The sequence below is a fragment of the Equus asinus genome, chromosome 11 (assembly GCF_041296235.1).
Source record: "Equus asinus isolate D_3611 breed Donkey chromosome 11, EquAss-T2T_v2, whole genome shotgun sequence".
Classification (NCBI taxonomy): Eukaryota; Metazoa; Chordata; class Mammalia; order Perissodactyla; family Equidae; genus Equus; species Equus asinus.
This window is the reverse complement of record NC_091800.1, coordinates 62,384,767-62,456,855: the sequence shown is the minus strand read 5'-3', so window position 1 is coordinate 62,456,855 and position 72,089 is coordinate 62,384,767. Positions and strand designations below refer to the sequence as shown.

General features: G+C 34.7%; 1 long non-coding RNA gene across 1 annotated transcript; it reads left to right on the top strand.

The window, feature by feature from the left end:
• Nucleotides 1-33,389: 33,389 nt before the first annotated feature.
• On the top strand, nt 33,390-68,697 carry LOC139046574 (uncharacterized). The gene is made up of 4 exons (XR_011506725.1): nt 33,390-33,659; nt 35,683-35,802; nt 65,352-65,389; nt 68,195-68,697. It is a non-coding gene; the product is annotated as an uncharacterized lncRNA (long non-coding RNA).
• The last annotated feature ends 3,392 nt before the right edge of the window (nt 68,698-72,089 follow it).

Below are 72,089 nucleotides of genomic sequence, written 5' to 3'. Positions count from 1 at the left end.
TGACAAAAGTGTTAAATTATTATACAAAAGCAATAGAGATATGAGTGTTAAATACAATATTCTTTGCAATTTATATATGCTCCTTTTAAAATAAAATTTTAAAAAAGAAAACACAATGAAAAAAAGTAAACATTATTTTCCTATAATTGGATCTTATAAAGCTTATTTTTCTCATACTTTAACCAGGTTTTTTTCTTCTGAATTTTACTCTGATGCTTGATTTAAAAAAAACAATAGCATATAAACATATAAACCTAATAGTCAAAGAAAAAGTTTATCTTTCTTCTAATTAGATGTATTCAGTGAAGTCAGACTTAGAAACAAAGAATTACAAGCCTGTCGTCTAAAGAAATTTGACACCCATTGGTAGAGAAGAGCCAAGTTTAAGCTGTTTAACTCGGTAATAGACACACTGAAAGCAAAATGAAATGAATCCATGATTCAATCTCCACATTTGGAAATTTGGAAAATCACTATATAAGCCTTATCTGTTAATTGTGAAGAGTAAATTAATTAATGCGTGTCCTTAAGACACTGTGCTTAAGTGCTTAAAACAACGGCTGGTACGGAATGAGCTATAAACAGAATATTAGTTAGTATTACTTTATTGTCATCCATAATATTACTCATTATCCATATGGACAGTATTCTATAGAAAGTGAAGTAAAGAAGCACAAATAGTTCATAGGTCCAGATATGAGGTTTTTTGGAAACTGGAAAAGAAGGAGACCATTAAGCAATGAAGCAGAAGTCTTCTTTGTCCAAGTGCCAGATAAAAATGAGCGTAGAATAGCTGGATATATTAGTCGCTTTGCTACTGGTCATTGATTACACATTTACATTGCCCAGAATTCTCTTGACTTTCTGGAAATCTTGTTTCATTGATAACACACTAGATGCGTACACACTTAATACTAAAATGTATTTTTCAACTGATCTTAAACTTTTCTTTATATTAAGGTAATTAATTGTAGTTTTAACCATTTGATGCGCTAAGAATTTTTTTTTTCAGTTTTCACTTTTAGATCTGTATTTTTATTATCAATTTTCTAAATAAAGGTGATCTGAAACCTATATTAAATCTTCTATTTATAAGTTCTGTATCTTGGCGCTTTTATTTTTCCAGTAGAAAGTTGTCTAAGTCAGCCTGCAGTCTCCAATTTCTGCTTCTAATATTTCCAATCTTGGCAGATTAACTTTATATAAATAAATATATATATATAAACATATGTATTTAAACATGTATGTATTTAAACATATATATAAACAATATATTTACATCTTAATTTCTGGCTCTGTCATGTTAGATGTAAATGTACTTTGTTTACTTACCTTGTCAATTTGCTATAGGAAGTAAACAAAATAATACACTTAAAGTTCCTAGTCTTATATCAGGTACAGAGTAATTGGTGTACGGTTTGAGGAATTTCTGTGTGCCAAACTCTCTGCTCAATAATTCACTTAGGTCATTTCTCTAAACTGTCTTTCAACTGTTTGATAAAGGTACTATTATTATTGTCATTTTACAGGTGATAAATTCGACACGAAGATAAAGCAACAGTCTCAAATCCCACATCTAGTAAGTCACTTCCAGAGCCCTCTAATCATTACCCTAGGCAATGCTTAATAAACATTCGCTCTTGTTCTTTTTGCTTAGGATCAGGTTCTGTGCTACACGCCAATGATACAAAGATAAGCAAGAAAAAATTGCTGATATTCTAGTAGAGAAAAGGAAGACACAGAAAACAGCCAAATTTTGCAACATTTTTGCATCCGTTCTTGATGCTTAAATTTGATATTGGCAGAAAACATACTATTCCCCAAAGGTACATCATATTCCAAATGTATTCACATGCAATTCTAAGTAATTGTATCATATTCTAATTTCCCGTTAAATTGCTAGCATGGAGTATTATGTTTATTTTGTCATCAAAAATAGAGGCATGTCTTTATCATGAGGAAGCAAGGTTTTTCTTAGTTTGAATTTTGTCCACATTGACAAAGTGAAATGGGTCACAACTTGAGAAGATGAGAAAAAGGAGTTGCTGCTGAGAAAATTTTTAAATGCATGCTCACACAGCTTCATAACACTATAAAACTGCCCAAACTCCTGAACTTGCGTGCTACTTCTTGTTCTAAGAAAACTTCTTAGAGAAGTATTAAAGTACAGAAGAATTAATCAGTTAGCAATTTATAATTCACCGAATTTACTTACTAATATTAGGTGTGAAGGTTGGTCCTAAATGGAAGGTAAAGGAAGTTCTGCTAAAGGATCAAATTTTATTGATTGGTATAAGCCCAGTTATGTTAATGAGGACACACATTGATTTTGTAAACCGAAGGACTAAGATAAAGGCTGCTATAATAATTATATTTTAAGAACAGGTCCAGAAGCTAATAAAGGTGAAACCATAGCGTTAATTTAATCCATATTCTGGTACACTGGTATGTAGAAATTCTGCAAATTTGTGTCATTGGCAATAAGGAAAAGAAGCCAAATATATTTAGCTGTAGACAAATCAAATGTTATGATGGGTTATACTCAAAATGGGGTAAATAAGTAAAAAATTTAATTCTAAATGCACAGTACCTTCAAAATGTTGAATGCAGTATGTTAAAGAATGCAAAATGACTATGTATGTTATAGGTTAAATAAAAGTTATCTATTCTACTGTTGAAAGAGAGATTTTTAAAAAATCTTAATTAAGTATATTTCTTTCTTAAAGATATGTTTCAAAGTAGAAGTAAACAACGTGAGCGTTAATTTTAAAGAAATGCTTATCTATGCAGTATGCCCCTTAAGATTTTCTCACAAAACAAAACACAGTAAACTATTGAACATACTTTATCTGTGATGAGACCACAAAAATCCCACAGCTAAATTTTTAAATGGAATAAGGAAGAAAATATTCTTCTCATTTTCAGTTTGGCTTTTTTGCGGGGGTGGTTAATGGGTTTAAAATGCAAAAAGCTAAGGCATAATAAAAATTGATAAGGGCCAGATTGAAGCACTAGATACTAAAATTTCACAATGATATTTCCCCAACAACATAGCTCACACCCTTCTTTCAGACTATACAGTGCCCTTTTTAATACTTTTATATAATCAATGCACTTGTATACTTTACTTAAGAAATATGTTACCTACATGTGGGCAGAGAAAAACACTTAAAACGTAAACTCAGTAACAGATTTCAACACTACTGAATTGGGTCCCCCCACTCAATGGAGGAACTAGATTTACCAAAGCTGTTTAGACATATACAGTGTCTCCTTATTTACAAACGTCTAAGCAGATGTGTGCTTCAACCATGAAAGAAGATAGGTTCAAAGGCCAAAACGTCAAGGGAAGGTAGCCATACAATTGACAATTCTGCAGTCCCCTTTGTGATTAATATTGATTGCTCTTTCCCAGACTAAAAGTACTTTGAGTGCCAATGAGGAAATAGCAATGAATAAAGCAGATAGGGTGCCTGTGCTCAAAGCTCATAGGGACCCTCCTTTAATAATGTCAATGTCACATTGACTGTGAAGTTATCTATAAAGTTCTGTATTCAGTAACCTCGTTAAGAAGATATTATCAGATGGGTGTAAGTTGAGAGAAAGAGGAAACCCTGAGCTAACTCCTGCCAAGCCTCATCTTTTTGCTGAGGAAGACTGGCCCTGAGCTAATATCCATGGCCATCTTCCTCTACTTTATACGTGGGATGCCTGCCACAGCCTGGTTTGCCAAGCAGTGCCATGTCCGCACTTGGGATCCAAACCAGTGAACCCTGGGCTGCCAAAGTGGAACGTGCGCACTCAACCTCTGTGCCACTGGGCCAGCCCCTGACAGGGAAAACTCTTGACAATAGTGTAGATTTCAGGGAAAAACTTAGGTAGCCTTGTAGGCTAACAAACTTGAAAATTCTAGACCCCCAGAAAATGATATTTCTTAATCAAGCAAAATAATTTGTATATAATGTAGGTATACACCATAGCAAAATGTAATAATGTATGTATACACCATAGCAAAAGTCAATCAGGAGTGTCAATAAATCACTAGTGTAGTATAAATAGAAATAAAAATAAAGTAACTTCTTGAGTACGATACTGTAAATTTCATAAAGCACATATGCAACAAAAGGTTTAAGGCAAAAGATAAAATGACTATTTTTTCTGAACAATGTTTCATCTTTGACTAAAGGTATCTGAATTTAAATCAAAGTAAGGATTTTCAAATGTTCATATATTATCCTCAAGCTATTTCAGAAGAGACGAAGATTAATCAACGTCTAAGTCATTGAAGAAGTTTGAAGGGATGACTTTTAATGTATTTTTTAAAAATCAGAATTTTGTTAAAATAATTTTGTCAGCAATGAAATAATAACATATATATGTAGTTCTTATTCTGGGGCCTGATTAGCTCACTTCAAAGGCATACTCTCTTTGTAGTCTCAAAAGTTTCACTGAGCTTTTAGGCGATCTCTAAACACTGTATGGTTGAAACTCCTTGTCTTCTAGAACAATGTGAACAATCTGCAGAATGTCCACTTGGTAGCTCTTTTCTTCGAGGCATCACAGAGTCTCCCTCTCTATACACAGCCATGCATTTGGCCAAACACTTAAGGAGACTTCTACGCAGATTTCTGGCACTCTTCTGTTTGCTCTCTTCTCTCCAGACCCCTGATTTGCAAATTTCCGCCGTCTCTAGACTCCCAAACTCTGATGTACGTTTCTTCTGCCAGTGAGGTGGCTGATCTCTGTTAGGATTCCACTTCCCTGTGCTGTTGTATAAAACAGGATCCAAGGCAGAAAGCCAGAGTGTATGTACCTCAGCTTATGTGTTTTCTTTATCAAATGGATCACAGACCTGAAATGCTCATTTTCCAAAGCTTGAAAACAGTTTTTTTTTATATAATGCTTTAAGTGTTTTCTTTGTTTATGATGGTAGGGTAAGTCCTAACATATTTTCCCATCAAGGCTGGAATCAGAACTGCCCGTTATTAAATTAAAAAAATATATATTCACTTCGCATATTTCTGACTTCCAGGCTTCACACTTTTGTTCTTTCAAAGCTTTATTTCACATATCTTTGTCTATACCAAATTATCAGCTATATTTAAGCAAAATCCTTACATCCTTTATCATCTTTGTTGCTTTCTATGATTACTTTATCTTATTTTGTATGTGAATTCTTATGTTTGTTTTTGCTATATGACCTAATTTAAAGTAATCTCATACTGCTATTGATAGAACTGATATCCTATCAATAATCAGTATAGGATTGATATACTATTTTACTGAACTAAAATAAATTCTTTCAGTTTCTCAATTATGCTTAGATGATTACAATATCTTCTTTTTATGGGAGAGAATTTTGCTTTATATTTATCTCTTTTCTTTCAATAACTACAGAGGCATTATTCACATATTAACAAACCAAAATATTTAGTGATTAACTGGAATTCCATAAATTCCTAGACAAATACATTTTCTTATCCATATTTATTAAAAAAATACTAAAACTGCATAAAGTCAATGACTACTAATTTTATAATTATCCAGTATTTTTATTTCTCTAAGATCATTAGATGTCTATTATATAAAAATTTATTTTGAATTATAAAATGTTAGTAATGAAAATTTTGACACTAAATATTCTTATTTTTTGAGATATTAAAACTGAGACTAAGAGAGGTTTAATCTTGTCAAAGACCACACAGCTTCTTATTGACAGAACTGCAGTCAGAGTGCCGGTTTTCCAGCTTCTAACTGAATGTTCTTTGTACTAAATAGTCTATGTGGGACTTTCATAAGTGATTTATGAAGAACAGAATATTTTTAAAAACTTGTTCAAAGAAAGTACATAAATCCCTTCAAATATTTGTAAATTTAGAACAGAAAATCATCCACTGAATTTTTTTTGTTATAATTTTATAACAATTTATTGAACAGTGTGAACTTTGGCTAGATACAGCAAAAAATAAAAATATTTTTATTTTTCTCGACTCATCACCACTCTCCTATGGTTACTTTTGCTCCTTATTGGGTAGAAGACCTTATCAATATTTCAGAAAAATACCATAATTTTTCAGGTGTTTTTGGTTAAGTACAAAATCCTCAGTTGACTCTAGTTGTAAAGTCTACACTCATGTGCAATTTAAATATGATCCGTTCTCCACAGCTCTGAGAACTGGTGTGAGGAGGGAGTGTGATCTGTTATTTTATTCTTTCTCTCCTTTCCTCAGCTTTGAGGGGAGGGTGGGTTTCTGCGTCTGGGACATACATATCTTCCTCCTTCACCTTCTAGGGTTTAGACAAGGGCGGGCAGAAAAAAGGGTGAGTGCCTCTCAGTGCCCTAAAACTTCTCCATTTCTCTGTTGATTGTGATACTGTCTCTGGCTCTCTTCCCTCTGTGCAGAAGACAAGAAATGTGAATTCTTTTGAAGGAGTATGGGGATGATTTTGGAGTCTCCTAGTAAAGACTTCAAAGTCGTGTTTCCTTGCTATGCAGATTCTGACTGTGCCATCTCTGCATCAACCTCAGCTTCCACCCTCACATCCCACCTAAGACTCTTACTATCCTCTTGGATCATTATCAACAAGACATAAAATGGGTACAGACTTAGGAAAATTCTGAGGACTCAATAATATAATTGAGCAAGAGTATCCAGCATTCAGAAGACTATCCCTATAAATTAATTTACTTTAGAAATTAAAAAATGGGATTTCCATAATAGTCAAAGCTAAACACAAAGTGTTGCAGTGGTCTAAAAACACAACTTCCTTGAATTTGAAAAAAAAACCACTCTCGACAAGAAGAGATCTGTACTCTTTTAGCCTTTTTAATTAACTTTTAATTTGAAATAAAATGCTCCTTTTATAATTTATGCACCTTCATTAAAAATTATCATAATCATGGGGCTGGCCCCGTGGCCGAGTGGTTAAGTTTGCGCACTCCTCTGCAGGCGGCCCAGTGTTTCGTTAGTTCGAATCCTGGGCGCGGACATGGCACTGCTCATCAGACCACGCTGAGGCAGCGTCCCACATGCCACAACTAGAAGAACCCACAATGAAGAACACACAACTGTGTACCGGGGGGCTTTGGGGAGAAAAAGGAAAAAATAAAATCTTTAAAAAAAAAAAAATTATCATAATCATCATAGCTTATTTGTCTTTAGTGACCAATTATCTCCTGCATTTATTGAAAGATTTCATGGAAAGACAATGATGCTGAACTTTTATGTAAATATTGTATCTGTATAGATCTTTATTCTTCGCTTATAATACAGGTGGGGAAAGAAAGAGATCTTCCTGACTACATGGAATGTATTTCTCTTTCTTTATATTTTGGAACTTACCTGCATTACTAGTGATCAATATTAGTGACTGAATCATATATTACTTTGCTTTCCACAGTGTCTGGCATGGTATATGGAGACCTTTGTGGGTCCCTATTGACTATTTGTTCACTTGAATGTAATAATCTGGCAATGAAGATACTCATGATTTTACACTATTTTGTGATCTTTGGCAAAAATTATGCCAAAAATCAATATTGGAGATAATGGAAATGAAGTAGTTTGGTTCTAAAGACCATCTTCATTTACCTCAGAAGATCTAGATAAAGCTCTCTTGAGTTGATCACAACATATTTATTTTCCAATTTGAATATCTTTTAGAAAACCTCCTGGCTTTAGCTATACCTATACTACATAAATCTATGTCTATCTCTCTATCAGTCAATCATCTATCCGTCTTTCATCCACATAGCCAAAGCAGATCTTCCCACTAAAAAATATAGTGGCACTATGTTTTTAATTCCAGGAAAAAAACCTTCCAGTACATCCTTTCCTATTTGCTGCAATCAGGATTCCCACTGGAGAGTGCCAAATTGTGAACTTTGCATTTAGCTAAGAAACTAAGCTGATATCTTGGGAATAAAGGAGACAATCTGAGCAACACTAAAGAGTGAAGTATCCCATGAATTACAATGATCAGAGAGCACCAAAAGTCTAGTCCTTGGCATTTTTTGCCAGACTCACAGTCTTTGGAAATTTACATAGCTTCTGTACTAAGTACAGAACTGTGCACATATGAAATAAGGAAATGATATGCTTCCTTTCACGTAAACCACGGACTATCTGAGTGATAAAACTTGGGGAGCTGCAATTTCACCACGCTTTTTTCATTTGAACGTTGAAGTTGTTTTCCCTCTTGAAGGATGATCTCTTAAGAAATATTTTAAAGTGTATTTATTAGAAAAAAAATCTTATTTTTGTTATTAAAGAAAAAAGAATGCCCTTACTTTAATGACAAAAAGACTTTGCTCTCGAATTATCCAAATACTTTTAATATGCAAAGATATTCAGAGAGCCTGCTAGCAGAACAGATTACCATAAATTAGTAGACTTGAAAAGAGAAACACATTGATTTGATGCTTGTGAAACTGCAGTAGATTTGTAGGAGCTGAGCAATTTGATACTTATGCTTGTATGTGCTCTGTGCCTTATAATTTGAAACAGATATTGTTTATATCATATAGCAAGAATACATAATTGTCTTCTCTATTGTGATGATTTTTGGCATTTCGATAGTGTTAAAATGCTGTAGATACACTTTTTCTGATATTATGGTAATAGCAAAATGACTACCAATACAAATATAATAGACTATTTTAATTTGCATGCACTGCATGATGAACCACAAGCCAACATTGTGGTGGTGTTTTTCTTCTTGCTGCATGAGAAATACAAGTCATGAGTGCCTAAAATCAGTGATGGATTGAAAGAGTATGAACAGGAAAATGTGGAAAGTAGAATTATGATTCTTTCTTTTTTTTTCTTGGTTACAATAGAATTACAAAGTAGAAAAACGGTGGAGAGAGGATAAGGAGACCATGTTCTGTTAATAACCAGTTCTGTGATCTTTATAAACTAAACCGTGTCTCCTAAAGCTCAGTCTATTCAACTGTGAAATGATAGCTTAAGCTTGAAAGAAATGAACATGCACGGTATTTTTAGAGATAAATTATAATGTATAATAATTTCATGAAGTATAGGCAATGCAGCCACAATCAACCCACAACCTTCATTCTCTCTCATTTTCCCACTCCTGCATCATATATGCCTGTGCTCTCTTCTCCCACTCTCACCTGGTACATATAAATGAAAACTTTTTCATAATCCCTAGATAGGAGCAATTTGATCTCATGTTTTCTCAGCTTAAAGATACTATTGAGCAGAATTTTGTTGATTGCTTCCCTATGATAATTTAAGTTGTAAAAATTCACTGCAAATTTTAATATAAGTCCAGATATTCAAGAAAAAAATATATTAAAACAAAAGGATTTCTATGTTTTTCATGAGTCAGATTATTTATCAAAGCCGAATTTATTCATTTCAGAAACTATTTTTTGGATATATTCCATATTTCTATTATTATTTAGAAAGTTAAACAGTGAATGTTTTATGGCAAAACCTTTGTAAAGGACAGAGCCATCTTTAAGTGTCCAAGGTTACATAACGGGAGTGCTAATTTGACAAACATGAAGGATTATGAGAAATGAGTGGGAACAAAAATCATTAGTCATTAAAACCAATGAGTAATACACAAGACTCAGAATAAATTTTTTTGTATAGAAATATATAATACTGATATAAAGGAAATATAAAGAAATAAGGTTGTTGCCTTTCTATGAGATTTTTTGTTTACTAGGAACCAAAACTCACTCAAATGACCTTAAGACAAATAGAAAATGTGTTGAATGGTTACAGAAGTGTCACAGAGAATCTGAGAGCAACAGTTCAGCCTGACTTTACGATGTAGTTGGTCAAGGAACTGGTACTACTTCAGGAACCAAAATTATTGTTCCCTCACTTCTGTTTCTCTTTCTCTCAGGCCACTTGACTTGTCATCATTGCTCCTCTTTCTTGACCTGTTTCTTTCCTAGCTCTATTGTTGTCACATCTCTGCATTGTCTCTTAAAGTGCGTATTGTTTAGGGTAGCATTTGAGTTCCCATTCCTAACTCCTCAGAGCAAGTGTCTCTCTTGTGTCTGTTTTGAGTTAAATGTCTATCCCTGGGTTAAACAGCTTTTGTTTGGCAATCGTGTCAAGATGCTCATGGCCTACTCAGCAAAACTGTGAGAAAAGAATCTTTGAGAAGCATTGTGGAGAGAAAAAATGATAATGTACTTGGCCAATAAAAAAAAAAAAAAATCCAGAAAGTAAGGTGGGAAAGTTAATAATGTGTGTATTTTGGTAGGATGTATGTGACATGCAAATTGGTATTAAATCACTATCTGAGTTCTGTTGGAGTTGGGAAAGAATAAATATTTACTGAATCTAATTTATGATAACCTGAATTGAATTGAACTGAATCACATTAAATTAGAAAGTTTTGTTTTGCTTGTTGGTTCTATTTTTTGTTATTGAAACAAAATCAGTGAGATTTCAGTTTGAAAAAGTCACCTGGCTTTTGGACCCTAATATAAGTCTCCCAGTGGTGACTAAAATACATATATACACAAAAACAGGTGAACTCACACAACAATATTAAAAATAAAGTCTGGTAATCGACTTATTGCCTAAGTAGAAGAAATTTTTATTACCTTCCAGAAGAAATCACCCAAATTGATATACACTGTGGGTTGTTCTGTCACAACATACAGCGTGGATAGGAAACACAAATTTTAATTATATCGACATTTATTGATTATGCTATATCATAACATTATATCAATAATTGAGACACGTAAAGACAATACTAAACTGAGAATAGTTAAACTATTCCTTCTCTGCTTCAACTTTCCATTTTGTCACATCCAGAATGTTTCCCAAATTACTCTGTTTATTTTCTACATATTCCATATTGCCATGCAGAATAAGCCCAGTTTTCTGTTTAAGATATATGGGTGCTACATAAAGCATTTATAGAGACAGAAAGAATCCCATTTCCAGGGCAGATTTTATGTTGTAGCTTTTCATTTACATGATACATTTGGAGTTTACACAGCTCAGAATGTACAAATCCCCTCTTGAGCCAACATATGATATTTTGTTAGACACTAGGAAATTATATAGGACCGAAATACACCAACCAACTTGACTTCCTTATTTCTTGTAAAAGAATGCATCCAGCAGCCAAGGGGACAAAGAACAGAGTAAAGGAGACAGTATTGTTACCAATTAACAAACAGATGCATAAAATCATGCTTGCAATTTTCTCATTTAACACAAATGCATAAATGTGATTTATTATCCTTGTGTTCTTCAAAGTAGAAGATAATAGAAAGCAGAAAATAATAATGAGGCAAAAGAAAAATATAAGAGAATAGAAAACGATAGAACATGGGCATAGAGTAGAAAATTTTTAAAAACTGTGAAACTCCTATAAATAGATTTATACTCCTATGATATAAGCAATAAATAAGAAAGAAGGGAGAAATACGTAATATAAGGATTGAGGATGAAAATAAAACTATAAATATAGAGAAAATAGAAAAACATGACAAAGCTATGAAAATGACCATGTTAATACTTTTGAAAATAAATAAATAAAATACTAGATTTCAACTAAACTGCAAAAGTGAAAAGATTTCATGAAGGTCTGGACAAATAAGTTTTGACTGATCCTTTTTCAGTTTTTCTGGAAATATTTCATGAAATGAGAAAAATTAAAAATAAAAACAACTCATGTGAACTTTGAAAATTAATATGCATAATTCATATACTAAGAGTCTGAGAAACATTTCCTTTGAAGAACTGAAGTGTCAGAATATTCATATCCAAGTTTGCAAAGGGTTTTATGTCCAGATCAGAGGTATTGCCTTAAGGTCTCAACTGAAAGAAAAAACATTCAATGCAACATGTAATTATGCCTTGAATGTGAGTAGAGAGTATCTATAGTACATTTCCCAAACGCCTCTAAAATTAGACTGGTTGTTTAAGGAAGAAAAGATGTCATAAGGCATAAAAGCGGCAGGTGCAAAGAGAGACAAATTTCAACTTTATGGTAAATTTCATGAAATTTACCACTATCAATAAATAGAATAGGTAGGTATATTGCTCTCTTTCCTGAACCAGTCAGTGTGGCCAAGAAATTACGAGGTGCTGTTTAGCCAGTCTTGATTCCAATGCTTACTACTAGTGTGGTAGATTCAGCTTGAAGCTTCACCAACAACAAAGACTGAGAGTAGGGGATGGGGTAGTTTCCCAGAGGAAACAGGTTTCTCTTACCGGAATAATGGGGAATGGAAAATGATTGACTCACAGTGACAAAGGTTCTTTGAGTCTAGACAAAATGCAAATATTAATTTCCCCTAAGATTGTTTATGCCTTCTTTTTTTCTTTTCCCTATTTAGAAGTTTAATTATCTGGTCTAAGTAGACTGCTGTACCTCTAAGTGGCCATGTAACAGGAAACTTCTTTGCTGAAGCGAAAGTTTTATTGTGAGTGTTTGTTGTAGTAGTTTGGGATTGCTTGAGGGCACTTTCATTCTTCTCCTACTTTCATATTGTCCTTATTAGGAACTCATCTCAGAAATAATCCTGATTTGCTTAGCATGAATTTCCCGCCATTTGTATTTGGGGTTGAACATACGGCCAACGCATTCATGAAATAGTGGCATACCTTGATCCTCCACTCAAAGGTTCACCCACTCACTTTTGAATATCTTCAATGAGCTTCCCCATATAACTGTTGATAACAAAATGTTAAAGATTAAAAGTAATATAATAATTTGAAAATGAAGGTATATAATGTAACTCAAATATATCTTAGCCCCAGTGCATCATATAACCCCTGAAAGTCTATCAACTACAGCCTGCATTGGTGTGCTTCTGGCTTGAAGACTCTAGCTCCTTCTTACGCATACTGCATACCCCTAAACATTTTAACAAAGACTCATCGTTACCACAGCCCGTTTGGAGAATCTCAGTGTTCATGCAAAAGATGGCATATACAGATGCTCCTAAATCTTCAAATCTATGCTACTATAACATGAAAAGGGGAAAAACTTCTCTCTAACTCTGTGGCAAAAGTTGTACTTTGTGCTCCAATTAAGTTATACTTCTTGCTAAAATTTTGCACTATCCTTCTTTAATACTAGTATTTATTTACCCTAAGATTGTTTATAACTTCTTTTTCTCTTTTTTTCAATTTAGAAGTTTAATATTCTGGTCTCAGTAAACTATCACATCCCTGAAGTGGCTACATTTTCTGTTTTCCACAAGCTAGACAATCTCAGACCATAAAGGCTCAAAGGTCAACCAGAAATATAGGATAAAAAGAAATGTCATACTGTATTTTTGCTCCATTTTCTTTAGGTTAGTGTTTGTGGATTTGTTTTGTGTGTTCAATTCTCAGTATCTTTTTAATTTTATGAAAATTCTATTGTTTTTAATTTTGTTGAAGTTATATCCCTAATACATTATCCCACACAACTTGACTTCTGAATAGGAAAATTTTATTCAAAAAAAGAATTGTGGTTGTGCGCTGACATTCACAGCATACGTTGTTCTCACCTATGTTCCACATTATACAATTGAGATTGGCTTTACAGAGCTATGGAATATCCCCTTGGAGCCTCAGTTATGATGCCAGCTAAAAACAAGATCTTGCAAATTTGGGGTGATGGTTTAAGGAATGAGGTATATGGTGATGTCTGTTGCCATTCATATCTCCTATTGCCTGAATATATGGATCTGAGAACAAGGATCAAAATAGAAATAGCACCTCTCGATATAAGTAAAATTACATATATCTTATTAAAATGGAAAAATTTGAGAGTGAAAAAGGGCAATAAAATAACTAAATTTATATCATATTTGAAATTTGCATCCATTGACTGAAAAATTAGTGTTGCTATACCTATTGTCTTTGAAAAGGAGGTGTTTATTACATTGTGTAGAGAAATGAGAGAGTAACCAACACAATGTTATTTTCAAATTAGCTATGATTTACAAATTAGATAAATTATTTTAAACCATAATGTTCAACACAAAGGATCTAAGCTCAAATTGTTTTAATACCAGTTTATTCAGACCTAAATGTGACAATATAAGATGAAGCAATAATAACTCCTCCTAGATTACTATATTCCAAAGATAAGACATCTGGAAATTCTAGTAAGCCTATAGTTTGTAAACTGTGGTAATGCCTGCCCAGATTTGGCTCACCAACTTCTGCCCTGAAATCTCTGTGACTAACCACAGCTCCGAATGTACTCTATGTACCCTTCCCTGACCTCTACCTTTTTCAGTTACTGCTGATATTCTGTCAAGGTGGTGCTTGTCTCTTTCTTAACAATTATAGTAAACCTAACTTTATATGACCAACAAGATTTCCTGTGTTCTCTGTGGGAATATCTAGAAGGGGTTAGAATAGGAAAAAGGTTCGTATAAGTTGCATGAGGTCATGATAGAAGTTTCATGTATGATGTGGAGGTCCACCAAGGTCATTTATAACTATTTAATGTTGGTATTAGTAATACTTTTTTAAAAAATGAAAAATGCAGACAAATGCTAAATTGGATAGATTACTGGGACAATGTACATAAAGAGGGTTAGATAGTCCCAGGCAAACTGGGATACGTGATCATCTTAAATATAATAGCTAATGTAGTATCTGTCATTTTTGTTCCTTCCCATGCTCAGAACACTGTGATATGCCCAAATAAAGAGATACTAAACTTTGAATTAGACACTGAGCCTGAAATAAAGACTTATGTCATGACATTTAAGGTTCCCCATAATGTCAAATTAGCAGAAAAATAAAGAGGTTATTATACTGGTAATTTATTTGAATGTCAAGGGGGAAATAGAGTTGCTCTACAATAGTGGAGATTGAGAGCGGTATGTCTGTAACCCAAGAAAACCAGAGTACTTTGTATTTTTTACAACTAAGTTCTAAGCATATATATTCAAACTACACATTTCCCATCCAAAGAAATAAATACTAAATGAAGTCACTGAGCCCATAGGGTTGGTCTTTCACTCAAACCCATTTATCACCTCCTTCCCATAAGTTCCCGTACTGAACATGGGACCACATTTGGACAGTAGTGACTAGAATTAACTGAGAGCCAATGTCCTCTTACATTCCAATATTATGGACAATTTTCTTTTCCTAGTGGCATAGTTAACAAACAAGTAGTATTGGGCCCCTTTAAAAATGATTATAAGAGTACTTAATGGGAGCTGGCCCCGTGGCTGAGTGGTTAAGTTCGCATGCTCTGCTGCAGATGACCCAGGGTTTCGTTGATTCGAATCCTGGGTGAGGACATGGCACTGCTCATCAAGCCGCGCTGAAGTGGCGTCCCACATACTATAACTAGAAGGACCCACAACTGAGAATACACAGCTGTGTACCTGGGGGCTTTGGGGAGAAAAAGGAAAAAAAATAAAATCTTTAAAAGAGAATACTTAATGAATGTTCTTTTGATGTTAACATTCCCTTCAAAGATTACCTTCTCCTTTAGATTAATTGACTTTAGATCTCTGTTTTAACTTAGGCATGGAACTTGATTGAGGAGACATCACTTGTTATCATGGTGACTCAATTCAGATCTCCCTGTAAATAGAATTTGGTTTTGTTTACAGCAAGAGCTAGTGCCTTAATATGCTGTCTAACTACCACAGACTGAAGTTTCCCATGATCATTTAGTCACTTTTAATGATTCCTCTGTGAAAATATTCTGACTATAGATTTATACCTACTATCTTTTACAATAACTACATTCATCTTCTGGTGGCTAAATGCAGCTCTTTGTCTTAAATTGCCTGGGGATTCCATATCCCACTGATCTCAGAAACCCCATTTAATCACAAAGCCATCCACATTCATCCTTGGACTATACAGAACATTCCATGTGGTACTTTTTAAAGATGTTGCTGCTCTTCTTATCAATGTATTTCTTTCCTTAATGAATTGTAATAATTGGTTCTTTAGTACTCTCATCATTGACCCATATAAATATTTTCTTTTATATACTTATTTATTAAATTATATTTAGTAAGAATACCAGCGAAACTACCACCCTATCAAAATAAAAATACAGCATTGACAAAAACTTGCATCTACTGTTTGGTCTTCCTCCTTCCCATAAGCCAAATAAGACAACCACTAGTGTGTGTCTCAGTGTTGCTGTTGAGGAAGTTTCCTACAGGCCCTATCAGAAGCTGTATTTGTGGGCCTTTGAGTGGATGGTAGCTTCACAGGTTTTTGGATTCTTTTTTCTTGACATTATATATCTTTGATAGTTCATCATTCAATATATGCATTCTTTGAGTACAGGTTTTATTGAACCAATAAATAAAAAAAGAAATAGAGCCAACCCACGCTGCTCAAGTTTGATTTGAATCTATAATTTCTGGTGAGTTTATCCACACTGATGAATTCAAACTGAAGTAAAATTATAATCTTCCCTTAGTGATTTTAATATCCTCAGAAAAATTCTCCTTAGATAATCTTAAAGGTTTAGCCAAAATATATTAGCATGTTTTCATAATTATTATTTATTGTTTATTATTATTATTTGTGGTGGTGTAGTAGTTAAGATTCAGTGCTGTCACTGCCTTTGCCATGACATGGGTCCATTTTTCATCAGGGAACTACACCATCCATCTGTCTGTTGTCATACTGTGGTGGCTGCACGATGCTGAAAGCTATGGAACTGGTATTTCAAATACCAGCAGGGTCACCCAGGGTGGACAGGGTTCAGCAGAGCTTCTAGACCAAGACAGACTAGGAAGAAGTAACTGGCCACCCACTTCTGAAAGAACTGGCCATGAAAACCCTATGAATAGCAGTGGAGCCTTGTCTGATACAGCTCCAGAATATGAGAGGATGGAGCAAAAAGCCCTGGCAGGGTTCCGCTCTGCCGTACACAGGGTCAATAGGAATCGGAATCGACTTGACAGCACTAATAACAGCAAATTATTATTTGTATACAAGCCTTCTGATTTGCAAATGGCTCATGAAACATATAAAGATCTGACTCTAATTACAGATCTGGAGGCAATGAAGGTGATGGGCATGGGATATAAAGAGAAGTTTTGTCTCTTTGCAGTGGAACTACTTGTGACAATATCATTATAGGTTCTTCAGGCAAGACAGGAAGAATTTCTCCATACAGGTGAAGATCAAACTAATCTAATGGCCTGGAAGCCTTAGTGAAGTTTTGGAGTTTAGATAGAGATAGAATCAACAGACTATTTTCAAATATTATAATTTTACTTTTCAGAATCCCACATTTTTCCAATCAAAGTCCTAAATTTCAATTAGTGGATTTTGAGGGCTGCAAATGCAATCTAAGCAATAACTCAGTAACTATAGAACAGACTCAATGTCTGAATTTTAGTAACTTATGAAGATGAGAGTTTTTTAAAGCCTTCGTAGAAATTCCTTGTTTTTCTGTCCATGCCTTTAGGCAAGAATTTAAAACTTCTTGCTTGTCATTTCTTTTTGAAATCTCTGTGGTGCAGTTTAAACATGCAAACCCATCTCACATATCCTTCTATCTCCCATGACCTCGATAAACATGTAACATAGTAGCTACTAGCTCTTCGAAAGGCATTTCAATGTGGGTGAACAAATATGATAATCTAAATTGCACTGGGTGCCAGACTCCCATTCTCCAATGATAGGAGAGCTTCTGCACAGCAAAGGAAACAATCAACAGAATGAAAAGGCAACCTACAGAATACAAGCAAGTATTTGCAAACCGCATGTCTGATAATGGGTTAATATTCAAAATATATAAGAAACTCATACAACTCAATAGCAAAAAAACAAATAACCCAATTATAAAATGGGGAATGGACTTGAATAATCCAAAAGAATTGACATCAGTATCTCAAAGACATATCTGCACTTCCAGGTTCATTGCAGCATTATTCACAGTAGCCAAGATAGGGAAACAACTGAAATATCCTTCAGTGAATGAATGGGTAAAGAAAATGTGGTATGCAATGGAATATTGTCCAGCCTTGAGAAAGAAGAAAATCCTGCCGTATGCAACAACTTGGAGGACATCATGCAAAGTGAAATAAGCCAGTAACAGAAGGACAAACACTGCATGATTCAGCTTATATGAAGTATCTAAAATAGTCAAATTCCTAGAAACAGAGTAGCATGGTGGTTGCCAGAGGCTGAGGGAAAGGAGAAATGTTCAAAGGGTATAAAGTTTCAGTTATACAAGACAAATATGTTCTACAGATCTGCTGTCCAATATAGTGCCTCTAGGTAACAATTCAGTATTGTGCACTTAAAAATTTAAGAGGGTACATCTCCCAGAATATGATGCAAATGTGTTGAAAGGTTAACATTTAGTGAATCTCTTTGAGGAGTATGTGGGAAATCTTTATCTTATACTTGCAATTTTTTATAAAGTATGAAATTATTCAAACAAAAACTTTAAAATTTACATTTACGTATTATTGTCTATCACTATTGTTTATGGAAACAATTTTCAAGGAAGGTTTCTATGCAGCAGGATAGTGGTCTGGGGGCCAAGATGCCTTGGAAGTCCTGTGAGCCCTAAGAGAGAGACCAAATGGCAAGACAGGATTCTTACCAACCAGGACTTGGGACACTGCCAATCTGTCAGCATTGTTTTGCTCAAGTACAGCTCTACAGGCCTGAGTATATGCAAAGGCTGGAAAACTGCATGACATGAGCTGCAGGAATGGCTGGCAGAAAGTGTAGTATACATACACCTCGGACTCTGTGATACAAATGGAAACCTCCACGAAACAGCATTAGCCAAGTGACCTGGCTGCTAAATGACAGTCAGAGAACAGGTGGCTGGGTTTGAGCAAGACAAAGACATCAGGAAATCTCAAGATGAAAAGACAACAACAGATATAATCATAATTTTTACACAGACCCAGGGATAAAAGAATGACAGAATTCAGATTAAAGAGTTTAGCTTACTTACTCCAATTCACTAAGTGCATCATCACCAGAATATTGATGAACCAGAGATAGAAAATATGAATTTATAAACATAAAAATAAAATTTATTTTAAAATAAATTTTAATGGATAGATCATAAATTTCATTGAAGCCAGACATTGACTAAACATAAATATAATGTATTGACCATCAAAATGCAAAACTGTGTGCAATTATCTTAAACAAAGCTAACATAAAACTATCCTCTCATATATAAGGTACACTTTTAAGGTTAATTTCCTCATGTAGTAGTAAAATGAACTGCATTATTTTTCACTTGTTTCTTTTTAAGAATTTAAAGAAAATTAGAAAATATCTTAAATTTATTTTTAGGTGTTTTGAACTAAATGGAGTATATGGCATGTCATGAAGAGGAAATGTTAAAAACCAATGTGGTAATGATTATCGTAAGTTATGTTCAATTCAGTTTGTGCACTTCATTGAATATGACACTCCAAAAGTGTTTTTAAGAGTACTCAATGGACCAGTTTTGAGAAAAAGCATATTATATATATGTTTTTGTGTAAAAAAGAACATGGCGGCTGAAGATGTGCCAAAGAAGGTCAGAGGCATATGGAGGGTAGTTATGAGGAAATATAGAAAAGATTTAGAAGCAATTACTACAAACTTAGGAACATGTTGCTTCCTAGATCAAATTTTTCGTTGTTTTGTTTTCTGATGAGTGAGAGAATTTCTCTCTCTTTTTACTATAGAACAGATTGGTGGGATTTGTGTGAAATCTATCATCAAACATGTGTCACTTATCTTAAGGAAAATGCCCAGGTTGCATACAACATCATTTAATTTTTCATTCTGAATATGAAGTAATAATGAGATTTCAGTTTGAAATGATTGTTTTCGGTTTACTCATGTTGCTTGTTTCCTAATACAGGGCCAAGGGAGTACATACACTTAAAAGATACAAATGTCCTGATTTTAAAGAGAGAGCAGTCAGCTTGGGAAGACAGACATGTAATAAAGAATTGCTAAGAGCACTTACTAATGCCATAGGATGAGGATTAGAAGAGAGGTGCCCATTGTGTAATAAGAACCTAGAGGGGCTGGCCTGGTGGCGCAGCTGTTAAGTTCGCACGTTCCACTTTGGCAGCCTGGGGTCTGCTGCTTTGGATCCTGGGTGCAGACATGGCACCATGCTGTGGGAGGCGTCCCACATATAAAGTAGAGGAAGATAGGCATGGATGTTAGTTCAGGGCTGGTCTTCCTCAGCAAAAAGAGGAGGATTGTCAGCAGTTAGCTCAGGGCTAATCTTCCACAAAAAAAAGAAAGAAAGAAAGAAAGAACTTAGAGAAATGTAGAGTTATTTCTGGCTGTGAGAGAAAGCAATGGAGACATCACAGAAAAGATGTTAGCAATTAAATTCTAAAAGATTGATGGGCAATCTTATTAGGGGCTAAAGTAAGAAAGTACATTCTAGGAAGAGACAAAGGTGTTTGTTATAGTCATAACAAATCAAGTTGCACCTAGAGAATCTCTTCTAGTTCAATGAACTTGCAGCAAAAAAAAAAAAAAAGACCAGGGGCCGGCCTGGTGGCACAGTGGTTAAATCCACACGTTCTGCTTCTCGGTGGCCCAGGGTTCACTGGTTGGGATACCGGGTGCAGACACGGCACCACTTGGCAAAAGCCATGCTGTCATAGGTGTCACACATATAAAGCAGAGGAAGATGGGCATGGATGTTAGCTCAGGGCCAGTCTTCCTCAGCAAAAAGAGGAGGATTGGCAGTAGTTAGCTCAGGGCTAATCTTCCTCCAAAAAATAAATAAATAAATAAAAGACCAAAAAGAGGAGTGGTAAAAATTGTTTCTGTGGGTTTATATATTACCAAATAGAATGTCAGCCTGTAGCAAATGGTATACTGTAGAAGAATATAAAGAATATAGAAAGGATATAAGGATAATTTGTAGCAATACAAAGACTATATCATAGAAGAATCTGTATCATAAGAAGATCTTTGACCAAGAAGAGTTCAGTTCCTGTTAATGGCTCACCTGATTGGAATAGGCTCACCCAAGGTAATACCCCTTCTTTAGATTCAACTGATTTAAGACCTTATTTGCATCTGCAAAATCCCTTCACAGCAGCACCTAAGATAGTGTTTCATTGAATAACTGGAAGAAGGTGTGTGTACATAAGGGGTGAGGATCTTGGGGTCAATTATGGATTGCATTGTGTCCCCTCCAAAATTTACATGTTGAAGTCCTAATCCTCAGTACTTCAGAATGTGATTTTATGTGGAAATAGGTCATTGTAAGTGAAATTAGTTAAGATGAGGTTATACTAAGTTAGGGTGGTTCCTAATCCAATAAGACTGGCGTCCTTATAAAAGGAGGAAATTTGGACACAGACATGCATACAAGGAGAACACCACATGACCATGAAGATGGCCCCCTATGGGTCAAGGAAAGAAGCCTGAAATGGATCCTCCCCCTACAGCCCTCAGAAGGAAGCAACACCTTGATTTCAGATTTCTAGTGTCTAGAAATGTGAGAAAATAATTTCTGCTGTTTAAGCTACACAGTCAGTGCAACTTTCTTATAGCAGTCTTAGCAAATTAATACAGAGGCCATATTTAAATTCTGCCTACCACTAAAGATTTTAAAATTATCATCTTTTTCCCACGACAGTATATTTGCAAGCTGTTTCCTTTGTCTGCACTCTTCTTCCCACCACGATACATTTTGCCTTGTGAAAATAATTTATCAGAGAAGTTTTTCCCTATCTCTTCCAGACAAGGTCAAGTCTCCTTATTACATATGAACATAAATTCAAGGACCTGTACTTCATGGCAGTAAACAGCATTGCAATTTTACATTTACTCGTGTGAATATTTTAATGTCTTTCTACTCAAGTACTATATATATTTCATAAAGGTAGAGAAAGTATCTGTTTTATTATGCTATACTTTTTGGATTCTAACAGCATCTGATACTCAGAAATGCTTAGTAAATATTTGATAAATCTTGAATTAATGATTGGCTAACTTAATAAATGAATAAAATCCAATTAATTAGCCAGGTAGGCAATTTATGAGGAGGAAAGGTTGGATTAATAAGATATGGCCTTCATTTTTGACACTCTGGGGGATAGGAATTGGCCACCTGAAGATATGTCTCTTTGGCATAAGGATTATTTTGGGCTGGTTACTTTTAAAAACTGCAGACATGAGAGAACCTCTGAAAAGTAGAAATTACCCTGTGTTGAGACTCTTACATTGTAAAGGAAATCTCTGTCTGTAAAGGTGTCTCCCTCTGTACCAGGAAGAAGGGGGGATAAACTTATCTCTAGAAATTCTTATCAATGCAGAAGACAAGGACTTAAATCTGCATAATAACCTTATTCTTGTTTACTGTACTTTTCTTATAATCTCCCATAAGTGACCCCACCCCACAACGTCCTCCTTTGTCTTTAGCTGAGGATGGTATTTAAGGCGGTGGCTTCAGCCATTTTGGTGAATTGCTCAGTTTGCCTCAGTCTCTCCCACGTATACATGTTCTAAAGCTTTGTTTAATTTTCTTCTGTTATTCTGTATCATGGGAATTTAATTCATAGTCCAGCCAGAGGGACCTAAAGTGGGTAGGGGAAATGTCTTCCTCCTCTACAACACCTTAAGTTGAAGTACTTGGTAGATATAACTATAGCTATAAATTAAAGAGTTGAGAAGACATGGCATGTCTGGATTTTAGGCTAGAATTCAGGTCAATATTTTGGAGATGTTAGTGTGTATTTCTTTCTTTCAAATACTAACAGTGAATAAGATTTTTCAGAAAGACACAAAATGTGTAAGTAGTATTAAAAATTGAAAAACCCATGCTGTATATTTCCTTTGTATTCAACAGTTAACATGTTATTGATGAGTTTAATAATAAAGAATTTACAAAAGTTGTAAGGACAAAAGAAAAAGTGAACCTAAAATGAGGAAATCCAACTCCAATTAGTTTATCAATGAGAAAACTGTGGCTTGGTGGTATACATGGATTTTTCATAAGCTTATTTTTTTATTGAGGTATAATAGACACATAACATTATATAAATTTCAGTTGTACAACATAATGATTTAATATTTGTTTATATGCTAAATCATCCCCACAATAAGTCTAGTTAATACCTGTCACCATTTATAGTTACAAAAAAATTTTTTTTCTTGTGATGAGGACTTTTAAGATCTACTCTCATGGCAACTTTCAAATATACAATATAGCATAGTTAACTACAGTCACCATGTTGTACATTAAATCTCCATAACTTATTTATTTTATAGCTAGAAGTTTGTACCTTTTGACCCCCTTAACTCACTTCACCTACCCTTCACCCTGTCTATGGCAACCACCAATGTCTTCTCTGTATCTACAAGCATGGGTTTTTTGTTATTTGTTAGTTTTTTGTTTTTTAAATTTCACAAATAAGTGAGATAATATGGTATTTGTCTTTCTGTGTCTGACTTATTTCACTTAGCATAATGCCCTCAAGGTCCATCCATGTTGTTGCAAATGGCAAGATTTCATTCTTTTTTTATGGCTGTATAGTATTCTATTGTGTATGTATACCACTTCTTTTTATCCAATCATCTATCAATGGACACTTAGGTTGTTTCCATATCTTTTTTTTTAATAGTAGCTTTTTTTAATAGTCACTTACTGCATCTATGAGAAAAATCCAGATCACTGAATGTCCTGTCCTTGAATAAATCAATTTAGCTGTTACTCAATTTGAGAACTAAGAAGGGCAAAGAAAGGCCTGGGGGCCCATTATCTCCATATGTTAAACAATCTACTTTCCCCGAAAAGGAAGCCACTGGTATTTTACAGTCATCTTCAAACTTGGGGAAACACAGCTTTGGGGATAAACATGAGTCTACATTAGGCTAACTCAGGCATAGAAAGTTTTAAAATAACTAATTTAGTTACTAAATTCTAGGTGTTCTCTTTTTTAATAATGATCTGTCTGAAATATTTCTGTAGTCTGCTTCTCCTTTTTCATCTCCTTTTTCAAAATCTTTTCTTACCATATAAAAGAGACGCATACAGATCTTCCTTGACTTATGATGGGGTTACACCCCAATAAACCCATTGCAAGTTGAAAATATAGTTAGTCAAAAAGGCATTTAACACACCCTAGCTACCGAACATCATAGCTTAGCTTAGCCTACCTTAAATGTGCACAGAACACTTACATTAGCTTACGGTTGGGTAAAATCATCTAACACACAGCCTATTTTATAGCAAAGTGTTGAATATCTCATGCAATTTATTGAATACTGTACGGAAAGCGAAAAACAGAATGGTTGTATAGGTACAGAATGGTTGTAAGTGCATCAGTTGATACCGTTGTGATGATGTGAGAGCTGTGGCTGGCTGTCACCGCCCAGCATCACAAGAGAGTAGGTACTGCATTTGGCTAGCCCAGGAAAAGCTCAAAATTCAAAATTAAAAGTATGGTTTCTACTGAATGCATATCAATTTTGCACCATTGCAAAGTGGAAAAATCGAAAGTCCAACCATGGAAGTTAGGGACTGTCTGTATTTCTCAACCTCCCCCCATCTCACTATGGTGCTATGTTTTAGTACTGGTGTTAAGAATGTGGTTGAATAAAAACTGGGGAATGTTTCCTTTTGGATGGCCATTGTTTTCTACTTATTTACTTTAATTAATTAATTAACAAAGACTAACCATCCTGTGATTCTGGCATATAATTTGAAAGTAATTAAAAAATCCAATGACATTGCTAAAATGATTCACATTTCTCTTTAAGTGAAAAAGTTTTCTAAGAGGCTACAACTATAAAATGAAAAATAGAAATAGAACAAATATTGAAAACTGTAGTGTTTATCTATGAAAATACCATCTAACTGAAAAAATACCAGCCCTATCCAACTCAATGAGATGCATTCCCAATAAATTTTTTTATGCTTTATTATAATTAATTAAAACATGTACCATATATTTTTGTCAACTGTACACTATTAATAATTGTAATGATAAGTAAAACAGGAGTGGGGCCCAAATGGGCACTTACAGACTGGTCACAAGCACTTTTCAAAGTTTCAACTTAAATTTACATGTACGTTTTCTTTGTGAGATAAGAGTAATAGAGTGTTTAATAAAGACTTTCAAGAATAACAGAGTATTATTTTACAATAAAGACTAAAGTTCTGTGAGGGAAGTGGAATAAATTAAATTCAAGGAACAAAAAGAAAAATGTGAATTTCTTTTGTTAAAAACAGCTCACTCGCCACAACTAGAAGGACCCACAACTAAGGATATACAACTATGTACCAGGGGGCTTTGGAGAGAAAAAGGAAAAAAAATAAAATCTTAAAAAAACCCAGCTCACTCATGAATTTTTTTTTTTTTATGGATGATAGTGTGCAGGCAAGAATTATAGTGTTTCGATTCCATTAATTTCATTTAAAAAATGAAGTGACAGTTTAAGATGTCAATATTTACATATATTTTCACAGAACACGCATTATTTGTAACCGTATATACTTAACCGTAATTATATATACTTACTATAAAATAGTTTTTGTATCAATTTTAAAATGCTTGAGGCACAACGGAATTTTTCTTTATTCTTTTTTTCCCCCAAATCTGTTTTAGCAGAGCAAAATATGATTGATCATTTAAAATACAGTCTCTGATTCTAGTATTTTGATCTCGGGAAATCAAGTCAAGCTTCTACTCTAGCCATCCCTTTCAACCTGCTTGCTCCGATTTGCCATCTCTGTTCACCCTCTTTCATTAGAACTCTAGAATAACTGATTTTACATCTATTACCCTCTATGCATACCAGTTTGCTCCCAGCCCCAGCTTTAACGGTCGATCTTCACTTTCCCAGTGACTGCTTGAGTCCTCAGAATCCTTCTCTCCATAGGATTTTAGATATTTCTTGCCTACTAAAATTGCTTCAGCATTTTCTAATACTTTCAGTTGTTTTTTAATGTTCATTATGAGTCTGAATATCCACTGTATCTTTTTACACGTTTTGCAATTATCTCAAGTGTTAAAGAAAAAAATGAAAATCTAATTTACTGGATAACTTTAAGATTAATTAACAGGACTATATTTCTATAGTTCTCAACTGATGATTTTTTTCAAAAAGTTGGAAATTTTCAGATGTGAATTTAGAATGTAAGGAAAACAAACAAAAAAAATGATAAAAGATGCATAATCTAGTATTTGTAAATGCTTCTGTTTATTTATCTGTTATTTATAAAAATTTGAGCAATACTGTATAAAATTTTTAAGAAATATACCTGAGATTTCATCATGAACATTTTCATACATTGCTTCTACATCTGAAAAATGAATTTATTCACATACAAAATTTTCCTTTTATAGGGACTCCAGTCATATTGGGTTACTTAGTATAACTAATTAGTTATATTAAATCTGCATATTTAAAGAGTCATGTTCTACCAGAATATGGATATAGAAACATTCTTTAGAGGTAACTTTTTATTCATATTATTATGGATATGTAATTTTTTTGTGTAGGGATGATGTAGTTACCTCTTAGAGGGAATATGTGTTAAAAGGGTAGGATCCTATCACCATTTCTATAGTATTTTTCTCCCCATAGGCTTTGATTATCATTTTGAATTTATTTTACTCATACTCAAGTGCAGAGAAACTGATGAAGCCCCACCCGGTGTTCATCAGTGTACAAAATGTGTCCATTACCTTTGTCCTCATTTATTCATTAATTTCCCTATTGTCATAGTCCTTAAGTGAGGACCAGGTTGATTTGAGTACAGTTGACCTTATTTCTCATGTCTTCTGAGGTTGGTGGCTCCAGAATGAAGTCAACTTCTTTTTGGATCCAATCAACCAACATTCGGAACTTCTAATCTAAGAGTACAAGAAAAATTATAATCTTCACAACGCGTTGTTATCACAGATGTTCCTGATTTGGGCATTTTTATATGAGGATTGGCATTCGATCATATCAGGAGCCTCAATCAGGCTGGCCTTCTAATTCATCATCCCCTATGGGTTTCTGGGAGTTCTAGAAGAGTATGTGTAAACAATATTTTGGTCAAATCAAAGTTTATAAAATCCCTTCAAGAGAGTTAGTCGTCAACATTTCTCCTCCTTGGTCTGTCTGTAGCTAAGTCAGGCAGCCCCCTACCAAACCTGTAGACATAGTGTTTTATTCATTTAATGTTCTTTCAATTTAATATCTCTAGGCTCTATATTCACTTTTAGTTTCCCACTGGTGGAACCACTGTCAATTTTCTTATACCTAGTTGGATTTACATACTCAAAGTTCTTGCTTGAACCTTCGTGAAACTTCATTTTGTTAAACTGGAACCAAAAAGAGAGGGACAAAATCTTATTCATTTTTTAATCAGAAGAAACATGTTGTTAGATCAAGCATAAACTTCTATTCCAGCTCCACTGACTTACAGTTAGTGAAAATTACTTCCAGACTCTGTGAATTACTCATTTTTATAGCTTTCTTAATTATTGCTGTTATTATAACGTTATACCTGTTTTTCATGGGTATTTTGAGGGAGATTAGAAGAGATAAGAGCTAGGGCTTTTGGGTATGTCCATTTTAATATAAATTTTGCATTTTATATTTTAACAGATTGGTTCATAACTCTGACTGCACGTTAGATTCTCATGTGGAGTGTTCACGTGACAGGAGTACACCAAAGCCAATTAACTTAGTCAGGGGAATGGGGCCCTGTGTTGATATTTTAGGAAAACTCCACAAGTGATTATAATGTGCAGCCAAGGTTGAAAATCACGGTTTTCAGAGAATACTTTTGAAGATATGGTCTTAATATAGGATTATTTAAAAGAACTATCACAGGCAAAGAATACATTGAAATTAGAAAGCAAAAAAGGGGCTTTGTTTGGCATTACCTAATGGGAAATATTCAACTTCAATGGAAAGGTCTCATTCTCTAAGATCCTGAAAAAAAAGAAAGAACAAGGTAATATATTTTTTAAAAGTCAGTAATAAGCCCACTTTAAATCCTGTAGTGAGTATGTTATTATATTTCTCTTCTTTATTTAAAAGCCTCTTTTTTATTTAATTTTAACTTAAATTATTTTTTATGTCACTTTAGACATCTTAAAGGGATTTGTAGAAATACTTCCAAATATTTTTCCCCATTTTGAGTAGTAGACTATCATATGCATTAAGTGTATGTAGCCATTTGTTGCTTAACAGTGGGAATGTGTTCTGAGAAATGTGCCATTTGGTGATTTTGTTGGTAGCTAATTTTGCTGTTGAGCAAACATCATAGAGTGCATTTACACAAACCTAGATGGTATAGCCTACTACACACCTAGGCTATATAGTACTAATCTCATGGGACCACCATTGTATATGCAACCCATCATTGATTGAAACAATGTTATGCTACACATGACTGTATATATATCATACATAATATGAATTTTATATTATATGGAAATGATTTTATTTTCTGAAATTTATCATTCTCAATTCTCAAAATAAATATTTCTGTCTCATATACAATAGTTGTATGAATGCTTTCATTAAATAAATGTTGGAAAGACGATAAGTTGTCACCTCCAAAATGACAACCAAAAATACACACAGCCTGATTATAATTGAAATTGATTAGTATGAAAGATATTTCTTAGTTTAAATTATAATGATGTATTAGTTAAGACTTTCAATTAAATGAAGAAAGATCATATGTCCCAGTTTGTCCAGGACAGTCCCGGTTTATATCTATTGTCCGAGGTGTCTAAGATAGTCTATGCTATAACCCTTTCACTCTCAAAAACTCATGAATTCAAGTGATAAATTATATTCTCAATGTAGTTTTAATTCCCAGAAAGTAAGAATAAAACTGGCTTAAACCTAAAAAGGAACTTTAATGACTCATGCAAGTAAAACTCCCAGAAGCACTCCATTCTGCTCTGGTTTATAGTCAGGCTCTGTTCTGCAGCCCAGGAGCATAGTAATGTAAACCTTTCCATTTGTAGGTTTTTCAACGTTTTCAGCTAACCTATGGATTAGTTATAGAAGACCACTCATGTGGAATTATTTTTGAGCTTGACCAAGAAACAAACAAAATAGTAAACCTGATAGAGTTTGTGTCAAGTATCTCCTCATCTCAGAATATGGTAGGATTAAGATCCTGACCAAAAGTGATGGCATAAGAAATAGAGGCTTAAGTGTGTTGGAGCTCTCTAGAAAGATGCTTCTGAAACTTTAACATACATGTGTATCACTAGTAGACACTGATTCAGTTAGTCTGGAGTGGGGTTCTGTAGCTCTCATTTGCGCTCAGGTGCTGTCCATATTGGTGGTCCATGAAACATAATTCAAGGTGTTAGGCCCTAGAAAAAGGATTCAAAAATTGCCAAACAAAATATGTCTGTACCTTTATAAGTTGGTATTAATGTTAACTGTTTCTTCTGAAAGTAGGAAAGCGAAACTTTTTTTTAAAGAAGAAAGGTATTCATTAGTTTTGAAACTATTACCATCTATATTTCCTCTACTCTCATTTGGTAACACAGCATGCAAGGCTCTGTCTCATAAAACTCATAAAGTTAGTCATATTGAGGAAAATATATAGCCACAAAGGAAACAGTATTTCACTCATGTATAGTTTTAGGATCTATACACTATTAAAACTTCAAATGTATTTACATACAAAATGTGCGTGTTAGAGTTACAAAATAATTGTCTGGTAGGAAGTCCAATGTGTAATAATAATTTCAATAGAAAACCAAAACTTTCTTTCATTAAAACAAAACAAACTAATCTCATTTTACTTCCCTAGGAATTTAGTTATTTGAATGACTAAAATGTCTTTTACTGTCTTTCGTATAATTCTAACTCTTTTCCCAAAAGTAATAGATTTTTATTACATATAATTTTTGTCAAAATCAAGGTAAACATGCAGATTGGTCTATTGTGAGTTTTTTGATGCTTTCCCTGTGAGTTGTAAATGAATCTAATTAACATTATTGATAGCCTTATTTTAATCAGAAAACAAGAAATAAACTTTCAGTGATGTTTCTCTAATCTAGGGTCATATATATTCACTCTGTTATTGATTCAAAATAGAGATGTTAAATATGAAATGGTCAATGCATGGTAAAACTCTACAGAACATAAATGTAATTATATTACTGATTAATTTAAAACATTTCCTATTTGATGATATATACTTAAGTCATGTATCTATTTATGTTGATTATAGAACATTATGCTGAAGGAGAGCAGAATTTGCCGTCTCAAAATACATCTCCTTGGCATAAGGATTATCTTGAGCTGGTTATTATTTTTAAGAAACTGTAGGTGTAGGAGAAACTCTGAAAACCAAGCAGAAGTTACCTTTTTGTAAGAGACATTTACATTTATAAGGGAAATCTCTATTTGTGAGGATATCTTTCTCTTTGTACCAGGAAGAGGAGGGTGACTAAATCTCTAGAAACTCTTATCAATGGAGAAGGCAGAGACTTAAATCTGCGTGACAACTTTATTCTTGTTTACTGTGCTTTGCCTGAAAACCTGGCTCTCCCCTACCCACATCTTTTGTCTTCTGCTGGAGATGGTATTTAAGCTGATGGCTAGGGCCATTTCAGGGAGTTAATTTTCCTTTGTATCTCTCATATATACTCCCCTTTGTTTTTCTCCTGTTACTCTGTCTTTTATTATGGGGGCGGGGGTCTCAGGAAAGCACCTAGAAGGGTAGAAGGAAAATTCTTTTTCCTACCTTACAGTCTCTAAAAGGGAATTGAACCTATCAACAAGTTGACACAATTGGATTGACACAGTATCTCAAATGTAGTCTCTAAGATTCCTGATAAAAGGAAAACTTTTATTTTCTTTTCCATTTTTATATACTTTCTCATATTTAATGGACAAAAATTCACTCAATCATCACTCTTAATTTAATAAAATAATAACAATAATTAATGAGTGAGTAATAAAATTCACTCAATTTAATAATAAATATTTAAAATTTAAATAATCTTAATTTAGTTGGAGTTTGAGGAGCAAAAGATATAAAGTGGTAGTGAAGTCTCAAAACATAGACAATGAGAATGACGATAAAGAAAGGAGAGAAGGAGGAAAAGGAAGCATAGAAGGAGAAAACAGACAATTTGTATCAATGAGATTATTACATTATTGCATTTTAATGGCAAGGCTTTTCTGTAAATATTGAAATAAAACCCTAAAAGATCAGCTAGGAAACTCTTTGCCTTTCGTTTACTTTCCTTTATTTATAAAGTGTGCATAACTTTTTTATCTATATTTTTATTGTGGATGATGGGAGTCACACCATATCTTGGACATATTGAAATGCCTTTGAAGAGGTGAAACCAGAAAGGACTGGTATATCAATCAGAATAATAATTTTAAACTAATTTGAGCAAAAACAATTAACAGATTTTAGTGTTAAACATGAAATTCATATATTTAAATATTCACACAGCTCTGGGGAGATGTAGGGGATAATGTCATTCCAGTTCTTTAGTAGATATTTTGTGATATTTTTAATAGTTTTTAAGGAAAAATTGAAGGAAAAATGAATCCTGCTTTGACCACAAAACAGATTCATGCCAGGGCCAAGGAAGGGGCTGGTCCACCCTACCTTGTTCCTTCTATCCCCCTACCTAAATTCCAAGTCGAATATAATGAGCTGGCAGCATACAGCTTCAACAAAGTTTCTGTCACTTCATGCTACTCTTCTACCTCTATCCCTGATTACTCTAGGAGAGGGGCCACTATTTATCATGCAGTTTAAAACTCCCATAGCCTAGAGGCCAGGGTCATGGAGTCCAAGGTTCGGCTTATATGTTACACCCTAGTGCTGATCAGAGTGTGATGGAGAAGTAAGGTACCCACATACCTCCTACTTTTTTTCTATTTGTAAATTTTCATGATGGGTGGGTGGTGTTGCTTATCCTAATCTAGTACGTGTGTTAGCTGGCCATCTGTTCTTGATAACATGGCAACTGATGCAGTGGGATAGATAAGATAATTTTTTAAGATGTAAATCAAGAGATTATAGATCAATGACTCGACTTGGAAGTGGGAAAGTCCACTTGGGGCAACATGGCCAACCCTCAAGATTGCTGGTCACTGACTCTGAGTATTATACCAGCAAAACTCCTAGGAATGGAAGATGGAAGAATTAAGATAACTTACGGGAGGAAAAATAACTTTCCCTCTACTCTTCTACTTTCTTGACTGAGACCAGTCTGTAATAAAAGACAGATAAAGAAGAGAAAAACAAACAGAAGTTTAATAACATGCATACCTTGTGGGGGATCAGAATTTGAAACCCCAAAGTGTGTCTCTTTGGCTTCATTATTTTTAAGGAAAAAAGACTCTGAAAGAAACTTGGACCGTCCTCCTAACTGCCCCAAAAAATTTAAGATAGAAGGCCTTCATGTGAAAAGATGTTCAACATTACTAATTATCTGGGAAATGCAAATCAAAACTACAATGAGATATCACGTCATGATAGTCAGAATGGCTACAATTAACAAGACAGGAAGTCATAACCATTGGAGAAGATGTGGAAGAAAGGGAACTCTCATACATTGCTGGTGGGAGTGCAAACTGGTAGAACCTCTATGGAAAACAGTACAGAGAGTCCTCAAAAAATTAAGAAAAGAACTACCATACAATCCAGGTACTCCATTGCTGGGTATTTATCCAAAGAACATGAAAAGACAAATGCATAAAGATACACGTACCCCTATGTTCATTACAACATTTTTCACAATAGCCAAGACTTGGAAGCAACCTAGGTGCCCATCAAGAGATGAATGTATAAAGAAGATGCAGTATATATACACAATGGAATACTACTCAGCTATAAAGGAGGATGAATTCTGGCCATTTGTAACAACATGGATGGTCCTTGAGGGTTTTATGCTAAGTGAAATAAGTCAGAGGGAGAAAAGTACCACTCATAAATAGAAGATAAAAACACCAAAAAACAAACACATAGAGACAGAGATTTGATTGTCAGTTACCAGAGGGGAAGACGGGAGGGTAGAAGGTGAAAGAGATTGTTAGACACATGTTTATGGTGATGGATTGTAATTAGTCTTTGGGTGGTGAACATGATGCAATCTACACAGAAATTGAAATATAATGATGTACTCCTGAAATTTACATAATGTTATAAACTAATGTTACCACCACCACAACAACAAAAAAGAAGACGTGTTCCAGGAAGGAGTTAATACTATAAGATAACTACAGTAGAATATAAACTAGGTGTATAGACACAAAGGCACTAGCAAGCCATTTTTATCAAAGTTCTCTCTCAGGACTCATTGTCTGCAGATGGCCCTGCAAACATTTGTTTATCAAACATTTGCTTTTCCATCTCCATGTAAATTGCCTTCCTTCCCTTTGAAGTCCCAAACTACTACCCCCAACAATCTTCTTTTGTCTTTAGCTGAAGATGGAAGGTGGTGGCTTCAGCCATTTTAGTGAATTAGTTTTCCTAGGTTTCACCCATGTATACATGCTATTAAACTTTGTTTGATTTTTTCCTGTTATTCTGTCTCATGTCAATGTAATTCTCAGGCTATCCAAAAGGACCTAGAGGGTAGGAGAATAGTTTTTCTTCTGCTACAGTTTGGCAATGAGGATGGGATAAAACTTAACTGGCTGGATGCTTTCTGCTCCTGGACTACTGCAGCTGAGAGATCCTGGACCTCTGACAATATCTGACAGGAGGTAAGAGTTCTTACATCAGTCTCCTGAATCTCTGTCTGCAGGATCCAGTGGAAGTGAGAGTGGTGAGTTTTTTTCCTTTTCTACATTTGCGTTAGCAGGAGAAAATATTGATCAAGTTGGCTTCTTGGACTCAGTAACTCTGGGAAAGTGGATTTGAGTACTCATTAGTTTATTGATCCTTCTCTTCCCAGAGATGGTCACTATTTTTCCTTTTCTCTGTCTTTATATCATTTGTGATAAAAAGAAAAAACATGGGGTAAGACACAGGCATATCAATAAGCCTGTTGTCTGGGCTGGTTTCACAGTAAACTTTCTTGTGGATTAATATGCACATGTGGTGAAAGCTGTTGCTAGGGAGCAACTTGGAAGCCAAAAAGGCCACAAATTTGGTAGGCATGGGTCAAGTAGTTAAGAGCCATTATGGCACTCACCACCTCAAAAAAACTCCTGAGAGGGGCTGGCTCTGTGGCCGAGTGGTTAAGTTTGCTCAGTCTGCTCCAGGCAGCCCAGTGTTTCATTGATTCGAATCCTGGACATGGACATGGCACTGCTCATCAAACCACGCTGAGGCAGCATCCCACATGCCACAACTAGAAGGACCCACAACGAAGAATATACAACTATGCACCAGGGGGCTTTAGGGAGAAAAAATGGAAAAAAATAAATAAAATCTTAAAAAAAAAAAAAAAACTCCTGAGATAGGATAAATTAGTCATGGAACAAGGAAAATGACAGAGGTCCATCCACCTCAAGAAAACTTCTGAGCAAAGAGGTAGTATGTAAAATATATGCAATCCCCAACTCTACAGCAGCAGCACAACCCTACTGAGTATTAGTTTGGCTCCAAGACACTCAAGACTTAGCTAACACTTTTAATGTACATGTAAGTTGAGGTCCTTTCTTTTGTCTTATTCTACGTCTTGATAGCTTGGCTTTGGGACCTTCTTGTCTCTGCCATCCAGAGAATGCACATATCAGCACGCATCTTGGTGGCCTGTCTCATAGACTTGGTTTCCAAGATGTACTCTCTTTGTCTGGCTATATCAGCTCTTAGGAAAGTTTGTCATAAGGGGTCCTAGTTGCTTTCGTAAGAGGCCTTTGCCATGTCAACCTTCATTGCATGTTAATGCTGGTGCTACACCATCCTTACTACCTGTGCAAAGAAGGCCTTTGCTTTCTTAGACTATTTTTAGGAGTCATTTTTCCGGATCTTGTGAGAGCTCTTTCTTTTGCACTCTGTTTTGGGGACAGCTCTTCATCCATGGTTAAGGCATGAAAGGTTTGAGTTGTTATTAAGTTCCTACTCTTCAACAGTCAGATAGTGGATCATTTAAGTTGGAAAAACTTCTAAATTGGGAAAATTTTTAGAGAGCTCTCATTATACTTGTTTTTATTGGTACCTATAAAATGACCAAATTAAAAAAAAAATACAAAGGAATAATGACTAGCCTTAAAAACTTAACTAAATTTAGGCTCTCAGCTTCCTATAATGGTCTTACAGATGCTAATGAAAGTGTTAAGATAATTAACAAAAGAGTAAAAAGAAGCCCAGGGAAGGTCAAGGGACTCTTCTCCACAAGGTGAAAATTTGTAAAAGGATTTTTACAAAATTAGGTAAATAAGACAAATATTAAAAGGAGAAACAAAGAGGGATCAGAAAGGGAAAAGTCACAAGACTCATCCCAGGAGGATGGAAATCTTAAGATGATTATTAATATTAAATATGTTAGAAAAGTGTTGCTGAACTATCATTCAGACTGTAATGCAGTTCTTTGGGGAAGTGGAAACAATCATCTTTGTCTTGCAGATCTCTACAAGGCCAAAGGCATGGCTCTAAAAAGCAGCTGAAAGTTTACTTGTCCTTTTGCCAATCCCAAACCCTCTCTGATCTCAAAATGCTAGTAGATATTGGGACACTAGAAACTATTAAGGCAAATATGCCCCAGAAATTGCATCTTGAAGAAAACTTAAATGGTTTCTCTGTGCCATGGTGATGTATATTTTCTACTCCCATCTTCTTTAGGACCTGAGAGCCATTCTTTGAAATGCAAATATTTCACATCAAAGGGGAAAAAAAAAATGCCTTCACCATTCAAGCAGATAAACTTAAAAACAGAATTTGGATCCACTATTTTATGAACAAGTGAGTTTTGTATTGCACCTGATTCATAGCAAAAATTTAACTGAAGCTATAAGGTCTCTCTCTGTGTCTACCTGTGTGTTTCTGTGTGTGTCTATGTATGTGTATTATAAATATGTGATACATCTCTACCTCTGAATGGTATAATTTCTAAAAGAGCTCTATTTAATTGGCTTAAAGTAAGGACTTACATAAATTATTTCTACATGTGATAGTAACCAACCCAAATGTTTTCCAAGATAGCATGATTTAAATTACTTTTTGATAAATGAAAGCTTGTTTAAGTTTGTTGGTTTGATTGAAATAGGCACACCCTTAAAGTTATCAGCATTGAATATGTTGTAGACGTGCAGCCTTTACTAGTCGAATAAGCTCATGTTATCTCTGCTACAAAATTTGTCAGGAAAAGTAATAACTTAAAATGATAGCTAATTTTGTCTAATCTCTTAAAAAGTTTTCACAGGTAACCTAAACATAATTTTTAGGAGCAAATTATTTAGGTGTAAGTGAGACAAGAGTTTATACATAAACTTTTAGCAATAATTATATTTTATGGGTGTGTATTTAAAATAACTTCAAAAACCTTTTTAGTAACTTGAAACTTTGAAATTTTGCTCAATTAAATTAAATGGTGGAAAATTCATTGAATATCTGGGTCATTTCTCAATAAGAAAAAAATTAGATATTAATTACTAAATGTAGGTTTTATCTACTTTTGGCTTCTTATTACTGAGAAACTAAAAGATGGTTGGGTCTGTTATTAAACATGTCTTGTATTTTATTGAAAGATTGTACTATGAAGTAGCCTGTTTCTAGAAATTATAAAAAGTATTTATAAAGTATTTCTTTTTCAGGAAGATTAGCCCTGAGCAAACATCTACCGCCAATCCTCCACTTTCTTTTGGCTGAGATAGACTGGCCCTTAGCTAACATCCATGTCCATCTTCCTCCACTTTATATGTTGGATGCCTACCACAGCATGGCTTGCCAAGTGGTACGTAAGTCCACACCTGGGATCTGAACCAGTGAACTGTAGGCTGCTGAAGCAGAATGTGATGGGTCACCACTGGGTCACCAGGCTGGCCTCATATAAATTATTAAAATATTAAAAAGTAATTTGAGGACCCCCTAGAAGAGAGGAATTCACCCAAATTTAAGGGTATTACCGGAAGAATGTGATGACAAGTCCTTGGTTTGGTTTTCCTGGACTTGAGAGGCCTTTAAAGTTCAATCTGAGATTCCTTACAAAAAAGTTCCAGCAAAGCAGATTTAAAAGAGCCTATGTGATCAATTGCTATTCTTGCTGTTTTTATGTAAATAATTTGGCCAATTTTATTGAAACTAGACTTATTTTACAAGCCAAAAGAGTTAGTCTTAATTTGACTATCTTTGGTAAAAATGAGGGTGATTTTAAGATAAAAACTATGTTTCAGTGGAAATGATAATAAACACTTGTGAATACAAGATTCTAGTTCTATTAATTGTCATTGAGGTATTGTTTTCTACCTGTGAACTGGACTGGACCCTGAATTCTTCTAGTCTCCTGAAATATCTGGCTACAATTCTCCAAACTAATATTTTCGACTTCTTCCATCCTTTTCATTTGGAATCACTGAGAACTAAAAGTGTTATTTTTACTGAAGCCTTGCAAACTAAAGCTGGACAAGTTGACATAAACTTAAGAAAGATCACCATGATTGTAGCCACCCCTGACGCAGGAAGGGTTAATAATCACTGGAAAAAGCTTGCCAACAAACTGTGACCCTGAGGTGAGAAGGCCGGTTAGCCAACGACGGGTAAGACCTCCAGGGGGAGGCAACCTAAGACAGGCATCAGTCGCCCGGGGGCACAGATGGAGACACGATATCAGGAGCAGGAGGGGCCGTTGCCTAGGAGGACTTGCATGCTCCGAGATAAAATATACGAGCACAGCAATAACATGATAATATCAAAACAGAGGCCAAGAGAGGGCTCCTTGAGAAATCACTAAGAATTCTTGGCATTCGCTAATTACTTCATCCAGAACACCTGTGTATGTTTAATAGCTGTAAGCTATGTATATATTGAAACGCTGGTTACAATAAACTCAGAGTGGCCATCAGCCCTCTCTGTATCTATCCTGATGTGTACATTGGATTGTGACACTGACAATGATAGCATGTCTGTCACTGTGTAAGCTAGTCAAAAGATACCTGAATACCCAACGACATCATTAAAGAAATTCCAAACTGCAAAAGATGCTTTGACCCTGACTTATAGAATTCTTCTTGACTGTTCGCCCCCTGAACTCAGAAACTGGGTTTTAATTTGCTCCAACCATTAAACTTATTTTTCTTTTTGTTTCCATAGCAATGCTTCTTATTTTTTAATACCTAATTGCTTACTTACACAATATAAGCCTAACTTTGAAAGTCTACCTTCATCACTGCTTTCTAAAATGAATTTAACTAGACTGACTTGTCATCTAGACTAAGAAACTGGTTCACTGAGGTGAAGTGGTCCACCAGCTCAGTTTCTAGACTGTGAAATTTCTTAGAATTTCAAAGGCAGGGATGTGGGGGATCAGAATTTGCCAAAGAGGCATATATCATGATGGCAAATTCTGCTCCCCTTCATCACCTTGAATAGAATTTCATCATTGTTCTTAATGACCTTGGAGTAAGTTGCCTAGAAGGTGCAGTTTCACTTAGTGGAATGCAGAATTAAAAGTCCTGATTGAATTACACATGTGCACAAACATACACACGCAGACACAAATGTGAGCCCACTTTGCAATCATTGAAGGATTGCACACAACATGAGATAGATGGGACACTGGGGAAAGGTACAGAATATTGAGTCAATAGATGAGGAGGACCCTAAATATTATGTCCCTTTCCTACGAGATTAGGAGAGTAAAGCAGTCAGCCTGATAGGATAGCCCCTGAGTTATTGCTGACTTACTACCACTTGGAATTCCAGAATAATCTTATTACTCACATATTGAGTCTGAATCATTGGCTGTCTAACTGAAGCTGCAGTTACACACAGGGTAAGCATTGAAACAACAACTGTTTCCTATTGGGAGATCCAGATATCCTTCACTTTTAAGATGGAAATTTTTTCATTTTCCAAGCAACACAAAAATGTGTTTGCTATCTCATAGCCCTTACCTTCCACAAAGGAAAGAGTCAATACAACCCAGGAATAACCAAATCATAGACAAATTGCATTGGCCTAACATTCACCATTCCCTGGCAGGTTGACTTGAGTCACTTGCCTAATGTTGAATACAGCCATCTCATGCTGAGTTCTCTTTGCTTCCAGATGTATGCAAGTAACCCTGGAGCTGGGGATGGTGGAGAGGGTGGTAACATTTGAGTGAGATGTTATTCCAGAACATATTGAGAGCTTACTGTGGAGGCAGAAACACACGCAGCCCAAACAGGGTATAGGCCTGACTTACAGGCAAATTGACATCCCCAGGAATGACCCTCAATCTGTGATGGATGAGCAGCTGGTATATACGTAAACGAGCTCCTGATAACCTTGCCATGATGTTGTGAGCATCAAAATCAATATGGATGCTGCTTCATTTCTGCCCTCTCAATATTATATAAGAATATTTATCATGGCCCCCCCCCAACTACAACATAGAAGGAAAGAAATTTTGTGAAACATGGTTCAGACTAACCATGTTTACAACTTACAGAGCAAACTCAACCTTTCTCTGCCACCTTGTCAGTGACAAGTCTCACAAACTTTATAATTTCAAATGGTAAGAATTGTTGACAGACTGTAATTCTTAGAGGCTCCCATTTGGGATCTTGGAAGTGGACTGAGATGTCAAACTTTACTTGTGTTAAATTTATCCCATGCAGACTAGCATCCCAGAAAAATAAGTTAGGACCCTGCAAAGCTCCAAGGAAACTGGTTATGGCCTATTTATACCTCAGTGAAACACAGAGTACTGCAAAGTTTGCAACCCAACCCCTCAAAAAAGCAAGAAGAGGTTGGTGCCTCTCTAATCACAAATACTAATGTAGCAAATCCTGCTGCTTGTTGTCACATCATCCAGCTATTATGGTAACACTTATGCCAAGCCCCTGATCATATCAGATGCCCTCTACTCTTGCCCGTTGTCACAAACACTGAGCTGAAATGTTTTGGGTTGAGTGAACCTTTGACACTTGGTGTATTCTGCTGTATCTCAGACTCTGAGCACACCATCAGAGAGGTCCTTGTTTCCTTATCATGCATTTCCAATCCCTCACAGACTCCTGGTTAGGAGCGCGACTTCCAGTTCTGCTAGGATGCTGCACACTGTCCAAGTCACGATGGGATAAGAAGGGACCTCGCATCTGCTATGGCTCCTCTTGCAATGAGTTTCCTGATCAGTGCTTCTATACCTGGTCCACAGAATAGGATTTGCACAAGACAATAAAAAATATCATTTTGTTATATTGTAAATGCAATCTATAAGGATGAGCAGTGACTCTATCTATGAAAGCAATGTAAGAGAAAAAGGAAAACAGATATAACATACATATAACATTTAAAATGAATATGTAAAAAATTAAAGTTAATATGCTTGCTTTTAAAATGATCTTATGAATTAATTAGAAAAGACAAAGTTTTAAATAGAAAAATGAGTAAAAGGCAAGAAAAGTTAATTTATGAAAGAAGAAAAATAAAGTATTAATAATTAGTTGAATTGCTCAAACTCATTAACAAGCAAAGGATGTAAACTTAGTGTAATGAACTATTTCCACATTTGTTTTCTCAAAAGGCTTTCCAGTTAGAGAGATTATCATTAATATCTTCTTCTAGCCATTTGGCAATTTTATGTTCTAATTGCACTCATTAATACATATCAGATATAGGGAAAAATTAGGTAAGTTGAAAAATCTAAATTAATATTTAAAAAGTTTTTCCAAGTACTTATCCAATCAGGTTTATTGCTTTTCACAATTAATTAAAATTAACTTTCTCATTATTACTACATTTCACTTGAGAATTAATTTTGGGAAACTTTTTAATCTAAAAACTAAGTTTTAGTATTCTAATACATGACCCTTCTTCTACCTATTTGTTGTTTGTTCCTACAGATCCTATAAATTTTTAAAATAAATCTATTATTAGGTATTTTATATATTTATTGATATTTAACTTATTGAAAACATACGTTTCAACTATGTAAATATTAGCTACATATGTGCATGTGTACATGTCTCTTTACATATGTGTTTGTTATCATACATCTTACAAAACTTCTCTTGTTGCTTTCCATGAGATTTTAGATTTTTTTGTTATTCAAGCATTAGGGAGGACAAAATCTTCCTCTACCCTTCTAGGTTCTTCTGGCTTGCCTAATAATCAAATTGGCATGAGACAGGTTAACAGGAGAAAATCCAATTTAATTTCATGTATATTGGAGCTCCATAAGAATATGAGGTCCATAGGCAGTCAGGCAATTGACGCTTAAATGCTGTCCAGAGCTAAGAAGAAGGGGCTAGGAGTCTGGAGGAGAAAAGCAATTCACAGGGAGATGGGAAGAGCAAAAGTTTGGTAAACAAACATCTGCCATGCCTTGCAGAAAAAAAGGGACATGGAAAGAAATGTGAACAAACAGGACTTGCTAAGTTTCTCTGCACCACCCCCCACCCCATAGCACCTATTCTTTGTAGCTGTCTCTGGTGGTGGCTCTCTTCCTGCTATAGGCTCCCTCCCTAAATTCTTTTAGGCAGTTAAGGGGGAAGAAAAAAGAAAAATTTCCTGAGTCTTTTGTTCCTTAAAAATAATCAGCCTAAAATAATCCTCATGCCAAAGACACACATCTTGGGGTAGAAAATCTTGCCCCCTGTACAAGGAAGAAAATAATTTTATTTGTAAATTATAATAGCAATTCCTATGTTTTAAAAAGAGTTTTCCTTTCATGTCTATTCTTATGGCATTGCATTGGCTAGGACTTTTTAAAAAATATATGAAAAATAAAGGTCAAGGAAGGGCAAATATGTCTGATTGCTCACTTTGATGGGGCGATCTCTGTTGTTTCACAGTTAAACATTATGTTAAATGTTTACTTGAAAACCACTTTATGTTTAGCTCCTCTTTACTAAATCAGTTTTCAATAATGAACAATCTTTTCAATTCTTTTATTTCAAAACACATCTTCACATTATCTTTACTGTCATTAAGTTTTCCTTTCTTCCTTATTACTTGCCCGAGTTTCTCCCTCTGGGAATATTTTGGGAAACTTGACTGTGGTTTCTTTTAGTAGTTTAATCTAAAATAAATGTATTTCCTTTGCTAATTCAGTGTTGCTCCCTCTTTAAAATTTGTAATGTATTTTCATAAACCTCACTAGTTGTTGTCACTGTTGCTAACTTATTCATGAAGGATCCCGATAAAATTGCCTCCTGCTTGTTGTAACCACTCTCTTAGGAAGGAAGGACCCATCTCATTACGCAGAATATCTCTTTGTGCTATTTGCCTGTACTCCATCTGCTCTCGTTCCAAGTTTGGCAATACTAATGAGACCTTGATAAGATCTTTTCCACACACCCACTCTGCAATTTAATGAGAGGCAGAATTTTAAGATGCCCCATTTGTCTTTTTCCAAGATATCGAGTTCAGTATACACCACATCTAGCATCCTTAGCTGGCTGTTTCTTGTTAAGGATGGCATCCTTTCTTCTTTCCAGCACTAATTAATTTTTGCCCTTGTCTTATTTTTGTCATATCCCGAGGAATATACAGATGGAGTGTATGCTACTGAGCTTACATTGCCTTTATATTCTAGAAAAAAAATGCATTTTAGGCAAAAGAAAGCATGCCAAATAAACAGTTTTGTGCCCAGCATTTAAACTAGCATATTCCCATGAAAGGTATGATTAATGTGTTTGTCTTAGGAAAGTAATCACTGAATATCAGTGTTTTTATTTCGTATTTTCCAGAAAGTCATTTGGGGCATCTTGTGGGTTTGAATGTTTGTTGAAGTGTCATGCCAGTGCAACCAAGGACAGTTGTCTTCCCAGAGAGCCTTGGACAAAATAAGTAAGCCTATTTTTTTAAGTGCAAGTGGATCCCAATAATAGGAGCTCTCAAATCGTTACTGGTCACTGATTTTAAAGAACATTATCTCACACAAAAAGCTAAAATTATAATAAAAAATAGACAGGAATCATACTTGCCAGAAAACATGTTTTAAAAGTTTAGAATAAGGCATTAAATGATTCTTGATTTTCTTATGAAGGAAAAAAACCTCCCTTCTGGTTAGAAAGATTTTCCTTGTACTAATGCTTGGCCAATTGATAGATTCCATAATATGACCTCTTTAAAATAACACAATGCATTTATAATACAGTGTTACTGATACCAAAACTCTTAATCTCAAGTTTGTGTGCCCAATGTCGATGAAAATAATCCATAACCAATCTATAAATGAAAATTTGGGTGAGTTTATTCTGAGCTTAAATCTGAGGATTATAACCTGGGAGAGTCTTTCCACAAAGGAGCAGAGCACTCCAAAGAAGTGGGGGTATACAGGGTGGCTATATACCCTCAAAGAGTATGTTTCACATATGATTGAAATGTCCCTTTTACAATAGTCACGAGGCTGCTCTGTCAGCACAGTGATTGATGGAAACAGCAGAGAGGCCTGCTGTCTCGGTGAACCCCACAGGGTGGCAGGTCTGTTGCCTTGAGCTGGGCGGTCACAGATGAGCGCTGCAATCAGTTCCCAGCCTAAAGAAAGATGCTTAATCTTTAAGGAGATGCCAACATTGGGAGGGAGAGGGAAGTTGCACCTTTATCTCAAAATGTCTAAGCAGATATACAATGCATGCTCAATGGCCACAGTCAGGCCCTTTTGGAAAAACAAAGTCAGGCTGAATTAGGTTTATACCAAATGGCTTCCTCATATACTCCAATATATCCTATTGCGTGCCATTTTTATTTGTCACCAGCATGCAGCAAGCCAAACACTGAGACATGGTGCTTACAGCTAGAGAATGGCCCCATTTGAGTTAGCCAAGATGAGATGGTGGGAGAAAGAGTTCATCCAAATCTACCTCAACAAGAGCAGAATACAGGGCAGGCTTATAGAGCTAAGGGGCTTGACAGGAGGAACTTCAGAGAAAGAAAGGGGTCACTCCTGATAAGCCCCTGGGCTATCTGCAAAGGCTGCTTGGTGCCTGCCATTTGGTGATCGCAACCTCCCAGAAGCCATTCTCTTTCTTCTGCAAAACAAATTCGCAAATCCTCGAAACCCCGAGTTAAACAACAAAAGAGCAAATTGACAAGATTCCTCTATGTCTGTGATGGGAACAAGGTCAAAAGACAAGCATGTTCTTATTGAATATCTACAGTAACCCTCAGGTCCCTGGCTTCATTACCTCTCATATCTTTACTAATCAAGGAGAAAAAATAATCATTGTATTAGGAGAAAACTTTCATGTACAAATTCAAACTACACAAATATAGCATGATACTATTTTTATTTCATATGTATTTAACACCTAAAGTTTATAAATCATTATAAATCAAATAGATTGTTATTCACAATATTTAAAATAAAATGTTCTTAAATTTATTGAAAAATATCATTGCTTCTTTTTCTAAGTGAAGGACAGTAGAAATAGTGTCGACAAAAATAATCCATAACCAATCTATAAATGAAAATTTAGGAGAGTTTATTCTGAGCTAAAATCTGAGGACCGTGGCCTGGGGACTTTCTTCCTGAAGGAAGAAGAAATGAGGTATACAGAATGATTATATACTCCCAAAGAGGATGCTTTACATATGATTGAAATGTCCCTTCCACAACAGTCGCCAGATTGCCCTGTTGGCACAGGGCTTGATGGACACAGCAGCTAGTGGGTCTGCTATCTTGGTGGGCGCAGCAGGAAGCAAGTCTGTTGTCTTGAGCTGGGTGGTCACAGGTGAGCACAGCAATCAGTTCCTAGCCTAAGGAAAGATGCTTAATCCTTAAGGAAATGCCAACATTGGGAGGGGGAGGGAAGTTGCACCTTTATCTCAAGGCCTTTGTTCTTGCCACAGGGAATGTCTAAAACAGATATACAATGCATGCTCAATGGCCTCCGTCAGGCCCTTTTGGAAAAACAAGGTCAGGCCAAATTAGGTTTACACCAAATGGCTTCCTAATATACTCCAATATATCCTATTGCTTGCCATTTCTATTTGTCAATAGTACCTATTCTCTCAGATTTAAGTAATTACATTGTATAAACTTGAACTATACAAACAGGAGATTTGAAGAATGCTTGGTGAATTAAACAATAGACTACAACTGGATGCAGGAAAATTAAAGCCATCTGTTTTTAGCAATTTCTTTTTTTTTCTAATTCACTAACAAATATTTAATGGACAAAATTTTTGCAAACAATGTCTGGGCTCTGTTTATTCACCTGTAACCAAAGTACTGACATTCTTTGAATGAAGAGAGTGGGTTGTAAACATTTAAAGTTCACCTCTGATACCACATTCTCACCCTATTGTTAATCTTTCATGTGGGCAAGAAAAAAAGATACAATCAAAGTAGTGTAGGAAAGGTAAGACTTCAAATGTTTTCTGCTGTTGGGAACCTCTGTGATTCTGTTTTCTTTATTTCCACTTCACCAAGGAGGACAGCAATTCCAAGTATGGTGGAAGAATCTGAGATGGACTCCAACAGTTACTAGCTTAGGCAAATTACATCTCTGAGGCTCAGATTTCACAGTTTTTTTGGAAAAGATAATAGCCTTTTCCATTTGGTTATTAGAATGAGATGTTACTTATGAATCTTTCAGTCCGTGTTTGGCACGTAACTAGCGTTGGTAGTAATGATAGCAATGGAGGAAATTGGGCTTCACATCAGTGTTCATCTTCAGAGCCTAACTTCTTTCCTCCAAAAAGATGGGAGCCTGAAAAAGCTCGGAGTGGTAGAGATGGTATAAAGAAGGTGGTCTGAACATATTTTGAAGTTGATAGAAACTGGATTTTCTAATAAATTGGATGGGAAGTGTGACTTAGGGTGACCAACCTCTTGATTTGTCCTGGATTTTTTCCAGCTGTAACACAGAAGGTACTGCATCTTGAGAATCCTCTCACTCCTACTGTCATGTATCAGGTAGATTCCAAAGATTTTGGACCAAAAAACTTGGAAAAGAACAACTATTATGGAAAAGTATTTTCCGATGTAAAAATGTAATGTAAAAATGTTTTCCAATATGGTTGTACCAAGTTACACTCTCATCAGCAGTGCCTAAGAGATTCTGCAGATTTACATCTTCCCCAACACTTGACGTCGGTAGGCCTTAGTATTGTTGTCAATTGAATGTATACAAGATATCATCTAATTGCGCTTTCGACTTACATTCCCCTAATCTTTAATAATGTTGAACATCTCACCATATTTTTACTGGCCATACTTGATTCTATTTTTTGAATTATCTTTTGATATATTTTCTCCATTATTTCAACCAAATAGGTAGGTTTTCTTCATTGACTTGCTGGGGATTTTAGACGTTTAGTTTCTTAATTCCTCTGGAGTTAAATTTTATGATGATTTGAGAATCCAACTTTGTTTTTTTTTTTGCAAACAGATAGTGATTTTACTAGTTACATTGATGAGTAGTCCTCCATTTTGCTACTGATGTGACAGGGCACCTCTGTCATACTGAAGTTTCATATAGGCTTGGGTCTATTTTATGCATAAATTTGTCCACTCTTGATCAAATACTGCATTCCCTTAATTCCAATAACTTTACATTTTTTAACATAAGAGAGTATGTTCCTCAGGTTATTTTTCTTCAGAACTATCTTGTAGTTTGGGCACTGTTACCAAACCAAAGTGAGTCTGCTTCTTGGTGAGTTGAAGTCAGAGCCTTCACCAGTAGTTGCCACACAAAGTAAAGTTTATTTGCTGCAAATAAGAAGCCGATAAGGCAATTGTTTCACAAAGCTGTGGGTCCACAAGCATGGGACAGCAGACGTCTTTTGTTTTGGTTAGGGAATGAATATTCAAAAAGGAAAGATGGGTATTCGCTTGTGCAGGCTCAGTTGGAAAACATGCTTCCACATACATGACATGTAATGGACTAAGGCCTACGCTCCTCCTGGGGTGGAGATCTTAGCAGTAAAATGAAGCAAAGGTCATCTGTCGGACATCTGTGCAGGCATGGCACTTGTGTTGCAGTTTGAATTGGTTCAGGGTAGTTGGTGATTGCATTGCTTAACATAACAAAAAAGAAAAAAACAATTTGGAGAAACAATTCATTGTTTCCAAAACCTCCCTTAAGATGCTCAGGGGAATTGGTTGGTGACAGGGCTACTTACTTTTCACATAAATTTAAAAGTCAGCTTGTAAAAATTCTCAAAAAATGATCTGTTGGTTCTTAGTAGAATTTCATTATGTAAAAAGATAACACACTTTATAACGTATGTGACAGATATCTTTATGACATTAAGCGCTACAATCAAATAAATTATGTAGCCTTCATTTACTTAGAATTATTAAAGTCTTTCAATAAAGTTTCATAATTAAAACAATTTTTTTTTTCTTTTTTGATGAGGAATATTGCCCCTAAGCAAACATCTGTGCCAGTCTTCCTCTGGTTTGTATGTAGGATGCTGCCACAGCATGGCTTGCTGAAAAGTGTGTAGGTCCACGCCCAGGATCTGAACCTGCAGACCCTGGGCTGCCAAAGCAGAGTGTAAGAACTTAACCATTAGGCCACCAGTCTGGCCCCAAGTTTCATTATTTTATGTATAAGAATATCAAATAATTTAGAATTGCCATTTATTAGGTACTTGCAATTTTATGCCACTGTAAAAAGTATATTTTTAAAGTCACATTTCTCTTTGCTCATTATGAAAATTGCTTTTATGTTGATTTTATACTCACTAATTTTACAAAAATTGCTTTCAATATTTCAGGAATAAGCACAGTGCTACCTATATGGCTATAGTTGTTCATTCTTTTAAAGATACTCCTTAACACATTAAGGAAGTTCTCTGTTATTCCTAGTTTGGTAAGAGTTTATTTTTCTTTCTTTTTAATAATAAATAGAAGTTGCATTTTCATATATTATTTTATTCTGCAGCTATTCATTTTAAAAACGTTATTGAAGGGCCAGCCTTGTGATGCAGCAGTTAAGTCCGCACATTCCATTTTGGCAGCCTCAGCTTTGGCAGTTTGGATCCTGGATACAGACCTATGCACTGCATGGCAAGCCATGCCGTGGCAGGCATCTCACATATAAAGTAGAGGAAGATGGGCACGGATGTTAGCTCAGGGCCAATCTTCCTCAGAAAAAAAGAGGAGGATTGGCAGCAGATGTTATCTTAGGGCTAATCTTCCTTAAAAAACAATAATGTTGTTAAGGGCTTACTATATGTCAGGCATACTTCTAAACCAGGATATATCACTCAAACAAAATACAGAAATCCCTGCCCTTCTTAGACAGACTAAATTATAGAGCATACCTTCTCAACTTTTCTACTTTATTCCATTAACTTAGTCAATTAAATTAATTGATTTTTTAATATCAAAGATTCTTGAATTCTTGGGATGAAATCACTTAACCAACATGTATTATAGTTTTTAAAATGTTATTGGATTTTATTTGTAAAGATTTTTTTAGAATAATTGCATGCAAATTTATAAATGAGGCTGGTTTATAATTTTCCTTTATTTTACTGTTGGGGGAATATAATACCTTTTCTATACTCTGCAAAAGTGTGCTTCATATTTGAGTTAATTTTTCCATGAATATTTGTTAGAACTGTGAAAATCTGTGAGTCAGTTTCTTTCTGAAATAATTTTCATTATGGATTCAGTTTCATTAAAGATTTAACGTAAACCTGGTAACAACTAGTATGCTTTATTACTAGCGTACCTTCATTTATCTTTCTAAATACCTGAGGTTCTTTCTGACTTATTGGACCCTTGTAATATTGGTTGTTAAATATTTCAACCATCACTTTTCTATCTACATTTATTATTTTCTAGAAATGTTTTAATTTTATCCATTTATTGGAAAGCTATTGTTTATAATAGATACCTAAGGTAAAAGCAAAATTATTGCAATTTTTATTCAAATACATATATATTATATGTAGAAAGAGAGAGGGAAATAGAGAGAAAGTTTAAGGAATTGGGTGGGAGCAGACAAGTTGGAAGTTTGTCGACCAGGCGGGCAGGATGGATATTCACAGAAGAGTTGAAGTTGCAGTTGAGTCTGAAATCTGCAGGCTGGAAACCAGTATGGTTTCTATCTTGCAGTCTGGAGGCAAAATTGCTTTTTTTTGGAAAACCTCAGTTTTTGCTCTTAACGCCTTCAACTCATTAGATGAAGCTTATGCATCCGTTATGGAGGGCAATCTTCTTTATTCAAAGTCTACTGATTTAAATGTTAATCACATCTAAAAAATATCTTCACAGCAATATCTAGACTGGTGTTTGACCAAAAAACTGGGAACTTAGCTGAGCCAATTGGCATTAAAATTAATGATCACAGAATTTGAACCTAGGAGGTTTTATATATTAGCTGAGAGATCAGGATGAGAGATGTAAATTGACGCATGTAGATTAAAGCACGGGATTTGATGAGATTTCCTTGAAAGAATATGCAGATAGAGAAAAGAAGTGCCCGAGGAGCAAGCCAACACTATGTTGCAGCATCCATATTACATGGCTGCAGGCACGACTTTAAGATATAGATGTATGAGTCGGGATAATTGTTATATTAATAGGTTAAATTGAGAGACTGAGAACATGGATATGGCCATAACGTAATGAATATGTATTCATTTTGCCTGTGGTGCCTTAGATGGCATTGAGTTCGTAAATTCTCATAGGAAATATCATTGTTTGGCTTCCAAAATAAAATTACTGTTTTAAGATGACATTTTGTTGTTGATTAGTATTTTTGGATAGCTCTAGTCTCCTGTTTATTCAACTATGATTCCTTTATTATGCGTAGTTCAAAATCCTTACTTTTTCTATTTGTTATATTATGTTTTTCTATCAATAACGCCATTTATATTTTACTGTTATTGCTATTATTGTCATTATGTTATGCATAGAACTTTCTTGTAAGATGCTTTAGTCATTTTCTATTTATTATTATTGTAATTAAAATTAAATATCCTTTTTCATGTAGATTTCATATAATTTACAATAAAAGAACAGTTTTTTTTGGAAGTCTAGTCACCTCCTGCTGTTAGATAAAATTATCCTGGAACATTAATGCCACAAAAAAAAAGGCCTTCAATCATTCAAGCACAATAAATGCATTCAGACAGTTTTGCACTTGTTTATTTGTTCTGGAAGTCATCCAAATTAACTTGTAATTCTAAATAACCACAGATGCCAATGCAAAGTCATTTGAAGTGACAACATATCAGTTTAAAGTGCAACCATAGTACTAGGTGTTACAATCTGTGTATACCAGGTTCACCCAGGGCGTTCCATTATGAGAGTTACCGATTTTCAGCATGAACAGAAACATTTATAAAACAAATTATTCCACCGACTAAAGACTAACAGGGATGATAATTTTTTGTTCAGAGATAAAGCAAATGACCTTTTATTTAATTGCTTTATCTTCAACTATCTGCTAATTATATCAGCCAGGTATCCCATGTGCATTCCTCTCTAAGAAATGGAAGATGCTAGAGGAAATTTAATTTCTTCAAAACTTTCAGCAGTAGTAAGTGACTACTTTTCTCAAATATCATAGTATCCTTAATAATTTGCTTTCAAAATTTAGAAAATTACCTTTCATGCATTTCAACTTGAAATTTCTAGAGGTAGAAATAATATATTGCTTACACAATGATCCAACCAAAATATGTATAAAACAAGTTTCTCAATCAAATGGTTATTTAAAAGCATCCATTTTCGTGAGGAAGAAATTTGACTCAAAGGTAATCTAGGTATGTACGTACTATAACTTTGTGGTTCATAATTAAAGAGTACTCAACTAAAAAATGTATAAAATAATTTTTTACCTCTTTTCAAGTCTGAACCCATAAGAAACATCAAAAAGTTTTTTAAAATCACATTTATGATATGGTAGAGAAATCTTGCTATTCCTTCACAACTTTTTCTTTCAAATTTCAACCCACAAGCTGTCACTTGTTTATTTCTTCAGATTGTTCTCTAATTACACCAAAATTATATTAAAAATTATAATGTGACTGTTAGAATTTTCCAAAAATACCATTTTTACATATAAACATATGCTAGTTTATTACATAATCAATATTTGCCCACCTAAAGATTGACTATGTACTAAAACAGATGAAAATAAACATTACTTATATAAATTTTATAAACATAATTATTTGCATATTTGACTGGAATTGATCATATGAAAGCATGTTCATTAACGAATATAAGCCATTTACATCATTTCCACGTAAAGAAAAACTCCATGTTTTCTTTCAGCTACTATAGATGATTTAAATGAAAGTTTTATTTTCCAGGTGAATAAGGTGATATTAGCCCCTCAAATATCATGAAAGCAGCCACAAACATGTTTGTTGAGGAGGAAACAAAACTGCTAAATTTGTTTAGCAATGTGATACAAACTTTGTATCTTGGCTTGATGATGTTACTTATAATGAGCATTTACAAAGATGTATAGCTTATATAGATTTTGTTTGACTATGCATAGTACAACAACATAATTACATCTAATTACAGCACGTTAAAAAAGCACGCATAGACAAGAACTTTTGTTTTCTAGTACAGGCATACCTTGTTTTATTGTGCTTCGCTTTATAGTGCTTCCTAGGTATTGCATTTTTTCCAAGACCCTCTATCAGCAAAAAGATTATGACTCATGGAAGGTTCAGATGATGGTTAGCATTTTTTAACCATAAAAAAATTTTTAATTAATGTATGTACATTGTTGTTTTAAGACATAATGCTATTGCACATTTAATAGACCACAGTATAGTATAAACAATTTTAGTTATGCTTACTATAGTATATAAGACAGTATACTATATAGTATGTTATATGGTGTATATATATGCATGTATATATGTATAAACACACACTGGGAACCCCCAAAATTCCTGTGACTTGTATTATCACGATGTTAGCTTTATTGCAGTAGTCTGGAACTGAACTTGCAATATCTCTGAAGTGTGCCTGTATTAATTGCTTCATAGTAAATTAGAATTTTTGACATATTGTTTTTTACTAATTTTGTAATATTCAAAAACAAAGTTTAAATGAGCTACCAATTTCTTATTGATTAAACTATTCTTACCATTTAGCAAACTACTCTTGAATATGCTTTACAAACATTGTCACATATATAACATTATCATTAAAAAAAGAAATTTGTTTATAAATATCTGTATGCTTTTGCATGAATGTATATTCATTTTTTTGCTACAATTTTCTTAACACTTGGTGATTTTTTTTTATCTTCGACTTTTAGAGAAATACTTCTAGTTTGACAGGAAAATAATTATCTCAACTCCTTTTTAAATTAAAAATTAACAATTTTAAATAAGAATAATTTTTAGAGCAGTTTTAAGTTTAGAGAAAATTGAGCAAATAGAGCAGAGAGTCCCCCATACTTTCTGACTCCTCCGCTCAGTTTCCTCTATTGTTAACATCTTGCATTGGTGTGGTTCGTTTGTTACAACTGATAAACCAACACTGATACATTATTATTAACTAAAGTCCATAGTTTATGTTAAGCTTCACTCTTTGCGCGGTGCAGTTCTATAGGTTTCAACAAACGTATAATGACATGTATTCACCATGACGGTATTATACAGAGTAGTTTCACTGCTCTAAAAATCCTCTGTGCTCTTCATTATCCACCCTCTGCCTATTTACCCTTGCTGCCCTCAACCCCTGGCAACCACTGATCTTTGTACTGTCTATAGTTTTTCATTTTCCAGAAAATTATATATTTTGAATCAAACAATATGTAGTTCTTTCAGACTGGCTCCTTTCACTTGGATATATGTATTTAAGGTTCCCACCTATCTTTTTGTGGCTTGATAGTTTACTTATTTTTATCTCTAAATAACGTTCTGTTGTGTGGACGTACCATAGTTTATATATTCACCAACTGAAGAAAATCTTGGTTACTTCCATTTTTCAGAAATTATGTATGGAGCTGCTATAAACATCTGTGTGCAGGATTTTGTGTGGACATAAGTTTTCAATTCATTGAGTAAATATCTGTGAGTGTGATTGATGGATTGTATGCTAAGACTATGTTAAGTCTGTAATGAACTGCCAAACTCTTTCAAAGTGCATGTATACCATTTTGCATTCTCACAAGCAATGAATGCAGAGTTCCTGTTGCTCTGCATTCTAATCAACATTTGGTATTTCCAATATTTTGGATTTTAGACATTCTACTAAGTACATAGTCATATCTCATTGTTTTAATTTGCAGGTCCCTAATGATGTTGAATATTTTTTCTTGTGCTTATTCGCCATTTGTATATCTTTTTTTGGTGAAGTGTCTGCTCAGATCTTTTGCCCAATTTTATACTAGTTCTTTATTTTCTTATTGCTGAATTTTGAGAATTCTTGGATATTTAAGATATAAGTCCCGTATCAGATACGTGTTTTGCAAATATTTTCTCCCAGTCTGTGGCTTGTCTTTCATTCTTTTAACAATGTCTTTCACCGAGGAGAAGATTTTAATTTTAATGAAGTTCAGCTGATTAATTTTTTCTTTCATGGATCTTGCTTTTGATGGTATATCTAAAGCTCATTGCCAAACACAAGGTCACCTAGATTTCTCGCTATCTTCCGGAATTTTATACTTTCGGGTTTTGCATTCAAAGTCTATGATCCGTTAGAGTCAATTTTTGTGAAAGGTGTAATGTCAGTATCTAGGCTCAATTTTTTTCTTGTGGAGCTGTTCCAGTACAATTTATTGAAAAGACCACTCTTTCTCACTTGGATTGCCTTTGTTCCTTTGTGAAAGATAAATTGACTATACCTGTGTGGATGTATTTCTGGGCTCTCCACAATGTTTCACTGATCTATTCCTGCATTCTTTCACTGACATCACACTGTCTTGATTATGATAGCTCTTTACAATTCTTGAAGTCAGGTAGTGTTAGCCCTCTGGCTTAGTTCTTTTTTTTTTTTTTTGTCATGTGACTGTTCTGGGTCTTTCGCTTTTCCATATGAGGTAGTTAATTTCATGTGTCATTTTGACTGGAATATGTGGTGCCCAGACATTTGTTCATACATTATCCTGGGTGAGTCTGTGAGGGTGTTTCGGGGTGAGATTAAGATTTAAATCAGTGGACTGAGTAATACAGATCGCCCTTATAATGTGGATGTGCCTCATCAAATCAACTGAAGAATTGAATTAAAACAAAAGGCTCGATAAGGGGAACTCCTCTTGCCTGACTTAATGAGCTGGTACACTGGTCTTTTTCAGCCTTCAGACTCCACTGAAACATCAGCTCTTGGGTCTTCAGTTTCGCAGCTTTTGGAGTGGAATTTACACTGTCAGTTCTCCTGGTTATCAGGTCATTAGACTCAGACTATAACTGCCTGTTGGCTTGCTTAGGTCTCCAGGTTGCAGACTGCATATCCTGGGACTTGTCTGCCTCCATAATCATATCAATCAATTCCTTATAATAAATCTCTTTAAATATATAAAAAGAGATTAATCAGGGTTCTCCAGAGAAACAAAGCTTACAGGGAATATATACATATATACAATCATGCACCACATAACGATGTTTCAGTCAAGGACAGACATCGTGCACTACAGTGGTCCCATAAGATTAGTACCATATAGCCTAGGTGTGTAATAGGTCATATAATTTAGGTTTGTATACATACACTCTGACATTTGCACAATGGGGAAATTGACTGACACATTTTTCAGAACCTATCCCCACTGGTAAGTGATGGATGACTGTGTAACTATCTCCAACAGCGATATTTTACATATCTCTGTCCCTGATCTTGGCATGAATTATCACTGATGGCTATACTACAGGAAATAGAATCATTATTAGAGAGCCAATTCCAGAAACCTCATATCCAATTTTGAAAATTCATGCTTAAAATTCAGTTTCTTTATACAAGGAAATTTTTATAACTGATGGCTATCTATTATCTTGATTTTGGTGATGGTTTCACATGTGTATGCATATGTCAAAACTCATCAAATTGTATATATTAAATATGTGCAGTATTTTGTATATCAATTATGTGTCAATAAAGTTCTTTTAAAAATCTGCTCCTCTAGAACCACACTTGATACCAAAATCTATTAGTTAGGGTTCTCTAGAGAAATAAAACTAATATACATATATGATATGATGTGTAATATATAGTCCATGTCCATAATATATATATCAAGCCTTGCATGATTGTTGGAGAAAATTAGGAAGTAAAGATCTAAAGGAGGTTTGGAGAATCAGAAAGAGTCACCAACAAGTCAATTTGAGAAGCGAAACAGGCTCTAGGGGCTGTGAAGTAGCAGCTAGTATATAGTCCATGCCAGATATTTGGGGATCCACAACCAAGTGTCTGGTGCTTGGCTTGGGATGCACAGTATCAAAAATTGGAAGAACTGGACACAGAATTGAGGAGAGCAAGGAAAATCTGAACCTACCAGCTTCTATGCTTTTATCTGTCACCACAATTAATTACCATGTCCTCAGAGAACAATGGCCACTGCCTCACTTTTGCCTCCACATCTCACACAAGAACTTCTTTAAGGCTAATTTAACTCTGAATCTTAGAGGAAGGAGATTCTGGTAAGTGTATTTTGAATATAATCTAATTGATGATAGAGCAATCCAGTGGAGGAAGTGATGGATATATTTTAAAGAGAGAGACAAAAGAACTTTTTCATAGATTAAATATGGAATAAGAGGGGAAAATAAGAGTAAAAGATAATTCCAAAAATTCTGATTGAACAATTGGAAGATTAGTACTACCATTAAATATGCAAGCAAATTTTGTGGGAACAGGTTTGAGAGGAAACAGGAGTTAACTTTAGACGTATTGTGTTTGAGAATTCTATTCGATATCCAATGGTAGATGTCATATAAATATTTGGATAAATGAGTCTAGAATTTATGAGAGAATTTGGGTTTAAACTTGGTACTCATCAGCATTCTGGCAATATGTAAAGCCAGGAGAATAGATGAGATTATCAAGTTATGAGTGTAGACAGGAGGAACCCTGGTATAGCCCATTACAGGGTTTGGCAGAGATACAAGTTTTCCTAGAGCAAAGAAGGCTGAGAGCAATCAAACAATGAATTAGGGGAAAAACTCAGAGTATGTGTTATCCTGGAAGTCAGCTGAAGAATGGGTGACAAAGGAAATAGTACACTGGACTGACGAAAAGCAGCTATAAAAGCTATACTTGTCACTAGTTTGTTTAAGGCAAAGTTCTACTTACGGGAAATGATTCTTCTCCACTCTTGACTCCACGTTCTGATTCCACTTCCTTTTACATAACAAATGGCTGATCTTTGAAACTTATTAACCTTCTTAGCGTGCTTCCTGCCTGCAGAAGTTTGGGAGTCCAGATCTGTCTTTTTATTTATTTTTTTGGTGATGAAGATTGCCCCTGAGCTGACATCTGTGCCAATCTTCCTCTATTTTGTATTTGGGATGCTGCTATGGCCTGGCTTGATGAGCGGCATGTAGCTCTGCTCCTGGGATCTGAACTCGAAAACCTCGGGCCACCGAAGCGGAGTGTGTGAACTTAACCACTATGCCACCTGGTCGGCCCCCAGATCCCTTTATTTACTTTTTATTTTGTTCTGCTTCTTTCTCTTTCAATCCACACTGGTCAAAAACCTTCCTATATATCAGATTGTAATCTGCTTTACTAGGCAAAGCCTCACTCCCCTTTCTTTACCAGACAGAACCTCTTCTGCCTGTGCTTGGGAATCAGGAGTTGTGAACGACATCTTTAAGATTCTTGATGTCTTTTGTCGAGGTGAAAGGATGTATGTGTTTTAATAAAACTAATGCCCCTCTTCCCCTTAAATTGTTCAAAGATTTAAACAGAAGAAAAGATCTTACAGTCACATTTCTTGATTTCTTTACTCTGTATCTGCTTTACTGGCGGTGCCCTGGATACTGAACATTTGCCCTGAATGCATTCCTTAAGTGAAAACTTTTTTTTTTTTTGGAGAGACGGGACAAGAAATATTTTATTTTTGAACTCGGCAAGTTCTGGCTCCTTTAGATTCCCTCTAAATTCTGCTTGAACACTGAATGTTCTTTCTTGGCTCATCTTTCTTTATCTGTACCTTATCCCAAGCAAGAAGATGGAATTTATTGTCACATTTAATATCCCATTTGGAATTCCATCTAGCTAAATCCATCTGTTAATTAGTTATATTTTAGGTGTCATACATAGGTGTCAGTTTCACAAATATTTCTGCCACTATACAATAAGGGACTTGCTTTGTTCAGGGTCACTAAAAATCCCCTCTGGGGTCTTCCCCTTTCCATCTGGCTCTAGGTACCAAATCCAATGCTGCGTGTTATTGGTTTTTATTAAAGCTGCACTCTACTTCCAAGATATGTTTATGCCATCTATTGCTGCATTTAAAAAGCACCCAAATTTAGTGAATTAAAACAACTGTTTTATTATATATTATGATCTTATAAGTCCTAGATTTAGTCAGGATTCAGGTGGCAGGGTTTTCTGTCTTGCGTGGCACTGACTCGTGTAACTCAGCTGGGCTGGGGCTGGGCTGATTTCCTGGTGTCTTTACTCACATGCCTCGTGCCTTAGGAGACAGCTGGAAGGCTGGGCCTCTCCTCTTCTCCATAAAGTATCTCCAAGAAGGTAGCTGAACTTCTTCCCTGGGGCCTTCAGAATCCTAGCAGCGGTGGTACAAGCCACAAGGTTTTTCATGGCCTTGCCTTGGAAGTCCTAGAAAGTCATGCCACTCCACTGTATTCATCAAGTAAGTCCTTTAGGTCAACCCAAAACCAAGGGGAGGAAAATTTTACTCCACCTCCAAATAGGTAGGGCAGCAAAGTATTTATGGCCTTCTTTAATCTACCATACTGCTCTTAAATTTACCATTATTTTTTTCAGTTCTGTGACAATCTTTCCATAACTTCTGTCATCATTAAACACATATTCTTTTTTAAAATTCTTTGCTTATTTTCCAAAACCCATCACTCTTCCAATTTTCTGTGGCAGTCTCCTCTTTAATTTTATTTGCAGTCTGTTTTTCTCAGTAAAGCGCTGAGAACAGTGTTTAGTAAACACCTTATGCAGAGAGCAAGGACCTGACAAATTTTTGTCTCACCTCTTTCATTTGTCCCTTTTCAGCATTCTTCCCTGAATTGTAAACTGAATGTCTATCATCCAAACCAGTATCACTATTTTAGATAGTGCTCACTTTTGATCTGACTACTCACCATCCTTCTGCACATTTTCATTTCATTGGCTTGCAGATACCTCAAACTCAAGATCTCCAATATAGAAAATTCATTTATCCTGTGTCTTCTAAATCAATTTCCTACCTTAGAGAATAGAAATACCATCCAATTATTACTCCCAAGAGAAGACTTAGCATTTCTCCTCCAATTCTTTTCCTCCCAATCCAAATGATGCCAAAGTCCTCCCATTCTTCTCTTTCATGTATTTTTTGAGTAGACCCACATTTGTATGTTTACAGGGTCACTTTGCTGGTTTAGGCCGACATTATTCTTGTCTGTACTGCTGCTCCCTCCTAATTATTTTCTTCCAACACAGTCTGAATTCTATCTAATCCATTTTCCAAAATACACGTTAAGCGAATCATTTAAAATGCAAATCAGATCAAGTTTTACTTCACCTCAAAAAAATCTTCAAGGGCTCCCCTTTGCTTTTTTTAATGAAGTCCCAAATCCTTAACAGAGCTCATATGGCCCTGAAGAATGTGTCTCCTGCTTACCTCTCCAACCTCTTTTTTTTCTTTTGACAAATTAACACTACAAGCAGTCTATTATTCACACAAATTAAATGTCTTTTATTTCCTGAATGACTCGCTATTTCCTTTTTCCTCCTGTTTTGCACAAAATGTTCTTCTTTTACTACCACTCCCATTTTCATCCCTTATTGATTCACCTTGCCAATTTTTATTCATTGTGGAAGGATCGCATCCTCTCACCAACCTTATAGGTGCCCTCAGGTGAAGATTATGTACCCTCCTGTGTGGTTGCATAACATGCCAAACTTGATTATCAAAACACTTTATCACACAGCATTTTAATTGAATTTTCCACTACACCATATGTTTTATAAAGCAAGGCATGGTTTCTGTTATTTTCATCATATTTTCTCCAACTGCTAACACTGAGTCACTTAACTAGTAGCATCCCATAAAATATTTCATGAATTCATACATGAAAGTACATATGAAGTGTGGACTTTCTGAATGAGGCAAGACCTCTGTCCAGGTGATCCTGGCTTCCAACCCCAGCTTCCTCAATTACTAATCACATGACTAATGCAATTAGTATGACTCTGTAAGCTTCTGATTTCCCATCTGTAGCATGGAGATGATCTGGTCTCACAGGGCTGCATTTGTTGGGGCAGAGTACCTTTCTCACTCCCCGTGTTTACCTAGAAGGGAGGGAATGTCTACTCCTCTCCCCAGGAGAAGGAATAGGCGCAATCCTTCAAGGCTTTCTTTGCCCCTTCTCTTATTCCTCCTGTTCTCTCATTGTTTTGGACCCCCTTCATACAGCGTTCCTAGGTACATGTGACATTGTCCAGCAATGTTCATACCAGGAGGACAAGTCATTACGTCCCACGGCTAACCTAAATCTTTGGTCTTTTATTAGTATTCAAATTGTTTGATTTCTCTGTCAGTCTATCCACCTATTCTTTCCTAATATGAGAAGAGAAAAAAGGAGGTTTTTTTTGTCTTCTACACCTTGAGTGGAAATATATGTACTATGCAGATACACAAATCATAAGAAATGAAGTGTAGACATAGTAATATCAGACAAAGTAGATGTCGGAAGAAAGAATGTTATGAGGGAAATAGAGATATACTTCATCAATTTCTTTGGATATTTTGGAAAAAAGTGTGATATTATCATAAAAAATATTTAAATCACAGAAATATGTACAAGATATAAGTGATTCTTTTATTCAACTGAAGAGACTTAGAGTTTAGTTAAAATCATTAAGAAGAAATAAGAGATTTACAAAATAACTATGGAACGGAAGAGATCCTCTATCCAATTTTTTCAAAATGTAAATCTCAAAGAATGTCAGAACACAACAAATGGAGACAGGTTTTAAAGTAACTCAGGATTCCACGTCTGCTAGGACTGCACCTCTGTTTTCCAGAGGAGAATGACTAACTGCGCTCAGGCTGGATGGTGGAGCATATCTTCTGGTAGTTTTTGATTGGCTCAATGCCAACATCTGGGAATTGAATGGATGCTTATGGCTGATATCATTTTCCAGTCTTTCATTTGTGTTTTAACTTTGTAAATATTTTCTGGTCATTGTCTTTTTGGATTGAGCTTTCATTGAAAACTTAGTTTAAATTTTCCTTTCCAATTATTTCTGTAAGTTATGTTTGCAGTTTTATAAATTTTATGAAAATTTATAAGCTATAATTTAAAATATATTCTTCCTAGGTAACTTTTTTTGTGTCAATGTGAGTGGAATTCTTTTCAAATTATATATTATGTTTTCTAAATGATCATTGTTGATTTGATGAATCTTTTTGATTTGTCTGTGTTGATCTTGTGTCCAGAAATGATGTACAATTCTCTTTTTATATTCTTTCCTTTTTCTTTTTTTTGTAGATTCTCCATGTAGACAAATTTATTCAGCAAACTTACTAAATTTAATTAGCTAATGTATTATTTGTAGCTTGTCAACAATGTCAAAGTGATACATTTTTAATAATTTTTTATTTTAGTATTTCAATATGCTTTTGAAAAAATATAAAATAGTTTGGCTCTGTCTTTCCTTTTTTTCTACTCACAAAAACAATTTGTATAAGCTATAAGTGTTTTGGTAAAAGTTTCCCACGTTAAATGTATATATGTATATAAATGTTTTTAAAGACATTGGTTTCATGTCAGAAAAGGAAGAAAGTATCGACTGCAATAGTCCCTCCTCATCCACAGTTTTGCTTTCCACAGTTTTAGTTATCTGCAATCAACCTTGGTCCAAAAATTCTAAATGGAAAATTCCAGAAATAAACAATTTATAAGTTTTAAATTGCACACTGCTCTGAGTAGCATGATGAAATTTGCCATCTGGCTCCATCCTGCCCGGCACATGAATCATCCCTTTGTCCAGCATGTTCACTGTATGTGCTGCCTGCCTGTTAGTCTCTAAGTAGCCCTCGTATTATCAGATGGACTATCATGGAATCACAGTGCTTGTGTTCAAGTTACCCTTATTTTACTTAATAATGGCCCCAAAGTGCAAGAATAGTGGCATTGGCAATCTGGATATGCCAAAGAGAGGCCATAAAGTATTTCCTTTAAGTGAAAAGATGAAAGTTCTTGACTTAATAAGGAAAGAAAAAATTGTATGCTGAGGTTGGTAAGATCTATGGTAAGTTTTATTACAGTATATTGTTATAATTGTTTTATTTTATTATTAGTTATTGTTGTTAACTTCTTATTGTGCCTAATTTATAAATTAGGCCTTATTATATATATGTACATGTGGGAAAAGACATAGTGGATATAGTGTTCAATACTATCTGCAATGTCAGGCATCCATCGTGGGACTTGGAACGCATATCCCACAGATAAAAGGGGACTATTGTGTTGTTAAATGACACATCAGGCTGTGTGAATGACTTTTCCATACACTAGTTCTTAGCTTATACATTCTGTTCTTGGCAACCGCCAACCCAGGCTGTCAAAGCAGAGTGCGCGGAAGTTTAACCACTTGGCCACAGGGCCAGCCCCAACATTCCACTTTCTTTTTTTGAGTGTGTGAGGTAGATTCACCCTGAACTAACATCCATTACCAATCCTCCTCTTTTTTTCACTTGAGGAAGATTAGCCCTGAGCTAACATCTGTGCCAGTCTTCCTCTATTTTGTAAGTGGGATGCCTCCACAGCGTGGTTGATAAATAGAGTAGGTCTGTGCCTTGGATCCAAAGTCGAGTGTACGGAACTTGAACCGCTCAGCCACAGGCCTGGCCCCAGCAACACTCCACTTTTTGAGGGGCTGGGATGTGGATATAGGTGTGCACGTATTTTCACTGGACACCACACAAATAATCGGAAGGACTGATATGTTATGGGAAACAGAGTATAACAAGATTTTGTGAGCTAGTAAGCTCACAAAAAAAATGCTATGTAAGTCTGGGCACCTTCTCTTTCTTTCTCTTCAATCTCAGGCAGTAGAATTACACGAAATCTGCTGGGTCTGAGCTGAGTAATAATCTAATCCATCAGCCTTTACCATTGTAATTTGTACCTCTAAGATGAGGTGGTTTACAGAAAACACTGCTTTATATGCATTATTTTAGATTTGATTTCAGTACTCATCTGAAACCTTTTCTTTAGAAAAGTAGTATTAAAGTAGAATTTACTTGAATATAAATGTTTCCAGTATACATGTATTGCATCATATATTATCTGAAATCTAGCCTATTTTAACTGAAAATTTCAGAACTTTATTTGCATTTTTACCAATGCCAGTCCTCTAAAATCAATTCTATGCAGTACTTGCAAAAAATAAACCTCACTTATCATTGCAAATTCAGTTTCTGAGATTACATGGCATTTCTTATTCCTCTTCTTTAAAATTTTTATTATAATAAATAATTCTAGGTCCTATTTTCTGAAATGATCAACTCTCAGCCTGTTCTAAAGGCTGTATTAGAACAGCAATGCCTCAGAAAAAGGTTGGCTATTTCAGAAAAGTTTCCCAAGTCTATCCTTCTTTCTTTTGTTTGCTTGTGGTGGTGCTGCTGAGGGTGGAGTATTTGGGGGTTGGGAGTGGGGATGGATGTCATCAAAAGGAAATTGGTGGTTGCAGGAGGGAGGTATTAACTGACCATGTGCTGATTTGTCTAAATGCTGAGGAGAAAGTTTAAATGAGTGTCAGTCACTAACTTTTGTACAGACGAAAGAAAGTAGAGATGGAGAGGTTCCTGTGTCAGTTGCTGATCTGGGCCTTCTGTTGGTAAAAGTACAAATAAAAGAAGACCGTTGTACAAGCGTTGTGATGTTCAACAGTTAGAATTAATAGTCTATTTGAGAGAGGAATCAAGGGTTTTAATCATTATTTGTGCATATATTTTTTATTGAATATAAATAAGATGGCTATAATAAGCTCTTATTTCCATGAGAAAGAAAAAAAATAATGACATGAAATCTTAGAAATTTACATGAGATTGATTACTGAATTACAAAAGTATCTTTTGGGATATCTTTTGCTTAGTGCTATTGCTTCCCGAGAAGAATATCTGGATGAGCTTCAAGAGCTTTTGGGGACAGTAAATATTTTATTGGTAAAAGAATGTAACTAGGTGTCTCGGCTGGAGCAGCTTAAACTCCAATTGATCTGTTTGTGGAAATGGAAAACACCCTTTCTGAAATGTTGTGGACTTTATCTTATTTATATGAAAGGTGAAAAGCAAGGCAAATACATAAAAGTTTCTTGTCTGTCGAGTCCCTAACCTCGAACTCCTTTTAAAATTTGTTTTTTAAATCTAGAGATTATCCTTTTAAAAATAAAAGCCACACATTTAATAGAAACAATTTAAATGCTTTGTTCCTACCAATAAGACTATGAAAGCTGTTTATAAGATTGATGTGTGGTATGAAAATATTGGCGACTTTTCTATGGAAAATGTTTTGAATGAACAACTTGTCCCTCTGTTACCTGTTTTGAATGAACAACTCTACTACCTATTACTTCCATTTATATGAAAATTTGATGAAACTATTATCTATTACATAATATCACTAGTTTTATTTAATAAAGAGACTTGCTCCTCAGCTGCAACATAAAATGTTTTGCTTCATGAAGCAAGTTCAGATTTAGAATCAAACTCATTAAAGATTTCAAGAGTGTATTGTGATAACAAACCAGAGGAGGAGAATTTGCCAGTTTTACTGTTTGGAAAATTAAGGGACAAGAATGATTGATGTAAGTTTCTATGGCCTTTAAAGATAAAACTAAGCTTGCATGAAACTAGGGTTATGCTGGTGGGTAGAAAAATAGGGAATGCTATTACAAAGACAGGTGAATAGACAAAGATATACAGCTCAATATCACAGTGCCATAACAGAAGCTTTACAAATATTCATCTCTTTTGTGGCTAACAGAACTCAAAATTCATTGTTCAAGAGCAATATTAGAGATATTTGGGTTATTTCTTTTAATTGAGAGAATGAATAAAGTTAAAGTAGATTTCTGACTCGTATAATTTGCATTGTGCCTCGTACATCCAAGAAATTTACACAGCCATAATTTTTAAAAAGGTGATGATTTATGCTTTCGGCATACATTTTTTGGATGCAGAGCCAGTCCTAGGTTCTGTGGTAGGCACAGAAGATATGAAAAGTTAGAGAATCGCAAATGCAGGGCGCCATATTCCAAGCAGACAATTCAACTCAGCAAGTCTCAGAATTGAAGCTTTTATACAGGAAGCTGAGAATTAAAGCTATTGAAAAACTGAACATTTATCTAGTCTCATATATTTTTGACTATGGGGAAACACAGGGATACCTCTTGGATATTGGCTCAACTGCTGCTAGACATGAAACTTAGTTGTTTTAAAGATGAAGCTCATCAACTAGTCAATTCCCATAATATCAATCACATAGAGGTCATGGCCTATGGCCAAGGCTCACTCCTCCAATGGCACCTTTTCCATAACCTCTGCTCTTAATAGGAACAACGTTCACTAAAATTTCACTTTCTTCAGGACCCACTTGGACTCTTAAAAATCATTGAAGACCCTGGAGAGCTTTTGTTTATAGGTTTTATGTATTGAATTTACTGTATTTAAAACGCTGCAACCATTTCTGTTGTACATTGAGAACACGGGCCACCGTTCCTTTTGGAAGTGATGGAAGGTCCGGCCTTCCTTGGATCAGACATCAGCAACATTTACTTGAAAATCTTTTTTCCAGGCATTAGACAGTTATGAGATAACAGGGGTTGATATGAGCAGAAAGAAGAGAGTTCGAAAATCAGAGGTTTCATGAAATAGTAAGTGAATATTTTGAAAAATACAAATAAAACATCACTTATGATTAATTGGAATAATTTGGGAAGATTTTGAGAATGATGGGAATATTTGATGAGTAGGTAATATTGGAGCTAGAAAAAAACGCGGTTTAAAAATGCCTTTTATAACCATTCTCATCTTTTAGGAGTAGCCTTGTCAACATGGGTTTAGAGATTCTTGTAATGCTCTCCAAATAATTTTTCTCATACCTAGAGACAAACACTACTGCTGCTGCTACAACTACTACTAAAAAACTAGCATTTTGTCCACTCACTACCCGCCGTTCGCTATCATAAGTTCTTGTTCGCTCACTCAACCATGACAAGACTCCCCTTCTTTCCTCTTTTATAGGAGAAGGAACCCAGCAACATGCCCACAACACAGAACTGGTAGGTATAGAGATGCAGTGAGGCCCCTGCTTCATGGTTCTTCCTTCCTTCTCTCAATGGAGTTCATTAGTGGAATAAAATGCTAGTATTCAGTTGCATTTTATACAGACATCAAGTATTGCCTTACTCGTGTGTTTCAACAATTACACTTGGAAAATGATAAATATAAAAGGGTTTCACAGAGGATTAAATTGCACATCCATGGGCATCCTTTATGAAACTTTCAAATATATATGGAGTCTTTGTAAAATCAACTTGAGAATGATTTTACATGGATGGAAAAATAAAATAAATAAATACATTTTTGCACATCAACCTCCACAAAATTAGGAATTCCTCAAAAGGAGGGATTCAGAATAATTCCTCTATTTACCAACCTTCTATGTTTCTGTCTCATGGATGTACGCATGATTTTGCATCAACATGTGGACAATAGTTCTGGAAAAGTCAGTCATGTGCTTAGAGACAAGACTAAAAGTCAAACCTATACGAAAATACATATTCATTAATTTCATTTGGCTAAGCTGTAATATAAAAAGTAATAAGATTTTAAATTTTTTCAATGAATAAAATAATATAGACTTTGTACTGTATTACTGAATTGGAATAATAAAACTTGAATAATTACTTTTTAGATATCAATATCAATATTGAATTAAATCAAAATTATTTTATGAGTAAAAGAAAATGAGGCATATCCATCCAAAGTATGCAAAAACTTAGCAGAGTATTTTATTCTGAAAATACTGTGCATATTTATTGTACAGTTTTTATCACATCATATTCTTTGGAACAAATAAATCTGGGTTTTAATTCTGGTTTATTACTTCCTGGCTGGGTAAGATTGGCAATTTACTTAAAGATTCTTTAAAAAGTCTTAACTTCATCATCTATTAAAAGAAAATTTTAATATCAACAGCATAGGGTTATATAGGAATTAAATGAGTAGGTAAAGGCCTTAAAAGAGAGAAGATAATATTTAATAAACTCTATTTATATTATATTATAGTATTGAAGAAAGTAGGAATAATAATGGAAGTTGTACCAGTGATAAAAGTAGTGATATAGCATAGTTAGAGCAGAGGTTATTATTTCACCATCGTTTTTGACAAAATATAAAATGCGTGGAAGAAATCATACCCGTTTGTTTCAATCTGGTATTTTACATATTTTCTCTCTCTTTCTCTCCGTCTATGTATATATTTTATGTCCTTTATTCTAAATAGGAATCTTCACATTTAAAAATTTCTAAAATTGAATATGCATCTGAAAGCCAATGACATCTCAGTCTTATGATAGAAATTATTTTTCTTTTAGTACATTGACTTAAAAAAAACTCTGGAGATATTACATACATCTGTAGTCTTATTCTCAATCTCTTCATTTTCCATTCCATTAAAAATCTCCTAAAATATATATTTTGAGTCATCTTTCACTAGGTTTTATCTTATTTTTTTAATTTTCCTTATTTTGCATATTCAGTTATTTTTATTTTTTTATTTTTCACTTCTATGAATAAAGCTTCCCTAAATATTATTTTGTATAAATCTCAGGGAACAAGTCTTATTGCTCTACAGATGATTTCCATCAGTGGAATTTCATTGTCAAATGATAAGAATATCTTCTTTATTTGTAGGAGCTATTTTTTTTAGTTTGTTTTTAATCAAAAACTTAAATTTCAAAGCACATATATACTTATTTTAGAAAATGAACAAGATACAGATAAATAAATATATAATTCCCTTACCAATTATATGTGGTTAAGAACATCTGCAAATTTATCTACTAATAGTTCTTTTGCTTTATTTTCAATCAAATAGTACATAATATCCTTATATTTTTTAACTTAGTGCATTAAAATTTCAACTTTGTAAATGTCTTAACTGTATTCTAATTGCATCTTAATATATTTAACCTATTTTTTTGTTATTGGGTATTTCAGTGTTTCCAATTTTTCATTTTAAATAGACTATGCTGTACGTAAATTTATATATGTAAGTTGTATTTTAATTTTCAAAAAATAAATTCCTAAATGTAGAATTTCTTGGAAACTGTGTATGGATATTCTAAGACTTTACATATATATATATATACACTCAAAATCTCCAGAAAGATATTTACAGTTACTATTTTTCCAGCATCTAACAATGAAGATGAGTTAGCCCAGACATAGGTCTCCCCTTCCAAAACTATCAAATTCCAAAAATGTAAAAATCTGAGATAAGCTAAATCAGGACTAGAACCTGGACAGACACTTAAAGTTTATATTTTGTTTACTTACTTTCTTTCAATATTTGTAGATAGGATCAGAAAAAATTTAATCCTGCTTCTGAGAAAGTAGGGTGTGACTTAGGAGGTAAGTAATAGTGATTGTGGTAGAAACGCTTTCCCGCTACCAGCCCAAGACAGAACATCTATCCAGGGCCTGAAAGTTCACCGTCAGCCTTACGTTTAGTGAGAAAAGAAAAGTATGCATATGAATTAGAGCGTGCATGCCTGTGCTCCTAAAATTGAGCAAGAGTATCTAGTAATTAGACACTTGCAGGAAATAATCTTTTTCTTTTCAAATTATGACTTAGTAGGCAATCAGAGCCCAACTTGTTTTTGTATTTAATTATGCGTTTCAGTATTTCGTTGGATTTGAGTCTTCATAGGAACATTGGCAAAGTCCTACTGTGTATCAGAAAATCTTCCATTTAATTGGTGTATCTTGAAAATTGGTTTTATATTAGTGTGAAGAATCTAAAGCAAGATTTTATTTTGTATTAGTATGGAGATAATTATGTAAAGCTAATTTCATTCCAGGACAAGAAACACAACATCCTTTCTACCGCTGGAGACATTAACAAATGAAGCCATCATCTGTAGCTCACCTATAAAGATGAAGAGGGATGTCAGAGAAGATAGACTCATTTTATGTTATTATCTCAATAAAATTCTGTGACATATGAAATTAGGCATCCTTAAGGCACTTTTATAGTTTCTGTAAATGTTTGTGTTCTTATTGAATCTTAATGCTTGACAGTTTCTTTAGATGATCTATGATTACAAACAAATTGCTTGTTGTGACTTCCTTAGAGTATGGCTCTCCTGAAGATCACATAAGGAAGAGGATCTTATTTGTAGTTTGTGAGTCACTTATTTCACATAATCTAATCCAGAATTAAATCAAAATAATTTGTAAAACAGTAATAGAAAACCCTGCAAGTATAATTGATTCCAATTAAAGCAGTTGACTAATATTAAAATTGAAGCATTCATTAAATTTCTTGAACCTTTCATGTTTGGTAAATTCATTACATTTATAACTCAACAAGTATTAAAACTTAAAAGGATAAATTACTGGATCACGCAGTTTGGATAAAATTTTACCTAAGGAAATAGTACTTCCATGCATAGCTTCTTCCAACAAAATATTTGATCTTGAATGATTAAGTGTGATTCATTCAAATGAGTACATTGATTAATGGTGGAATATATTTCTTTAAGGATATCTTTTATACTGATAACTCTTTAAAATAAAAAGATCCCCCCAAAATATTGATTTTTGAGCTAAGTGTGATTAAGTATAACTCTGTGTCATTTCCTGATTTCTTAGATCAAAGATAAGTGTACCCTCCCAAGAAATGGAGAATTGAGGTTATGTGAAATCAGTCTATGTCTTATTTATTTCCTCAGTATGTTTCTGTTGAACCTCTGTGTGTATGGATCACCGCTCAATGCCAAGGGTAGATAGAAGTGAATACAACACTCTTCTCACGTTCAAGTATTTGACAGTGCAGTTAGGAAGACACGAATTTAATTCAACAGCAAATTATAACACAATACACACCCTAGGCTTATAGTAAAATTACAGAAACATTCTAAAGAATTGCAAGGGTTCATCACTAATTGAGAATCAGAAATGGCATATTAGAGACAGAGAATGTGAACTCTATTTTGAAAATTAACGAAAAGGTGATAGAAGTCCTATAGACATGAATGTAGTTAAGCAGCTCTTGCCTGCATTTACTCACATGGACTCAATCACTGAATGACAGTTTATTTTACTAAATTGTTCCTTTAATGAGACAAATTGTCACTCCCCTAGTGACCTGATGAGCACGATACACATTATTACATAAGCATATATAACCAGGGAGGAAACATTATTCTCTGGAGCATTAGTAATCTCTTGTAATTCGCTAAGCTTATTTTTTTTTTTTTTTACTAAAATGGGGTGTTTATTTGCTCATTCTGACTGTGTAAGTGCCTGTGAGATAGGCAAGGCAATTTTAGATAATCACGTGGAATAGGCAAGGCCGATTTTAAAGATGTGAAAACTGAGGCTATGAGAAGCCCAAGTCCAAATAACTCTTGAGCACAGGCTTGGGAATTCAATCCAGATATTTTGACTCCTATTTTAATTTCACCTTTTACTATACCGAATCGCCCCTTACAAATAGGTTTAACATTTGGATACTATGTTCTGTTATTAAAGCAGCTCGCCACCCATCTTTTATATGAGGTAGAAAATAGGTTTAAGCCTCTCCAGGGGAGCTCTTAACCTGGAAAGGATGGAAATGCATCACAGGTGAAAGACAGCAGAACAATGTGACCTGCTGCTAATTTGCTGTGGTATTCATTTGGGTGGGATTTGACATTTCTGGGTAGATGTATATTTGTGATTGATATTTCATTCTTTAAGGCACAGCCTTTAAAACAGCTGTGAAATGTCAGGTTATTAATTTACACATTGCAAAATGTAGTGTTAGGAAACCAATTTACATCTTCCCAAATTCAACCCCAGGGATACCAGGCTTTTGAGATCAGCACATCATGAAGAAGATTACCCCAATCAGCATAACTCTAAAAATTGCTTCTCAACTTTCAGCTCTGCTCGTAGGCAAAGGGATTAGAAAGGTGTTCTGGTCTAGTCATAAGAGATGCAACCAGAACCGGAAGAGGTATACTTTGCAAGGCAGGGTGCCAGGGATGGAGCGTTTTCCTTCTCATCAATTTTTTGGTTTTTTAGTTATTTTCTAACTTGCAGAAGAAGGTATAACTTGCAGGCCAACAATTCAATGGATTTCTGCTTAATATAGTAAAAATATTTCTTGAGAGGAGAGCTTCACTTTAAATAACATGTAATGCCTATTTTAAAGGTTGTCTCCCTGAAATATTTTCATTGACTTTTCCTCCTCACATTACACGGACAACTATAACCATAAAATGAGTAGCATTATCAGGTCATGCCTCAGGCATACATTTTAAGACACATGAAACACTTTCATAATAAACTTCTTGAGCAACCCCATAATTTAATGTTCAAATTTTATTGGAAATAACACTTGGAAATTGCACTAGAGTTGAAACAATTTTTAATCACCCCTCCCTACTTTTTTTTCATTTTCAGAAGTTTATGTTAATTGGAGCATTAATTTTATGTCAAACAAAATTTTTAAATGAATTTTGCAAGTGATTCATTACTAGAGAAAAAAAGACTAAAACAAATAAAATTGGTTCTCTTTTCCTTAAAGACATCGCTTACTACATACCTGACTGACATTTAATAAGGGCAAGGAAACAAAATATTTGTTCAGAAACATATTTTCATAATTCAAATATACTAGTTCTTCAGTGAGAAGTTTGAATCTCCATAGGAAAACTAAATTTATTGGCAAAGCTGAAAACAGAGAAAAACAAGATTTTAATCTCTGCTATGTGATATAGAAATTAACTGAATGATGTTGAATGTCATAAAAGATACAAAAATGATGACATGATTAAGTTGGATGAGTAAAGTGAAAACTAGGGAATATAACTTAAGGGAATGTTAATATCTGTTCCCCTGATATGTAATGGTTAAGTACACTGAACACTTGTTTGAAAACAATTTGAAATTATTTTAAATTAGCAACAAGTTGAAAATATTCTTCAAAATCAGAATTAGACTGATATCCACCCTCCAGCTCCAGACCCGTCTCCATTGTCAAGTCCAAGAAAAAAATCAAACGTATTATTTATCATGACTTTGTCATATTCTAAAAATAATGTAGACCATCAATATCTTGTATACTTAAAATCTTTGGATAGAAATAGCAAAGGACTATAAATTAGCTAATGAACATAATTTCTGGTTTAGGATATTTATCAGTTTGTGAGGTCATAGCAACATTAGGTAAAACCTTCCAAACACTAGATTTTTAAAAAGTTTATTTATTTTCTTACTTGAAACAATGATGTTGGTTAAAATTACATTTACTTAATATTTATCAAGTACCAGTGAGTCGAATTCTTTACTTGTCTGAAAACTTTTAAAACATACATGTAGTAAGTAATTGTTATTTTATTTCTTTTACAGAAATGAAAACTTCTTATGCAGGCATGGTGGCTTTCCTAAGGTCACAGAAATGGAAAATGTAAGGCTAGTACTGAAGCCAGTGTACCAAACTCCAGAGTAGGAGCTTGGAAACACCATGCTCCATCATCCTCAGCTTTATGGAAGGATTTTCCCCATCCATGAGGGGCGAAATGTTCATATATGCATCACTAATAGATGCTACTATTTTGTTCAGTAGTGGTAATTTCTCTCACTTCTAGTTTGAAAAAAAAACTATAAAAATAATGCAATTTAGTTTACTCCCTTGTTCCACTTATCCATCTGGGTTGAAATAATGAATCCAATAAATCACCAGCTACAAAATGCCAGTGTTGGCTG